This window comes from Mya arenaria, chromosome 6, assembly GCF_026914265.1.
Source record: "Mya arenaria isolate MELC-2E11 chromosome 6, ASM2691426v1".
Lineage (NCBI taxonomy): Eukaryota > Metazoa > Mollusca > Bivalvia > Myida > Myidae > Mya > Mya arenaria.
In genome coordinates, this window is record NC_069127.1 from 24298618 (window position 1) to 24358313 (window position 59696).

General features: G+C 37.7%; 3 protein-coding genes across 4 annotated transcripts; 1 reads left to right on the forward strand and 2 right to left on the reverse strand.

Annotated features, from left to right (window-relative positions):
- Positions 1 to 3434: 3434 nt before the first annotated feature.
- Positions 3435 to 42390, forward strand: LOC128237222 (sodium- and chloride-dependent GABA transporter 1-like). Of its 2 annotated transcripts, none has more exons than XM_052952566.1 (13): positions 3435 to 3751; positions 14244 to 14466; positions 18903 to 19034; positions 20571 to 20931; positions 25957 to 26089; positions 26937 to 27071; positions 28528 to 28631; positions 32513 to 32637; positions 34292 to 34404; positions 34981 to 35112; positions 38423 to 38522; positions 39201 to 39469; positions 39857 to 42390. In XM_052952566.1, exons 1-13 carry the CDS (start codon positions 3743 to 3745, stop codon positions 40031 to 40033), a joined length of 2013 nt encoding a protein of 670 aa, XP_052808526.1. In that variant the 5' UTR covers positions 3435 to 3742; the 3' UTR covers positions 40034 to 42390. The 2 variants fall into 2 exon arrangements, with proteins under 2 accessions (XP_052808526.1, XP_052808527.1); XM_052952567.1 differs by lacking the exon at positions 3435 to 3751 and adding an exon at positions 6525 to 6813.
- Positions 42391 to 44201: 1811 nt separating this feature from the next.
- Positions 44202 to 46127, reverse strand: LOC128237644 (sodium-dependent dopamine transporter-like). The gene is made up of 4 exons (XM_052953235.1): positions 46101 to 46127; positions 45669 to 45768; positions 44627 to 44895; positions 44202 to 44366 (listed from the first exon to the last, which is right to left on the reverse strand). The coding sequence occupies exons 1-4, from the start codon at positions 46125 to 46127 to the stop codon at positions 44202 to 44204; spliced, it is 561 nt and encodes a 186-aa protein (XP_052809195.1).
- An 8262-nt stretch (positions 46128 to 54389) lies between these two features.
- LOC128236942 (uncharacterized) lies at positions 54390 to 59387 on the reverse strand. The gene is made up of 2 exons (XM_052952081.1): positions 59180 to 59387; positions 54390 to 56026 (listed from the first exon to the last, which is right to left on the reverse strand). Exons 1-2 carry the CDS (start codon positions 59241 to 59243, stop codon positions 55389 to 55391), a joined length of 702 nt encoding a protein of 233 aa, XP_052808041.1. The 5' UTR covers positions 59244 to 59387; the 3' UTR covers positions 54390 to 55388.
- Positions 59388 to 59696: the final 309 nt, after the last annotated feature.

Here is a 59696-nt window from a genome sequence, read left to right on the forward strand (position 1 = left end):
CTGCAGTTTAAATTTAATTTATGACATGAAATTGTAAACTTAATTAAATTAATTTAAATCTAATCATGAATTGAATAAAGTAGAAGTCACGGTAAGTTACCATTTAATTATCGTAAAGAAATACACAGATTTTATTTTGAATATTTTGAAATTTTTGGCTGTCCAAATGAGCATCCCTTTTTATAATTGCTTATACGTTTCACCGACGAAACCAAATCGTAACAAATCGGCCATCTCCGGTAAACTTCAGGTTACACACCACCATTGTTATTCCCTATATAATTAAATATGATAACCATATATATTCTTAAAGTACAAGCTTTAAATTACCTTTTAAGCCAATAAAAGGGGGGTCAAGCTATTCCTCGCTCCACTTGAAAAACAAACTCTAAAAATTGCACCGTCCGCCATGACAGTTCTTCCAAAATGACCTTTCAACTATAAGGCAGCGGTTTATGCTTTAATCTCTACTCTAAATGATAAATCAAGCAAGAATAGATACTTAAGGTATAAAAGTTTCAGGAATAATGATATTTTTTATTTACAGTGTATTGAGCATGTGAAAACATGTCTATCAATCATAAGAACATTTTTTTTTATTGAGAATTTTCCACACAACGGAAGTACATGTGACGTAATGGTGACTACATTCCTTCAAGATTCTGTTGGATAATGGCCGAGGTGTTCCGATTGCGACGTTCCCATGTATACTCCAGTCCTCCCGGGCGTTACCGTACACCTCAATATTGCTTCCCCTTGAATCTCAAAATAAGTGATTTAATACACAACCTTTTATTGGTAAAAGTGTGTCGTAATTTTATTGAATTTGAAAAATCCTTTAAAAGTGCTCTTTCAAGACATACGTTTGGTAACATCGATGAGAAAATAACGACGATCTTGTGAATACCCGCCACAATGCGCAACATTCTACCGCTCATCTGTATCAAGCTTTAGAATTCTTATGTATTTTTCAAAAGTGTCCTAAGGTAGGGTCACCCCTCTCGTTTCTACACCATATAACATTTTGGGATAAACAAGAGAAAAAAATCTTCGTATTACGACACTACATGCGTACAATAAAAATATGCACGGCAATACCAATAGCAACGCGCATAAATTAGGATATGATTTAAATCAGATAAATTAAAAAAAAAATTGCGACACCTCATCTTGAAATATCTTACAAGAAAGATAAACGAGCTACATGATTTATATTACCATCAAATTGAAAAGTCGTAAGCCCCCGCATGAATATTGGAATGAAATCCAATTAGAGGGACGAGTCCAAAATAATAGTGACTCATAATTAATTCCCTCTCCAGACGAGAAACAAAATTAGCCCAACGTATAGAGTAAACAGCATAAAGATTTTTTTATCTGAAAGAACACTTTTCATCGCTATTGCTGATGTTTCATGACGTTAAGGCAATGCATATAGTAATTATGATTAGAGGTATCGTAGGGACAATATAAATTAATTGCTAGATTTTCATCCATTTGTTTTTTAAATTGGGGTGACATTTTGTTTATTATTTTTTTAGTTGACTGTTTCACCGGTTCCTGCTCTCTCTAATTACACAGGGGTCTTAATACATGCGTATTAGATGAACCACGAATTCGATCGTAACACATCGACACCGTAGGTATGAATAAACGTCGTTCGCGGACAGTTCCGGGCCGAGACACAAATACAGACCCTACATTTTATTTGAATCAATAAAATTTAAGAAGCGGCGGAAAAAGACCGGGGGCAGGCGGGATGAAAATCTACCATTTAATTTATAGTCGCTTAATGATCAACCATGATATAGAAGTGTTTATCTAAAAGAACGGTGCTCAATGCTTTTACTAAAACTTCCTGACGTTAAAGCATTGCATTCATGATCAGAGGTAACGTAGTCTACAAAGGTAACGTAGTCTTCAGAGTTCACTTAGTCTACAACATACGTTCACTTTGAAGAACAAAATAAAAATTAGATTTGTCCTTATCTTCTTTAGTGTTTTATTTCATATTTATCTTAATATATGCTGTGAATGACGAGTATTGACGATTGTATTTATTCTATATTAAATAAATGACCGATAAGAAATTTATTGAGTGTATATAATACATTATTGCGTTAAATGACAACCGGAAATTTTGTCGGGTTTACATGAGTCATTTTTACAACCTGAATAAAGTAATTTAATGTAAATCTTCCTTGTCTGCATCTTATACCGAGGGTATGGTTCTTGTCTTAACAACACTAAATATCATCAATACGTTGCAAATGTATGACCTGAAGGTGACCAATGTTTCTTGTTGATGGTATTAAGTGGATTTAGTGTTCACAATTATATTTTTGTCCAATACCATGAAAGTAATCTGCTATACATTTATTTTGGTAAATCAGCAATCAGCAGGGTTTTTTTTATCTTGAATAGGTAAATCGGTAGATTTAAAAAGAGTCTAGGTCATTAGACAAGATATAATCTCGCCCACTAAACTGGTGAAAGGAATATGAATGTGTCGCATTTAATCATTTGAGTTATGGTAAATACACACTTACAACCTTTAACTATTCCTGAAATGTACTCGCTCATGTTTTTGTCAAGTGCACTTTTTGTATGACAAAATAAAGTGTGGAAAATCATTAGGAGTGTTAAAACTAAGATATCATAAGTTGGGAACCCTTGAGGAAATGCTAATATTAGCACAACTATAGATTTTGTTGCTGCGTGATTGGTTGATTAAGTCATTTCGCTCTCAGGCAGAAATTGAAAACCCAAATGTTTAGACACTCAGACTTAGGCACCGCAAATCGAAATCAGGTATCGTCTGATTTACTTTTTTACATGACAGGTTATAAAATGGGACGTATGGGGTTATACGGTACGAATTTAAAGACCACTTTATTGAAATACATTCATTAGATTGCAACGTTATTTAGCTCTCATGCATGTTTTATAGGGTCCGGCCCCATTTTCAAAAAAAATCGAAAGTCCCCTATAAACCGACTAAGCTCATTTTTTTTCTATTATTTGCGTTACAGTAAAATAACTTTTACTTTATAAACTTCGAAAATGATTCGTTATTATGATAATCATAATTAACCATTCTTAAATTATCAAATTTAAACTTGTATTTTTGCTAACAGATATAAGCATATCAAATTTCGAAAAATGTGACCCTTCAAACCGTGATTTTTAACAAGATTATGTCACTGTTTATTCAAACAAGCAAATAGAATGGCTATATTTATTAAACAAATCAATTCGATTTAAAGACTGTAACCAACGTTAAATCGGAGAGGGCGCTCGTTAAATAAAGCCTCTTGTGTTTGAATTTTATACTCAACAGCGCATTGTGTAACAGGATCCGTCTACTGACAAAGGAACACGCACACACTTGCCTGCACCTAAATCGTTTTCTGATTTATTCAGTGGAACAATCTTCCTGAACCTTTACCTACAGCTACCGCTTGCCTATAGTATATTTTGTTCATAGTTATACAAAAACAAAACACGATTTTTTCGATATTGGTATTCATTCAACATGGAATATTTTCCTTATTTTCTATAATTAGAAGTTGTCATGCGCAGAGGTTAAAGCAAACACGTGCGTTAATGCTGCTTTTCTGTTAGTCAATTTAAGGATATTCTAGTATGTGGATGGACGCTTTTTTGTGACTCAAACATTCTTAAGTGTATAAAGTATCATATTAAAACAAAACTTCCTTAATACAAGTGATTTCCCGGACACATGGATCAGGTAAATAAATATTTTCTTTGTGTCTATTTTGAAACTATTTTGTAGAAACAGCTGCGTTTAAGGAGTATGGCTATCCTTTTTATCGATCGTCTTTTCCGTTTATCTAAAAGGTTCAAAGAATCGCTGGCAATGTATTATGAAAACATGGTACGGCTTAGTCACTGAAATCATGAGTTATCTTTGTGAATTGGGAAACTATCTAATAGGAATACCGTAACACTATTTATTATCTATTAGATCCGACAACACCAGTCTCTGGTTATTTTTTGTTTTTCATTTTTTATTAAGCCACACCGATTTATGTTTTCGTTCAGCATATTTTGGCAAAAACGAAAATAGAGATAGCGAGAGAAATATAAATACGATTTTCCATGTCGACATTTCGTTTAAAAACAAGAGCGGGCGAAGGCGAAACCATTTTTTTTTCGTACGCATTAATAATTTAGAATGCTTTTTCTGAATTATATTAAGTTTATTCTCATTTCAAACAATACATTCAAGCTAACAACCCAGTATATTGATATAAAGTAATTGTCCAGTCTTCCGGGAGCTGTCAGCGACATATAATAACAATTTTACGTCGCATAATGGAACATTGTTTTAAAAGTGATTTCTGTTTCTGCGCTAGGGTGGCTATCTTTTTCATCGATCGTCTGCCCAGGGTTCAAAGCACCGGCCAATTTTCTTTCTCTGGCGAAGCGTGATAAGACCTTGGGCAGCGGCGTAAACTCATTCTGAACTGATAACAGGCTCGGTTATGCAAGTTTTGTTTACACGCCTTCAATTCTGACAACATTAGGCTAAACTTAAAATTGTTTTCGTTTTTCCTCTCACGACTGAGGTAAATTACGACCGAGGTAGATTTCGACTGAGGTAGATTTTGACCGAGGTAGAATTTCGACTGAGGTAGATTTCGGCCAAGGTAGATTACGACCGAGGTAGATTACGACTGAGGTAAGTTTCGACTGAGGTAGATTTCGACCGAGGTAACGAACGAGGTAGATTTCGACGAGGTAGTTTACGACCGAGGTAGATTACGACCGAGGTAGATTTCGACTGAGGTAGATTTCGACCGAGGTAGCTTACGAACGAGGTAGATTTCGACGAGGTAGATTTCGACTGAGGTAGATTTCGACCGAGGTAGATTTCGACGAGGTAGATTTCGACTGAGGTAGATTTTGACCGAGGTAGATTTCGACTAAGGTAGATTTCAACGAGGTTGATTACGACCGAGGTAGTTTACGACCGAGGTAACTTACGACCGAGGTAGATTTCGACTGAGGTAGATTTCGACCGAGGTAGCTTACGAACGAGGTAGATTTCGACTGAGGTAGATTTCGACCGAGGTAGATTTCGACGAGGTAGATTTCGACTGAGGTAGATTTTGACCGAGGTAGATTTCGACAGAGGTAGATTTCGACAGAGGTAGATTTCGACCGAGGTAGATTTCGACGAGGTAGATTTCGACTGAGGTAGATTTTGACCGAGGTAGATTTCGACAGAGGTAGATTTCGACAGAGGTAGATTTCGACGAGGTAGATTTCGACCGAGGTAGCTTACGACCGATGTAGATTTCGACTGATGTAGTTTACGACCGATGTAGATTTCTACGAGGTGGATATCGACGAGGTAGATTACGAGCGAAGTAGATTTTGTTTGGGGCGACCGATATTTTTTTTCAAAATACAGAAATCACTTAAATAGTTCATGTATATTTTTTATAAAGTAAACGAAACGAACTACATGGACCGGTTAAACTCAACTCAGGTAGATCAAGTTACGTGACGGTCAAATATAGGGCACGATGCTTAATTTATGCGCCTTTTATATTAACGGATTTTTCTTACGAGTCCTCACAGACCGCACAAATTCATGGATACCCACTATTTGCCCACTTTTACGACCTTATGTAAGAGCTGTATTACGAGTTATAACGAGCTATTTACGGATTATTACGAGTTTGTACGGCAAAATTCCACGATTTGTTACGAGTTGTCACGGATAACTACGAGCAGATAACGGGCATCTGACGAGTGTATTACGAAATATTTCTATTCATCGAAGCTTTTACGTGTTAGATACGACCTGTTTAGGGTGGAGTAGTTACGAGTTATCCATTAAGAAATTGTAAACTTACCGTAACTTACCGTAACTTATCGGAAATAATGTTACAAGTCATTAACGGATTCTTACGAGCAGTTTACGGATACTAACATGTTGTTGCGAGCGGTTTATAATACTTACGGATTGGTATGAGTTGTTTACTGAAAACTACTACTACTACTACTACTGCTACTGCTACTGCTACTGCTACTGCTACTGCTGCTACTACTACTACTACTACTACTACTACTACTACTACTACTACTACTAATACCGCCGCCACCACCACCACCACCACCGCCGCCGCCACCACCACCACTACCACCACCACCACCACCACCACCACCAATAATAATAATAATAATAATAATAATAATAATAATAATAATAATAATAATAATAATTAATAATAATAATAATAATAATAATTAAGATGATGATAATAATGATAATAATAATAATAATAATAATAATAATAATAATAATAATAATAATAATAATAATAATAATAATTTATCATTGCCCATTAGTAAATCAAATAGTTTGGTCTGGTCGATTTTGTCGGGTCGGTCGTAGGATTGCAAACACTTAATATTTTGTTTAAGGCCTTATCTGGTTTTGTTTATGCCCCTAATCTTCACAAACCTTCATGAGAGCCGGTCTACTGGCAAATACTTGTTTACGAGTCGATGCTAGCGTTAGTGGGGATATTTGTGTTATTCTCATTTTGCTTCATTTTGAAAGAGAGTGAGAATTTGTGAAACGTTGTTGATGGTTTATACATTTTTTTTTGGGGAGTTTTCTTCACCGAAACTGTGTGTCCTTTATTCACATTTGATTCGGGGTGAAAGCAGAAAAATTATCTCGCTTTCGAAGTATTCTCAGACTCGAATACCGGCAAGTGTTTAAATTGTGTTGGATTTACACATTCAACCTTTTTGGAATACGCAAGAGTTATGGTAAGTGAATAACACCTGGCCACGATTTTTCGAAAGTTCTTAAACATATCAAGTTGAGGTAGCCTACTTCATGGAGCCAAATTTCTTGATTTTACTTAATAAAAAAATTAGCTTATCGTGGTAATCATAATGATAATTTCCTTAAATTCCAAAATCTCTTCAGAATGTCAATATTACGGTATAACAATACTGAATTCACGTGGTTTCATAATACGTTCAACAGTTACGGATAATTATAATGCTAATTTTTGAAAATGGGCATTTTTAGTTTTGAAGCCGAAATCCGTCAACTGATTTTCAAATGAAGCGCAACATCTATGGGAGCCGACTTATGTCATAAATGATTTGGCATATACACTGACGTTACTGGGAACCTTCCACTGAAGAGGCGGTCTTATGTCCCTGCAAGTCATCCATACATGTACAGTTTGCGCTTAAACTATCGAATTAATACGAACCTTTAAAATACGCTCGCAGGAACGATGTAAAACGAAACTCGTTGCAATGTCGAAAAATGTATTGTTTAAAACGGCTGTTGGATGATTGGTACAAATTGACCGTCTGATTGCCGAGTACGTTTTGCTTAGTTTTTTTTAATAAAAATAAATAATAGAAAAATCTTCAGTGCATTGTGTACATCGCGTTAATCATAATAGCCACAGACCCAGAAAATATAGAATCAGTTTTAAAGTATATGCTTTATCTTACATTATAATTACATTAACATCGTCGTCATGGTGTAACAACTTTGTGCCTTATAACATGTAACAATGTTTAATTCACTTTCAGGTGAAAATAAGGAGAATAATAATATAATAAGTTATTTATAACAGTAATCACAATACTTTTAATTTCCTTTTTGTCGGTTTGTGATCATAATTTATTTCCGTTATAGCGATACAATTGTAATGTTAGATCATTTACGGAAATTAACGAATATCATCAATAATGTAATCTTAGGCCACACCAAATTGATATTTCGTTCCGCGGATTTACCGCTCCTATTTTTTTGAAAATGTAAAAAAAAATTTTTTTATTTTTTTGTGCGCCCGCACCTCCATTTTGATCGCCAAGCAGATTTTTTTCAGGTAATAATTTATAAAAAGGCTAAAAATAATCAAGTATAATTTTTCTACGCTAGTTTTCGTGTTTTTGTAAAGGGAAGTTACCGATGCGTAGTGTTTTTATACTGTATATCGATCGGTTTAGCATGGGTTTCAATAAATTCAATCAAAATGGCCGCTTCCGGTATAAACAATGTGGCTCGAAGTTTGTAAATTAAATCTTATTTTTGACAATAAATATGCTTTTAGCATGCTTGAAGTCATTGTTGGTCGTCTCATGCACTAAACGATCATTATTTAAAGCAATCATTATGCAATAGAGACTGGTAGCGATTATATTGCGTAATTAGTGACTCGTTTTGAATGGAAATCGGAATGATCAACTTAGTACTATTTTATTCAAGTCATAATACAAGGGACCAACATTTTACCTCGTTACGACGATGCTGAAGATGTCACAGGTCAACTTAGCTGGAACATGAGTCATTGTTTGGTCCAAATTGATGTATCAAGCTCATTTTTGATCAAATTCTGACAAAGCAACAGTTTTGAACAAATATCTTTCACAATATGTGACAAATAGAGATATAAACACTGGTCGGGATATACCTCAACATAAGTAAGCCTAAGTTTATCACCTTATATTTTGTTTTTATTTGCAACATAATCCGGGATTGTAATGCACTTGTCAATTGTAACCACTGCCCCGCCCACCCCTCGCCCTTGTTCCAGGGGTATACCGGTGACAGCAGAGGCAATGGGCTGTGTTTTTACCTTTTAGGTGGCCCGCAGTGCCTAGTGAATGTGGTTTTGTCTTCACATTGAAAATAATCGGGAATGGGCCTCACATAGGTATTCGGGGTTGCGGGGCCATTTGGCAGGGATTTTACCAGCAGTGTGTACCTGCAGGTCGGTTATTTTACTCGGGTTTTGAGAGACCGGAAGTCAAAGTCCCTGCTATACCGGACTGGGGGGGGTGGCATATACAATTAGCTGGTGCATAAAAACATCTAAATAACCAAAAAAGTACTCTGAAAATACCCTTGTTTTTTTTGTTTTAATAAGCACCTGTCATTGCATTTCCTGTGATAATAAAAACAAAATTTGTTCTATGTTATATGGAGTCTGATGTTTGATGATGCCAGTGTATAAGTGATCATTTTTTACAAATTCATAATCAATCTTAAGTTCTGTCTAAATACAGTTGCATATTATGTTAAACTGATTCAGGTAGATTTATATAAGTCGTTTCAAACTTTTTACTAAAAGCAGGGTTATTTATTATAATGAATGATCATCATATTAAAGTACGTTTTAATTATATAAGAAATTAGATTTATCCATATAATGTTTGTACTAAACACGGATGAATAAATAGTATGTATTCCGACATTTTACCAATGTCCATTAGAGGTTCAGTTCATGATGGCATTAAAATGGGTTTAAGGGCAATTATTTTGAACAATCTTTCTTATCTATATTGAAAATAAGGAAAAATATATTTTTCGCTCTTCGCTCGCTTCGGTTTTTATGAAAACTGACAAAATTTTATTTTTATTTTTTTTCGCTCGCTTGCTCCAATTTGTTTTGGCAAAAATCCGAGGAACTAAACATTAATTTGGTGTGGCCTTAATTCAAATTCCGCAAAACGTTTGCTCTGTGAATTTTGCTTTTTAAAATGTGAAACCATATAGATGTAATACTGTGTTGAAACCATTTTCTTAACAAAATTATTATATGTTTTGCTTGGATTTAGACTGTTTCACATTTCTAATAGAGGAAAGTAGTGAAGGTGTTCATGCCACTTCGTAACATCTTGGCCATATCCGGTGTAACATTAAATTTTGTCCTTTTTGAAAATGGACCCCAGGGGACATATCTCAACAGCTATTTTTTTTCAATGTTAAAAACTGACGCCGACCCTTCATACTCTCGTTAAAAATGATCAACTCATCATTAATCAAATCTTTTTATGGGCTTTTTCTTTATTTTTTTCTTCGCCCCCCCCCCCCTTTTCAATATCAAAAAATCGCAAAACAATTGGGGTTTTTTCATATGAAAGATATTTTTATATACATGTCAAATGTTTTCCAGTATAGTTGTATGAATTGTGTTTTCCCAACGTTTGAATTAAAAAAAGATCAACTATAGTCGTTTCTTAATTTAATGTTGAAAAATGACAACAATATTCGTTTGATAATCAATCGTGTAGTTTCCAGGATTGAAAAGGTAATAAATTTTAAACCGGTGTTACCGTACATATTTTCAACACACTAATTGTTTGCTAAACCAAGGACAATAACTCTGCTGATACTGCTGCTATAGAAATAAATCTTTTGATGCTGGTTTACTTGCATTTTTACTGGAATGTTTGGTAATTGTAGGTCACATAGTTTATGGCCATTAAGTGCACCTAAGTTTCGGTACTTCCGATTAATCTTAGAGCCACCCACTAAAACATTAAAAATATTGCATGGCAGAGATATAAACACATTAATGACTCGGGTATTCGTTGGAAAAGCAGATTTATACGGAAGCGTATAACGTATATACTGATGCTGTGATCAATAAGTCTGGATGACTTATGCTGCTTTTATATAACGGGATTTACAATCGGTGGCAAATATGTGTATATAAACGCCGTACCCCCGGGGATAAATTTACTATCGGCGTCAAATTTGCCCTGAATCTGAAGGGTTTGTAAATTTCCCCCCATGGATATATTTCTTCTCCAATAAGAGCAACATATGATTTGTCCCAATGGGTATGTTGATTTTGACAGTATTTTATAGTAAATAATTGAAAAATTAAATAAAATGAAAAGAAGGAAAGAAGTTTTTCATAATTCAACTTTATTCATTCTGTCAAACTGTTTTGAAATTTATCGGCCAACAGTTTCAACAAAAACATGAAATGTTTATGTCTGATTTAATTAATTTGTTTTTAGATATGGCTTTTCAGGCTTTCTTTAATATTCATTTGCACTCAAAGTAGAGTGCTCAACTATCAAATACATTAAATTTAAAGATTTTGCACTCCCTTTCAAGTGATACTTTAAACGTTCTCAATTTTAAACCCATTTTTGATTCTTTATTTGATTTAGACTGATACACATATAAACACGTGCAGTTTTAATGTTTCTGACAGTCAGTGTAATTATGTAGAATGTTTGAACGGAAAAAAAAACATATATGTTATGTTCTGTTATTATTGTAATGTTGAAAATCTATCACTGCTGTATAAGTCTTTGTGGCTTAGTAGTTGAGATGTTGTTTTTTATTTTATTGCTTGACTCTATCGGCGTGGGTCCGCTCCCCGCTAAACCCAAACTATTGTTTTATACTTAAATTGATTTTTTTCTGCAATTTTGATAACATAGTATACAATAATGATAAAATAGTGTTTTCAGATGCATCAGCGGGAAAACTAATCATCTGTTTAGAAGACCCTTTTAACGAAAAAAACACACACACGAAAAAAATGACAGTATGTTGAACTACTATAAACGTCATGTTTAAGGCTGAAATGAACCCAAAATGCAACAAATCAGAAAAGTATTTCTGTATTCTTCAATTGTGAAAATTGCGAAGACAACCTTATCAGATAACTCTGTTTTTAACTGCTGTTTGAATGAATGTTTGATGTTAAAAAGTTGTCACTGTCATTTTTCAACCTTGAACAATGACCAAAAAAATAATGTAACCGGTATGCTCGGAACAATCGTTACACCTTGGGCATGCTCGGAACAATCGTTACACCTTGGGCATGCTCGGAACAATCGTTACACCTTGGGCATGCTCGGAACAATCGTTATACCTCGGGCATGCTCGGAACAATCGTTATACCTCGGGCAGGCTCGGAACAATCGTTACACCTCGTACATGCTCGAAACAATCGTTACATCTCGGGCATGCTCGGAACAATCGTTACATCTCGTACATGGTCGGAACAATCGTTACACCTCGGGCATACTCGAAACAAATGTTACACCTCTGGCATGCTCGGAGCAAACGTTTCAACTCTGGCAGGCTCGGAACAATCGTTACACCTTGGGCATGCTCGGAACAATCGTTACACCTTGGGCATGCTCGGAACAATCGTTACACCTCGTACATGCTCGGAACAATCGTTACACATTGAGTATGCTCGGAACAATCGTTACACCTTGGGCATGCTCGGAACAATAGTTACACCTCTGGCATGCTCTGAACAATCGTTACCCCTCGGGCATTCTCTGAACAATTGTTACACCTCGGGCATTCTCGGAACAATCGTTACACCTTGGGCATGCTCGGAACAATCGTTACACCTTGGGTATGCTCGGAACAATCGTTACACCTTGGGCATGCTCGGAACAATCGTTACACCTCGTACATGCTCGGAACAATCGTAACATCTCGGGCATGCTCGGAACAATCGTTACACCTCGGGCATGCTCGGAACAATCGTTACATCTTGGGCATACTTGGAACAATCGTTACACCTCGGGCATGCTCGGAACAAGCGGTACATTTCGGGCATGCTCTGAACAAGCGTTACACCTCGGGCATGCTCGGAACAATCGTTACATCTTGGGCATACTTGGAACAATCGTTACACTTCGGGCATGCTCGGAACAAGCGGTACATTTCGGGCATGCTCTGAACAATCGTTACATCTTGGGCATACTTGGAACAATCATAACACCTCGGGCATGCTCGGACCAAGCGTTACATTTCGGGCATGCTCTGAACAAGCGTTACACCTCGAGCATGCTCTGAACAATCGTTACACCTCGGATATGCTCGGAATAATCGTTATTCCTCGAGATTGCTCGGAACAATCGATTCAACTCGGATATGCTCGGAACAATCGTTACACCTCGGCCATGCTAGGGACAATCGTTACACCTCGGCCATTCTCGGAGCAGTCGTTAGATTTCGGGCATGTTTGGGACAGTCGTTACACCCTGGGTATGCTCGAAACAATTGTAATAAATTAGGCATACTCGGAGCAGTCGTTACACCTCGGGCATGTTCGAAACGATCGTTACTCCTCTGGCATGCTCGGAGCAAACGTTTCAACTCTGGCAGGCTCGGAACAATCGTTACACATTGGGCATGCTTGGAACAATCGTTACACCTTGGGTATGCTCGGAACAATCATTACACCTCGGGCATGCTCGGAACAATCGTTTCACCTCGGACATGCTCGATTGATAGTTTTTCAGAACTTTATGCACATGGGTTGTTTGAACTTATATTTATTTTCTAGATAAAAAAATGAATTTACCGTAAGGGGCATCGATGCTATTTCTTCGAGTTAATTTACTCTAAAAACGGCAACGTTGGACCTGAGGAATTGGACAGGGCCTTGCTGAGACATGTTGAGCAAAAAGGAAAACAACTTTTAAAATATCTTGGCAAAACTCGTTAGGCCTAGAGCTTTGATTGTGTTTTGTAACATAGTCTAGTGGCTTTCTACCAATATTGTTAAAATAAAGCAACTGAGGTCATAATTGACCACGCACTTGGAATCACCTGTTTTGGAAATATATATTATATATAATATATAGGGAAATCTTTGAAATATTCTTGTCCAAAACAGCTCGGCCAAGACCCATGATATTTTGTATGTAGCATCATATAGTGGTTCTCTACCAAGTTTGTTCAAATTATGCTCCTGGGTTAAAAACTGGCTCCGCACCTTGGATCACAATTTTCCTTTATAATTATATAAGGAAATCTTCTTCTAACCGCAATGCCCAGACCTTTGATATGTGTTACATAGCATAATATGATGGCCTTCTGCCAAGTTTGTTCAAAATATGCCCCTTGGGTCAAAGCCTGTCCCAGTCCCTTGGAATTTTGAACATGTGCACAGTTTTGATAACAAGGATTTGATGTTCTGCTGGGATGACCTTAACCACTACGACATTTGACAACGCTCGATCATAGCTTAATCCCGTGTTACATTGCCTTAGACCAACACACGCATTCATTATCATAAATTGTTTTTAAAACATTCACACATGTGCGCGAATAAAGGCCATCATGGCCCTCTTGTTTCTTTGTTTCTTTTTGCTCGATTATACTTAAAGCATACCAAAAGTCAACTAAAGCTATTATGATCGTATTATGTTGGTATGACTTAAATCAATTGATATTTAGAACTAATTAGTTAATAACAGGAAATAGTAGTTTCAGTTCATTACGTTTCTATAAAAAATATACCAATAGATATCGATTCATTTTCAGTGGCTCTCTAAAATACTTTTAAGTATGATAATCATAATCGTCAAAATAAGCCAGAGTTGTAGTCATTTAATCGATTACTTTTCAAGTTTTATGTCTATTGTCGTTGTACGTATAAAAAACACCATTTCAGAAACCCGAAAATGGAGCTCTCGTCTGGGACGAGAAGTCCGACGAGGATCGCGAGCATGACAGAGAAGAGAGTCTCGAGACCAGCACGAGCACCGGAAGTGAGGAAAGCCTTGAGCGTGGGACGTGGGGTCATCCGTTCGAGTTTATTCTTGCCATTGTCGGATACAGCGTAGCGTTCGGGAACCTAATGCGGTTTCCATATCTGTGCATGAGAAACGGTGGTGGTAAGTGTCTTCCATTTGGAACACCTCGGCCATTTTCCATCGAGAACAACCTCGGATGTATCCCGGTACATCAGAAGAAGTAGTTCCTTAAAAAATAATTAATAGTATTAATAAATTGTAGTGTTTTAACGTGTATTTTGTATTACTATCATTAACTTGATTGCCAATGAAGTTTGTTATTGCATAAATGATTAAGATCTACTTGCAGCGTAGTTAGATATTAAGATTTCTGACATTGTTAACCGTCCATATACACCCGAGGTTGTTTTCGATGGAAAATGGCCGAGGAGTTCCGAATGAAGTGTCTTCACAACAGTTACGTGAGGATGGGACTTTGGTTCCTGTCAGTCGAACTATGATTGTCGATCAATTGATTTCTCGATATATTCTTTTGTCCTGATAATTTATAATCATGCGTTCTCGTAAATACTTTGATTTTAAGTTCTCAGGTTTAAAGCGGCACTCTCACAGATTGACTGTTTTTACAACGTTATTTTTTATGTCTTGCGTGAATGTCTGGTATTCAGTGATATAAGACTGCTGAGAAAAATCAGATAGCTTTTTCCATAACTATGTTCGGAAATTGATGTTTTATGCCGCTTAACTATTTTTTTCATAAAACGTAAGTAACTCTTTTTGCCATTGAACATCAAATTTTCGATCGTAAACATGAAAAACTGCGATCTGATTATTTGTCGGCAGTCTTTTCTCACTTGTTTCCAGACTTTCACGAGAAAATTGGCTCATTCTAAGACAAAAAATAAATAAAAAAAGTTGTCAAAACGGTCAATCTGTTAGAGTGCAGCTTTAAGATCTCAGGTATAAAGAGAATCCTAGATTAAACATCACGTCATTGTAATCTGCGCATAGTTTGTAATTTATTCAATAATTAAAACTGATAAGCTGCAATAAGATACCGCTTTAGTGTTGTGTTTTTTCCCTATGTGATTAATATCATGTGGTATGTTGTTTAGATAACATCTTAAGCAATAAACTCTGAATAGATATTATATTATAAACCCAGACATAAGGCAGCTGGCATTCGAGCGTTCATACTTCTAACTTGCAAGTAAATGTCATGACCAGCATGGTATTTGGTATATTGATCTTCGCGATGATGGAAAAGTATAATAATTTCTGTAAATGTCAAAGGGCTCAATGTATCGGAGACAAAACTGGTCTATACTTGATATTGCCAGTACTGGTAACAAGAGAGTGCGGCAATTGGCGTAGCTACATGTGGGCAATGTTAGTCCGGGCCTTTAGCTTTGAAGAAAATTGACCAAGCTGAAATATGCCAATAATGCAATCAAGACTGTAATGTGCCAAAAATGCAATAACAACTGAAATGTGCCAAAATGCAATAAAGACTGTAATGTGCCAAAGCACAATGAAACTGAATTATGCCAAAAATCCAACATAGACTGATTTGTGCCAATAATGCAATAAAGACTGATTTGTGCCAAAAATGCAATAAAACTGAAATATGCCCAAAACGCAACAAAAGTGAAATGTACCAAAATGCAATAAAAACTGAATTGTGCAAAAAATGCAATAAAAATTGAATTGTGCTAAAATGCAACAACAATTGAAATGACACTATGATGAAGTTCGGTGTGCAGTTACCCAGACCATACAAATTGGCCCTCGCTATACGCGCCTGTCTCTGGTGCGTACTTGATGTTGGTATCGTTGTCGACTAAGGCTAGAATCCTAAAGCGGACGATACAAAACTTGGCACATGACATTTTTAATGAAAGACAAAATCATAATAGTGGTTTTCATCGAGAAACTGTTAAGTTCAATGCTTGAAAAATATATTGTTGAGCGTCTTTGTTGTTGTTTTTTAGCTCACCTGAGCACAAAGTGCTCAAGGTGAGCTATTGTGATCGGTCTATGTCCGGCGTCTGTCGTCCGTCGTTCGTCGTCCGTCGTTCGGCGTCAGCAATTTGCTATACTCATCTTCTTCTCCTAAACCGGTTGTACAATTTTGATGAAACTTCATAGGAATGATCCTTGGTTGGTGCTTTTTCAAAATTGTACAAAGAAATGAATTCCATGCAGAACTCTGGTTGCCATGGCAACCTAAAGGAAATGTCAACAATAGGTTATAATCATCTTCTTCTCCTAAACCGCTTGGACAATTTTGATGAAACCTGATAGGAATGATCCTTGGTTGGTGCTTTTTCAAAATTGTTCAAAAAAATTAATTCCATGCAGAACTCAGGTTGCCATGGCAACCTAAAGGACAAAATTACAAAACTTTTTTTGGCAAATACTATTAGGCCTAGTGCTTAAAAATGTGGTGTGTTACATTGTCTATGTGTTACCTACCATGTTTATTTATATTATGCCCCTGAAGAAAAAGTGGCCTCACTCAATGGGTTACAAGTTCATTATAAATACATTTTGTTAGAATTTGATAGTTATGTAAAGTTTACCCTTGAAACAAGGGCAGCAAGTCTAGCTATATGGTCTCCCTTTTTGTTGGAGATACCACTACTTTATATTTTTAGTAACAAGGGAATAGATTTTAAAGTCTATTAAGTCTTCAACATAGTCACTTATAAGGTAATTATTGTTCTTTTTTAGGATCATAGATTAAAATAATTATTATACACTCTATTTCTTAGAAGAAATTTCATTTTGACTTAATGATAAATTTAATAATCAGACTTTTCCATTGAACTTCAGGTATATTATTGTAAACGTCATGTAGATTATTCAAAACAACAAATCTTATCTTCTGTGTGGATAGTGAATAAGCCTTACGGTGATGTTGTCCTAGATGGAAGAAACAATAATAGAAAATTTGAATGTGTACTGTTTATTGATTTTTAGAGCTTAAGGCAGATTATTGATTTTATTGGATGGTGCAATGTTTGTTGTTTGTGTATCTATACTAAAAGTTATTTTAGTGTGCAAGCAATTGAACATAGTTTTGTCAGTGTGCAGGTAATTGAATGAAATCCTGTCAGTGTGCAGGCAATTGAATGAAGTCCTGTCAGTGTGCAGGTAAATGAACAAGTCCTGTCAGTGTGCAGGTATCTGTACCAAGTGTTGTCCGTGTGCAGTCAATTATCAAGTCCTGTCAGTGTGCAGGCAACTGAACAAAGTCCTGTCAGTGTGCAGGTATGAGAATCAAATTATGTCAGTGTGCAGACAATCATCAAGTCCTGTCAGTGTGCAGGCAACTATACAAAATCCTGTCAGTGTTCAGTCAATCGACAAGTCCTGTCAGTGTGCAGGAAGTTTTTCTGTGACAAGTCCTGTCAGTGATTATCCAGGCAACATGTTTTACCAGTAGGTTTTTTTTCAATATTCTTTGAGAACAAATATCAAGCTATATTGATTACAAAGGTTAAACTCTTTTACTCAGGTGAGCGATTAAGGGCCACTATGGCCCTCTTGTTAAAAAAAAATGTAGAGTGCTCTTCTGTTATCTGTCGAATGCTGTTTTGAAATATGTAGGGTGCGGTTTTGCACTTTTAAAATCCATAACAAAAGAAGAATGTCAATAATGAAATGCGCCATGTCAGATGAATATGAATTCTGCTATAGAAAATTGTAACTTTACTGAAATATAAGACCATTTATATGGGGAATTATAAACTATACGTGCTCTCACGTGCCAACAACCGGAAGTATAAAGCTTCCACGTGTCCGATGTTTTGCAGTTGTTTTAGAAATATTCTGTGTACTACACGCGTTCGCATCTGAAAATATGTAAACACAATCATTTGCAAGTTTTAAATTTTACTCGTATAAACCTCTAAAAATGAAAAATAAGAAACCATACTCACTGTTTACATCCATATTCCACTCATTGGCACTGTAACGGAAGACGCGTTGGAGCATTTTCAACACATAACAAAATGTTATGGCTCCAATGATTACCCGCCGTGTAAAAAGTTATGACTGAAAATTTAATGAAGTTCTTACAGAAACGTTCAAACAACCTTTCTAGCTGGCCCTTTTGCGTGAAATGTATTGTATATAAAGTGTACGTTTATATTATATACTTTCCAGTGGTTTACAGAGATTAATGCGTGAAACAAAAAAGATATTTCACTGTTTCAAACATTTTGATATTTTTCATTGGTATGAAATTTTAGCCCGCTCTCAATTTCAAATCAAACGTCAGCGCGCATATGGCTGGGACACAAATTTAACGTCATTTCTGAAATAACGTTACGTTTGCATACAATTTGGCGCGCTTTTCTGAAAAACTACATTGAACTGTCATTTGAAATCCATTATAGAGATATATGATACAAGAAATGTTCAGTGTAAGATGGCAATATATTTCTACTCATGGCTATGCTACTCGTAAAATATAGATTTTGGTGTTCCCTCGGAGAAATATTATTAGATATTACACGAAATTAATCTATTATCCTCTATATATTACTATCACATGTAACTTCACGTATCAGGGGCGTTCCTGATTCCGTTCTTCCTGTTCCTGATATCATGCGCGTTCCCGCTCTACTACCTTGAGGTGTGTCTCGGTCAGTTCTCCGGAAGTTCCCCCCTCTTCGTCTGGAGGCTTGCGCCACTCCTCAGAGGTAAGGATAAATATGACGGTTTGTTTGGTCAATGGCATACACATAAATACATTCTCTAACTTCATAGCGATCTCGCAAAAAAACAGTAACACAAATGAGGCCCGATCCTCTCTGAAGTGGTAGAAAGAATTAGTTAAATCATGTCCATGAAGGACTGCCGTGTTCTTTAAGATCTTTAAACTACCATAACAGAAATTGCTTGCGTCAATAAACCATAAAAGTTCTTTTTATTTAAGGTTATTACTTACATGCTATGTAACACCCGCTTTGTCAAATCCAACGCAAGTTTTTCAATGTTAAGAATGCGATGGATCTAGATTTAGCTTTTATACGTTCAATTGACGTCGGTTCTATATTAATATTCCACCAATATTATTAGTTGCCGGAAGTCGGTGTTATGATATTGCAACATACTGCCCAAATAATGGAATTCGCCATCTACTCAGAGGCTATCACAAAAAGTACATATTTTGGATCTCATTGTGTACAATACGATGTCATAAATGACATAAAACCGTTAGAATCTGTTTTAATCAATAAATAAGCCTGACAGTTTTATTTATTTATAACTTAGCAACCGTGATACAGTTTTTGTATTATATAATTGATGTTAAGTGAAAGTTGTAAACACCAAAACATTTTCGTGAATGACGTACTTTCATCGATTTCGGCCGAAACTGTAGACTTTGAAGCTTTAAGAACTCAGTTTACTCATGCATAATTCATTAAGGTTTCTAGTTTTATTTACATTGCGGTCCATAGCAATGAATATAGCGATATGCTCTTGCGCGATTTAGAACTTCTGCCCAACTTGGAATCGAGACGGGCAGATATACTAACAACCCTGTAAATGAAAGAATATGTGTATCATGCAATCTGAATTAGGTAGAATCTGAATTTCATTTTCTACTGTGTGCCCAAAATATAGGGAATTAAGAAACAATTTTTTTAAGCCTTATTTTTGCCACTGGCCAACGTTAAATAAATTCGAATCCATCTTATTTTGTAACATAAAGAATAACACATATAGACTAGCAAAATATATCTACTTTGCTAACCAGCTAAGGGAGGTTTTACATAACTAGGCACGTATTTCCTTTTATACCTGAATTGCTGTTATTTAATGAAATTATACTAACAAATTTAGCTATATTTCTATTTTCATAACCACACTCGAACAACTATAGGATGTTATATCATTCATGTTAAATTGCTCCAGTAAATTGTATTCCTATACTTTCTCCATTCATTGTATTGTATGTTATATGTTATGAACAATGTATAATGTTTTACGCCATAAACTTATCGTATCGTATCGTATCGTAGCCACACATTGCGTATTAATTAATTAAATCTGTCAGAATGACTCAGTCACACATTTTACGTACAATCAATGTTTTCCCAGGAATCGGCTTGCTGATAAGGTTTCTAGTTTGATTTAAATTGTGGTCTATGGCCACACATTACGTACTGCCAAGATAATGAAAATTTGTCAGAATGACTCAGTCACGCATTATACAATCAATGTTTTCCCAGGAATCGGCTTGTTGATGATCCTGATTTCCGGGATAGTGTCCTGGTACTATAATGCCATCCTCGCCTGGGTGCTGTACTACCTCTTTAACTCCTTCCGGTCCACGCTCCCCTGGTCCACGTGCGACAATCCGTGGAACACGCCCGCCTGCCGCCCCTCGGACCCCGACGCACTCCGGAAGTTGGAGGAGCAAGCGAGCATGTTGTTAAGCTTGAGCGGTCTTCAGAACGGAACTGCTCTTAATACAACATTAACTTCCGGTTATAACGGATCATTAACTTCCGGTTATAACGGAACAAGCCTTCTGGCGCTCGGCAACGAGAGTGTTTCACGTAACATCAGCTCTGCAAAGGAATTCTGGCAGTAAGTCGTAGTTTGTAGCAAATATAACATTGGTAGTGTACATTAAGAATATGTATAATTATGGATATGGTTGTATAACATGTATGTAATAATGGAGAAGTTGCCAATTAGGTTTCTCTTGACAGTCTCTCTCCCATGCCCCCTCTCCCCTCCCAAGACAACGTTTCCGACGAACAATATAAAATGACCTTGTTTATCTCATAAACAATGAAGATCATCAAAATATCAGCTCTTTTAGAGAACTACGCAAAGAGCTCACCGGTAGCCATAAGGGATGAAAGTTTGGCGGTTTCAAATCCAATAAACGCAGAGGTCAACGGGGCGGGTGGGGGGATGGGGGGGGGGCTATGGTGAACGGGGGAGCTATGCATCACAACATTTGACATTAGAATATGTTTACCTTTGCGTCAAAGAGCTTTGTTGTTGCTTACAATGCATATGATATCTAGAAGTATCCTGGGTCATGACCAAGTATGATACCCGGCGCTTTTAGAATAATTATGTCACATCAGTTCACAGTCAACATAAAATTCGAACTTTATTTTAACGTTTAAATGCTTATTCTTTCACTTGAGACATCAACTGCGTTAGGGTGACCTTACAGCCCGGTACAATGTGTGCCTATTGGATACATGTATATAATTGTGTACGACCTTGTTCTTGTATTAAGAAACTTGATACTTTCAAAAGGTCAGCAACGTACAATGTAGTGATGGTTCTGATAAAATACAGCATGGTTGATGGGTTCCTTTGAATAAATCCAAATTTTCATGTACATGTGATACTATTGTGTTTCTAGTATAGCCGACAGAGATTGTAGAAACTAGGTCTGAGGTCTGAGTAGCTTGACTCCTGTTAGAGGGACTATACACCAGTTGGTCTAAAAATCGGCAATTACAGTAGTTCCTCAAAACAGGCATTGCATTGCCAATGAGGATAGTAGGAGGCCGATGAATACATCACATTACTTGATTAAAAGAATATACGCAACACACATGTCGGTTTCTCATCTGAGTTTCTCCGTTTAAAAATAGCGCCTAATGATTTACCAGTTTAAATCATATATGTTTATGAGTACAGATAAATATACGACGCTATTAATCATCTTACTGGGATTTACGTGGTAGACAAACCCAGTAAATTTCGAGTTGGAAAATGTGCAAAAACTGCGAAAGATGCCTGTGTCGTAAGCGATGTGATACATCAGTATTAAGTTAAATGCAATGCGTTGTACGCAACGATGTCAATTTTATGTAAGTTTATGACAATTTTCTGTATTTCTTGCAATTGTATCAACTGGTGTCTAGTCCCTTTAAAGAACATGTTACCAAAGTTCTAACTTGCGAGATTTCCAATCGATTTTGTGCGCTAGGAGTGCCCGGTGTCTATGAGTCAGCCAGTCAGTCACTCCTCTGCGTCATTTACAGATAGCGTGAAAGTTCTTGTAGACCACAACTTCCTCCTTGATTATCGATATGTTTTGCACTCGAAGATCTATATCATGGAAGTGATAATAAGTATATCACAGTTGCTTTCTACAAAATAGTTAGTGTTTATTTTTGTTCTTCTAAAAAACGGCACTCCTCTGTTCCTGAATACTCGGAGCTTGTACTCTCAATTAGGCCCGATTGTTCCGAAAGTCTCTAAATACTTAACCACGAAAATCGTTGTTAAATTTAGCGATATAATTTTTCGTTAAACTAACAACACATTTAAATCACCTCTTGCCCCAATATCAAATTTAGCGACGGTTAACAACGACAAACAAAATGGCCACAATTATTAGTGCTCTGAACGTAAGCATCCAAGTTGATTATAAATATAAACATAATGATCATTCACCAAGTGAAAATATCATATAATCGAAATTGAAAATTTTACTTTTTGTTATACATTTTGAAGGTAAAGATCATGTGTTTGCCATTCAAGCGACAACTCCTCACACATCTCATGGTTGCATACAAATTAGCGTTTACTGAGTACACCATGCATAGACGCAACATTTTAACATTTTAATAAAGCAATTGGTAGTGCGGCAATAAATCTTTAAATAAACATGATATGTTCAATTGATTAAGTAGTACTTTAGCCTTCTCTGCTTCAATGACTGTTTCCAGCCCTCCAGCAGGAATCCCACTGAAGCCCGGGACTGCCTTACTCATGTTAATAAGGCGGAGCACCTCCTCTGCCGGCTGTTCTGCTCTGCCCCCCCCCCCCCCCCCCCCCCCCGTTGCTTTCCAGTGCTTTCTCTGTTGGAATTCAGTTGACTTTGCAGCCCTGTTGTGGAACTTGTTCCTTACATCTTTGCCAGTTCTAAGCCCAACACCAATAAATGATATAGCTTTACCAATATCATCCAACATTTTTATTAAGAGTCCTCGGACACCTAAGCATTATTCAATTTGTCCTTGACCTTTTCATTCTCAGTTATGAGAACTTCTCCTTCAGATGCTGTACAATTAGACCCTCTTTTCTTACCTTTTACTGCTAAAGACAAAATGTTGTCTGCTAGTGCAGCCATTGTGGTTTTTTAATGCATTGTGGGTAATACTTGTACACCCATATGCATTGTGGGAAAAGCAAATGCATTATGGGTCAACCCAGTTCTACATTTGTTGCTATAAATATAGCGATATCGCTAAATAGTTTAACGATTATTAGTTAGCGATAGCGATAACAATAGTCTGAACAATCGGAATTTCAACAATTCGTTAGCAAGCGATACGTAAAAAATGTAGCTATTGTTAATTTGACGAATCGCTTTTAACTTCTAGCGACTATCTGAACAATCGGGCCAATATGTATCAAATTTGCCCTGTCCTGGCCCGATCTGGCCCAACACAAAATGCTGAGACAGCAGGCAAGGCCAGGCTTTAGAACATGCCGGCCTGGCGTAGCCTTGCGCCGACTCAGCGTTTAGAAAACCACAAATAAATGCATATTTTCCTAGTCCCTGAGGACCGTTTCAGGAAGATGTCTTATTCGTTAACCATAAACTGTCTACGATTGCTCAGGGACATTGTAATACAATGCAAAACATGTCCTTGCGCTATTGAATATTTTATTGAATGCAGTTAACGCCATAAATGGAGTTATGGCTTTAAATATACCACTGATTAATTTATGTGGATCTCTCTGGCGACCCACTGACAGATGCATGCACCCGGGCCCCATTTCAATATAACAACTAATAGTGACGCTGCTGGTACAACCGTACTGTTACGGGCAGAACATACGTGATAATTGTCATCGCGATATTTTTATACTCAAACGTAGTTTACGCAAAAAACGAGGTAACGCCATCTTACGCCGTACGATCTCCATGGAAACGATGCCACTGCTTACCATTTGTTGTTATAAATAATTACGTTGGGAATGTTGGAAAGTGTGATTTGGTGAAAACAAAATCAAAAACTTAGTATGGCATTATGGTGAAAATGTCATTGTGTGACCTTCGTATTTTGGCTAAACAAGCTTGCTTTAAGAAGAAATATTGCAAACAACAACCGTCTTAAAGTGACACTCTTATTCAAAATCAACACATACACATGACATATAACAAACATAAATTTTGAGTGATAAACCTTTAACTACTTACCAACTAATGCACTTATAGAAAATATTGATTACCGATAAAACTAACGCACAATTATTAAATGATTGCTCAGTGGAAAAAGATTTACTGTGATCTACTATCGACTCAGAAGGTAGATATATCGTGTTTTCTTCACCTCGCTTTCAAATTAAACTCAGCATCCTTCAAAAGAACCAGTGTTTTTGGCATCTATTCATCCTTTTTGATATATTTAAACAATTGTGTTAAGTGTAGCAAATCTTACTTGTGAGTAAGAGTGAATCTTTAAAATGTATCTTGGCTGACAGACAATCCAATGATCTACACGTATGATAAACATTCGGTGAGGCTTTTTCTACAATTGCTTATCTCTCCTTGACCCCCGTCCGGTGTTGTTGGCGAACAACCTCTAGAGTTTATTGCCCTCTGTGAATGTTTGTTTCTCCTGGCATTTCCCATTCCAAGACGTTTCTTGTTTACAAGTTAACAAGCGAATTGCCCCACCGAACTGAGTTTATTGACTAGCGTTGTGACGCTGTATATAATTATTTATGATATAACGCCTGTGAAATACGTAAAGAAAATACAGAAGATGTTTGTTTTACTTTGAATGTTGCGTTTTTATTAAAAAATGAGCGAACCAAACCTGCTATAAGTCATTTTGCATTTGGCTACAATACTGACGAGTAACGTCAGTCTACTCACGTCTTTCGGTTTCTGGGTTACGTTTCAATATTAAAGATATCGAAGACATTACGTAGTCTTACGCATTCATACCAGGGACCTGCAGAAATTCAGCAAGAGCTTATCAGCATTGCAAATCATTATTCCTGTTAATAACTGTAAATTCTGGTAGGATTTGCGTTTTGAAACTTGACCATCACAAAATTAATAAGGGTCATTGTTGATCTTATATTTTTTAGCCTTGTCTTTTCTATTCACTCTTTTTAGGGTGTGTGTAATTAGAGCTGCACTCTAAGAGATTGGCAGCTTTGACAGGAGTTTTTTTTGTCTCAGAATCAAGCTTCAATTCTTACATTTCAAAGCTCATTTTTCTTAAAAGCCTTAACAACGCTTATAGTCATAAATGATCAATTTCCGAATGTAAATATGAAAAAAAACTTTAATCTGATCTTTTGTCAGCAGTGTTATACCACTGGGTTTGATACATTTACGCAAAAATTGGGTCATTCCAATAAAAAAATGAAAATCGGTCAATCTGTGAGGGTGCAGCTCTAAACAGAGACTAAATGATATATTATATTTCAGAGTCTGTAAAGAGTCAACGTTTTTACGCTATTTAATATGTGTTTTCCATTTACATGTTATTAAACCTGTTTAATCTAGTATGTTTTAAACACTTCTTCCGCAGCTGTACGACGCCAGGTAGTTTTTCAATCCACATTTCGACATAGAACTAAGTTAACCCTATTCTTTCTTTCTCCGACCAGGAACAATGTGCTGGTGATGTCGTCCGGTATCGAGGAGACGGGCAGCGTCCAGTGGCACCTCGTCCTCTCCCTGTTCGGCGCTTGGTTCCTCGTATTCTTGTGCCTCATCAAGGGCATCAAATCCGTTGGCAAGGTAAGATAAGTTTACTTATTTTTAAGAGTTATGGTACTCAGTTGATGAAGTTGGCCAGACTATTCGATTATCCTGAGCATTACATTCGGTGATTGCAAAAGGGTACACGTGTGTGTGTGTGTGTGTGTGTGTGTGTGTGTGCGTGCGTGCGTGCGCGATGAGAGCTGCAATTTAAATAGGAAAGGTTTCCTCCATAAACAGCCAAGTTGTCTGGTTAGCGCACTCGCTTCTCACCTTGGCGACCCTAGTTCGATTCCCGGCCGGAGCGCATGTGAATTTGGTTTTTGGTCACCAAGCCGGACAAGTGGGTTTCCTCCGGGTACTCCGTGTTCCCCCACAACACAAGACCAAACTCTCGCATAAAATCGTGCCAACGAGAGTAATTTATATCATGTTGAAATAACTTGTTACACAATCGCTTTAAAATTAAAGCCCAGCTAAAACTCTTTGAAGGCCCACATTCAAACTTATCAGTGCTTAAAGTGATTCCATTGATTGTATTGGTCTATTGATTTCATATTTCAATTAAAACACTAATATTTTAGTCCTTAGATGAAGATCAATACAAGATACCTATTGAATACGACTCCATGAGTTGAGGCGGTATTCCGCAATGACTGTGTAGAATTTCGGGATACGCTGAATAACGGCGTCATTCGGAACTCCTCGGCCCTTTTATCGAAAATCGAGGAGCTCCGAATGTTACGGCGTGAATTAACAATTACTAGTATGAAGAAGAGTATGTCGAAATAATGTAAAGGGGGAGCAATATTGATAACTTTATTCTATCATGATTTGTCCGTCCTTGTCTGTACTATAACGTTTATCGGGAGTTTCAATTATGCAGGTTGTTTACGTGACGGCCCTGCTACCATACGTGTTACTGCTCGTGTTCCTCGTGCGCGGCCTCACACTTCCGGGCGCCTTCCTCGGAATCCGCTACTTCGTCACCCCAGATTTCGAAAGACTTAAAGACTCCCAGGTAATTACATCCGCCGAACTCAAGTGAATTCCAATGAAGTATTTAATTCCTTAAAAATGATAATGACTGTTTTTTATTAATTGATTATTAATTTAAGTAATTTTAAGTAAATTTGATAACGTTTAATTGAATGTATGCATAATATTTTTATTTTTACCTCCGTAGCCAAAGTGCAGATGCTTACAGCTTGAAAAAATTAAAGGGCAATGAAATGCACGAGCATCCGTTAATGTGTCACATTTAATTTGTTTTAATACAATAGCCAAAGGTGCTTAAAAGACCGGTCTATGGGGTTAATGGACCGGTCTAGGGGGTTAATGGACCGATCCAGGGGGCTAATGGGTCGGTCAAGGGAGTTAATGGGTCGGTCATGGGAGTTAATGGGTCGATCAGGGGGGTTAATGGATCGGTCAAGGGGGGGGGGGGGCTAATGGACGGGTTAAGGGTGTTAAGTGACTGGTCGTGCGGATAAATGGACCGGCGTAGGGGGTTAATGAACCGGTTAAAAGCATTTATGAACCGGTCTAGGGAGTAAATAGACCGGTCTAGTTTGTTAATGGACCGGCCAATGGCGTTTTAATGGACCGGTCGATGGGATAAATGGACCGGTCAAGTGGAATTATGGAGCGGATTTGGGGATTCATGAATCGGTTTATGGGTAAATGGACCGGTTTAGGGGATTCACGAACCAGTTTAGGGTTATCAATACTGTCTAGGGGATTATCGGCTGGTTTATGGACTGGTTTAGCAGATTATTATGGACTGGTTTAGGGAATTACTAATGGACTCCAAAAGCAAGCAGTTGTGTATCATTTATGTCATACAGAAACGATCTTCCATGCCCCTTGATGTGTAAAGCTGATGACCAATACTTGTTCTTTTCTCTTCATCCGACATTTAACGTTTTGTGAAGACATGCATCGTTTATAAGATAGTTTGATAATAGAAATAGAATGATAATTAAGGGTTCATATATTTCAGCAGCGAGTGTTTATAATTTATCTCCTGTATGAATTTTTGTTTTAATTTGTATTTTCGGATTTCACAAAAGTTATATTATTTTTTTTCATCTTTAACACATCCTCAGAACTTGTCTTTTTATTTATTGAAACACTTACTCTATATATCCAAAGTCTATTTTTCTTTGAGAGTAAGTTACTCCTTTCCAAATTTTAACTTGTTCATTTACCCGTTTTTATTTCTTCTTTTTTAATAATCCATTTTTGACCGAATATTATGAACTTTCACCTACTTTTAAGCAATTGAAACATGTTAATTTGAAGATAGGTCTTTCTTTGTGGTCATCATTCTTGAATCTAAAATATCTGGCTCCGAGAGCTTGTATTCTGACCGACCACCTTTATATACAATCAATCTGTGTGTGGATTGGCGCTCGTGTCATTTGTGCCTGGTGAAAACCCGGTGCGCACGTGTAACCCGGTATGCTCACATTCAGGTGTGGTTGGAAGCAGCCGTGCAGGTTTTTTATTCACTGGGGCCGACCTGGGGCGGAGTGATCACCATGGCCAGCTTCAACAAGTTTACAAACAATGGCCTGAGGCAAGACACCCTAAAACAACCATCACATGACACAGATTAAACTCGTCCCTCTTTATTGACCCTGTCTTTTTTCCCTAACTTCGATAAAAAAATAGATATACATGTATCAAATACGCATTATTATTGCATTTGATATACGTGTATTCGACCATCTTTAAAAAAAATAAGCAAAAAAACCTTCTTATACGTGTTGTTCAAGCTGTTTTTTTATTCTTAAAAATCATATTTCTGATTTTTTTTTCTAGTCAAAAAACGTTATTATTTTGTGCATTTTCGAATTTTCATTTTCAAAATCGCATAACTGATTAATAATAAATTAACAAATAAAGACAAAACACGTTTAAGTTTATTGTCATGTGATGGAAAAGGTTTGAGTTTCACTTTGATACGGACGTCGTGCGTCTTGACGACTACAGATGAGTGTTATCAATTCAGCCTCGTTCTGATATTTACATTACAGCCTCGTTCTGATATTTACATTACAGCCTCGTTCTGATATTTACATAACAGTCTCGTTCTGATATGTACATTACAAAACAATAAAAATAAACCGAAATCATTGAATATAATATTTAGTAAGATTTATAAACATATACATATTTGGAGCTCGAATCCACATGTGGATTTCGGGTCAAGAAAAATTATTTTCTTCAATACACCAGGTTTTTTTGGAAAAGGCAATTCGAATGTCAGTTCAGAATTTGCACTTCATCTGTAGTATTCTATAGACAAAGATGGTGATATTTGAAGTCGAAATTCAATTTAAGCTAGTTTGAAGGTCACACACTACAACACAAATTCATAAACTAAGCATATACTGGTACTCTATACGTGTGTAACCAATATATGACGTAGCCTTTGAGCAAAATATATTCTAAATCTTATCTTTGTTTTAAGTTGTGATTAAATTGTGTGATCTTCAACATGATAAGTATAGATTATTGTTTGTTTGGAAGTCTTTATGTAAATAAAACTTTCAAGCCTAGCGCAGCTGGGCGAACGTTTAATTTTCATAAATACCGCTAAAGAAATGATAACGTATATAATGGTTGAAATTATTTGTTACCGAAAAAGTCCCGTTTAAAACTATTTACTTTGTTTGCCCCTATCACTGAAAATGTGTACTGACGGATAAAACGGCCTATGAGGCAATACAAATATTTTTTGTCGACATATTTGATATGGTTAAATACGTTTACAATTCCGTGGTCTTTTTACAGAACCCTACATTTATTTTAAGCGTTTTGTCCATTTGTATTGTGGTATTCATTACTTTACTTGAAAAACTATAACGTTACACTTTGATACGAACGACCAATATGGTGTCTATTCAACCAATAAGTACGGCATAATCATAAAACGATGACAAATTAAACGTCGATTGAGTTGAGGAATATTGCCATCTCATTGGTCCAAAAATAATATCAACCATTATATTTGAATATAACACAGCCAGTTCGTGCACAATTACTCGCTATTACGTTTTACTCCCCCGGCTGTTCCAGGATTGCTGATCTCCAAACTAACACCACGTGACCATATCTGGCATTTGCGCCGTTGCCATTTTCAGCCCCGTACTTACTAACTATTTGAACACATATTAAACCATTCGTGGTATTTTGTTCATGTTTTTGCTCTACATTGTAATAGACGATTTTTGTTGTTTATTTTTGTCTTGATGCTGTTGCTCTCAGAGCCTTCAGTAAATTGATTCGCTGCAGATATAGAATACAACCGATATATTTTTGTTTTTGATTAATGTTAACTTATTTATTTTACATCTACTTTTATTAGACATCGTTTTAATCACTATTTTTATAAATTATTGGCAAGATGTTCCGCGATAGTGTGGTCTGGAGTGCCCAAAGGAAATCCCTTTGCCCGGCTTGGTGACCACAAACCAAACTCACATGCGCCCAGGCTGAGAATCGAACCCGGGGCGCCTTGATGAGAAGCGAGTGCGCTAAATACTTCGCTCTAACCGGAAAACCATATTTATAAATATATGTATTAAGATCACATTTCGCGGAGAACTGGCTTATCTAACATTTTTGACTGCACTACATAGAATGATGATACAAATAGTATAAGTGAAACTGCAATGTCAGCAAAATAAATTCACAATAAGTACTTAAAGAAGTTAGCGTGTTTATAGCGTGGACCAGTTACCGGTAAGTATACGATGCATATGGTACTGGGGGCTCACTAGAATGGAAATGGGGAATGTACATTATTAGTCTGTGTACATCATTTTCTCTGAAAAATCCATGTTAGGATTGCAATACCAAGTAACACTTTTCCCCAACAACATTACATTGTAATCAAGTTTGATAAGCCCACCTAAGACAAGGTGGAGCATCCCTTGTCCCTCGTCATACGTCAGCATTGCTTAAAAAGCCAACTTGTTTAAAATCCGAACAGTTCGTTAAAATTGTTTTGTTCGTATAATGCATGTACACTGAATCTGATAGTGTGAACTATTTGAAGTATGCCCAATAAAAAACATGGGTCGCAAGGTAGATAACTCTGAAAAGAACACTTAAGTTATGCTTCAGTTGACAGGAATTTGACTCAACGAGTTTGAACAACAACCTGGTCACTAATACTATCAGTAGAGCTTATACATAAGTGACTGTTTAGTGACTATTAGCAGTTATTAGGCTCTCTGCTAATAGTATTAGTGGCAGGGATTGATCCGAAATCGTTGTTTTTGTCAGTATTTGGTCATCAACAGACTTTCATGTATCATTTTAGACTCAGCATTGAGTCAAATTACTGTGATTTTCCGTACAAAAGTTAATACTATTTTGTCCCATTGAGGTGCCATTTGCTAGAGATCGCTTTCATGTTAACATATCGTAGGCAAAACTTTCAAGTTCCCTTTTAAAGTTTAGTTTTTTTACTTGAAACGGAAACAATGTCAATGAAACCATAATATTTTTTTTTGCAATGGATAGTTTAAGTAAATTGGCTAATCGAGCCTTATAGAATTGGAATATGATACTTAAGCAGGTTACGCCTAAGATATTTCGAGAACTTTGGGCATGGTAATCACGGGCCGTTTCATCAAGAAGAAAAGATTGTGTACCTAGGGAGGACTTAAAGCTGCACTCTCACATATTGAACGTTTTGTCAACCTTTTTACGTTTTGTCTTGGAACCATCCAATTTATGCGAACATGCACGGAAAACCGTGTTATAAGACTGCTGACTAAAAATCAGATCACAGATTTTCATATTTGAGTTCAAAAAATGACAAAACATTGGCTCATTCCTAGACAAAAGAAAATATCAAAACGGTAAATCTGTGAGAGTGCAGCTTTTAAATAGTCAAGTGCGAGATCGCTTCTTGGTTTCTTGCAGTGTTACTTCCCTTATAATACAGCATGCAAATCACGTGACCATAGATACTGTGTAAATTATCTTTACGTTGTTTTTGTATTTTATCCTCAATTGAACTTGAAAAATTGAAATTTGATAACAACCATCCAAAAAACAGTGACGCAAAAATCATTTTTAAATAAGTTTATATAATGTTTATTTAGCTGAAATTTAGCTATACTCGTTTTTCGTTGCAAATATCTGCTGTCCGGGGAGATCACTACGTAGGAGATTGTGATTCTTGGTGAAACGGCCCTCAAGGGAGCGATTTATTTCATTCTGGTATTATACCACTAAAAGTTAGAGTATAAGCACTCATCATACTCTTAATACGAAACAACAGGAAAAAATGGTAAGTCCGTTGGTACTTATTAATTCACATAATGAATTGAAGGGCATTGAAGGACTTGACAGCACACATCACTTTACTTTCTCCAGAGTCCATGCCCCGCCCACCTCAACATTGTACACATGTATCAGTATGTACTACCGGTTTTTCAGGGACTCCATTATCGCGTGTCTGGCGGACGGGTTAACAAGCTTTTTTGCGGGCTTTGTGGTTTTCTCCGTGATTGGTTACATGGCGCATACTTCCGGTCAACCGATTGATGAGGTCGCAACTGCCGGTGCGTCTCGCATATTAGTATTTATTACACCTGACATACTTATGTTCCTTCTTTACTAATATAAGTTACAGCGGGCGTTGAAACAGTATAATTTTGAAAATTTAGCTTAGCGGGTACTATATATGAAATAAAATGGACCACTGAGGGTCTCCTTGCATTTTAGTGACCGACCAGTCAGTCGAGAAACATTGAACAGACCGAAGCCGAAGGCTTATATTCTGTCAATGTCTAGAGCTGACTGGGAGGTCACTTTAACGCAAGGAGGTCCTACGTGGTCTGTACTATTTCTTACACTATACCGCATTTTTTTTATATCTAGAATAGAAAGTTTCTGTACAAATTCATATTGTGTCGGACCAGTTCATTATCGTCCAAAATTAAAGGATTTAATAACATTAAGAAGCAATCTTTTCCTCAAAGTTAAAAAACCAAAAAAACAAATACGTATCGAAATCCGCCATATTGTTTTCATGGGTTTTAAAGGGCGGTAACCCATGGTCCAGAATGTTTTGATATCTGTTTAAAGCAATCTTTTCCTCAAAGTTTAAAAAACCCAAATAGGTTATTGTTTTCATGGGTTTGAAAGGGCAGTAACCATTTGCTTTTAATGCTGGACATTTGCCCATCAGAACATTCCATTTATATTTTGGTAACTAAAGTACATACTTGCAACGTTTAATCATTACTTAATACCGCTCTTGTTTATTTAGCGATATAGTATTTTTCTGGGAAAATGATAACGAAATATTGTCTTTTGTTTCGCTTGGGGTATTTGTGGACGCTATTAAATGGTAATTGAGAAAGTATATAATTTTGATAAAATACCAATAGTTCGTGTTGAAAATGTCATTAGGCACAATGATGGATTTTATATTACAAATATATAACATCAATATGTGTCATTTATGCCACCTTTTGTTTACTTAGCGATATTATGTTGCAGTAAATTCAGAAAAAATGTAAATAAATCTATGTTATAAAAAGAAAAAAAATGTCATGCTGTCAGAAACATTCAAAATGCACGTATTCACATTTCTTTCATTTTAATAAACGGAATCAAGAATATGTTTAAACTTGATAACATCCAAAGTATCAGCTGATATAGATATGGCATGTATTTGAAAGTTTAGCATTCCATTTTGATAGCTGAGTCACAAAGAAAGACTAAATAGCTGAACTTGAAAACAAAGTAGTTCAATTAGACATACATATGGCATTTCAAACATTTCAGTCCTTTGTATATGTACAGTCTGCCAATAAATTTAAATACAGTTTGAAAGATAATATAATTAAATAAAGTTGTTTTTTGTAAAAACTTCCGTCCTCTTTTTTGTTTGCCAATTTTTTACTTCAACCCTGCTGAATTGAAAACATCCCCGGGAGAAAATCAATTGTTGTGTTTATTTGTCAAATATTACCGAAGGGGTTAATTTACCCCACCCGCAGACTTAGGGGAAGTTTGCCCCGATGGTAAATTTAACCCAGTGGGTATTTGCGTTTCTAGCACTTATTTTCCACTGGGGTTAATTTGCCCATTGGAGATAATCTGATTTATACATGTGGACAACTTACCAAAATTGTATACAATTGGCTGTCGGTGGAGAACTCAAGATAACAAAAATATCCACCCCTTCTTATTATTTATATTTTCCAGGTCCTGGTATGATGTTTATCGCCTACCCGGAGGCCATATCCCAAATGCCCCTCCCCCAACTCTGGGCTGTGCTCTTCTTTATCATGATGATCACGGTCGGGCTTGATACGCAGGTAATGCGGACATTAGCAGCCACCAGTATACCTTACTGTGAACTCATTTGTGTTCGTGGGACATTAATTTTCGTGAATTTCAACTGTAGGATAAACCACGAATTTAAGATCTCATCGAACTATTTGTTTCAAAGATGATGTTATTTTGTATGTTTTTGGTAAAAACTAAACCCCCGAATTTAAGTACATGTACCCACTGTAATATTTTTTTCGGATTTTGTGCCGACGAATATATATATATATATGTGTTTTCACAGAACTTGACGATTGCAGATCCAGAGTTTAAGTAAATAAACTGGGGTTGAGCTTGCCATGGCAACCATTGTATTTAATGCGATGCTAGTTTTAGACTTGGACTTTTCGTTCATTAAATGGTTAGAAACTTTTTGTCTATGATTAAGTTTGTCGCAATCTTTTCTCTCCATATTCTTCCTTTTCGTATTACTTTTGCGTGTGTGTATTTTAAGATGTTTTGCAACTGTTTTGTGATATGATAATTTTACGATTAAATTTTCACACTAAAACGCTAATTGCAACGCAACATCCGAGTACACTATTTCTATTTCAATGTTTCAGTTCGGTATGTTCGAAACCCTGGCCAGCGGTATCGTTGACGCGTTCCCAAGGACGCTAAGGAAGAGGAAAACTCTGGTGACAGCGGCTCTATGCACGGTCATGTTCCTTCTTGGACTCGTCTTTACAACGAGGGTATTTATTTTACTTTCATCCACCACCTTTATTCTTGGAGGTATGCAAATTACAAGTGATGTTCAATATTCAAGTCATTTCAATTGATGTCAGCCATATCTCCTAATCACATATTTAATGCTTTGCGTCATTAAAATCAGTCTTAACATCAGCTATACCATCACCCCAGTCTCTCAGTACTTTCAGTGCTTTGATCACCATATCTAACAATGAACAACTACGCACATTGTCTTCGTACCTCAATGAGCCTCGCGAAATAAGTATAGACTGCGTTTTTTCCAGAATGGTTCAGGGAGTTTGTGTTATCAATGTGTCATGTATAGCAGTGAAAATGTAAAAGCAGGCATTTAAGCAAGAAATGAGGTCAACCAACACTTAATGATGAAACACGTGCCATATTACCTCGTTTCCACTATTTTAATTACAATTCTGTCGATGATGCAGTAGACGTCATAATGATAATGATCTTTAGCCCTTTTATTTCACGATGGTTTATTGGTTTTCTTTCAGTCGGGTATCTACATTTATAACCTGGTAGACAGGTACAGCAGCGGCTACTGTATGTGCTTGTGGGCGGCCCTAGAACCCTATAATTCACGATGGTTTATTGGGTTTTTTTCAGTCGGGTATCTACATATATAACCTGTTAGACAGGTACAGCAGCGACTACTGTATGTGCTTGTGGGCGGCCCTAGAACCCTATATTTCACGATGGTTAATTGGTTTTCTTTCAGTCGGGTATCTACATATATAACCTGGTAGACAGGTACAGCAGCGACTACTGTATGTGCTTGTGGGCGGCCCTAGAACCGTATATTTCACGATGGTTAATTGGTTTTCTTTCAGTCGGGTATCTACATATATAACCTGGTAGACAGGTACAGCAGCGACTACTGTATGTGCTTGTGGGCGGCCCTAGAACCCTATATTTCACGATGGTTAATTGGTTTTCTTTCAGTCGACTATTTACATATATAACCTGGTAGACTGGGACAGCAGCGGCTACTGTATGTGCTTGGGGGCGGCCCTAGAACCCTATATTTCACGATGGTTAATTGGTTTTCTTTCAGTCGACTATTTACATATATAACCTGGTAGACTGGTACAGCAGCGGCTACTGTATGTGCTTGTGGGCGGCCCTAGAACCCTATATTTCACGATGGTTAATTGGTTTTCTTTCAGTCGACTATTTACATATATAACCTGGTAGACTGGTACAGCAGCGGCTACTGTATGTGCTTGGGGGCGGCCCTAGAACCCTATATTTCACGATGGTTAATTGGTTTTCTTTCAGTCGGGTATTTACATATATAACGTGGTAGACTGGTACAGCAGCGGCTACTGTATGTGCTTGGGGGCGGCCCTAGAACCCTATATTTCACGATGGTTAATTGGTTTTCTTTCAGTCGGGTATTTACATTTATAACCTGGTAGACAGGTACAGCAGCGGCTACTGTATGTGCTTGGGGGCGGCCCTAGAACCCTATATTTCACGATGGTTAATTGGTTTTCTTTCAGTCGGGTATTTACATATATAACCTGGTAGACTGGTACAGCAGCGGCTACTGTATGTGCTTGTGGGCGGCCCTAGAACCCTATATTTCACGATGGTTTATTGGTTTTCTTTCAGTCGGGTATTTACATATATAACCTGGTAGACTGGTACAGCGGCGGCTACTGTATGTGCTTGGGGGCGGCCCTAGAACCCTATAATTCACGATGGTTTATTGGTTTTCTTTCAGTCGGGTATTTACATATATAACCTGGTAGACTGGTACAGCAGCGGCTACTGTATGTGCTTGTGGGCGGCCCTAGAACCCTATATTTCACGATGGTTAATTGGTTTTCTTTCAGTCGGGTATCTACATATATAACCTGGTAGACTGGTACAGCAGCGGCTACTGTATGTGCTTGTGGGCGGCCCTAGAACCCTATATTTCACGATGGTTTATTGGTTTTCTTTCAGTCGGGTATCTACATTTATAACCTGGTAGACTGGTACAGCAGCGGCTACTGTATGTGCTTGGGGGCGGCGCTAGAACCCTATATTTCACGATGGTTAATTGGTTTTCTTTCAGTCGACTATTTACATATATAACCTGGTAGACTGGTACAGCAGCGGCTACTGTATGTGCTTGGGGGCGGCCCTAGAACCCTATATTTCACGATGGTTAATTGGTTTTCTTTCAGTCGGGTATTTACATATATAACGTGGTAGACTGGTACAGCAGCGGCTACTGTATGTGCTTGTGGGCGGCCCTAGAACCCTATATTTCACGATGGTTTATTGGTTTTCTTTCAGTCGGGTATTTACATATATAACCTGGTAGACTGGTACAGCAGCGGCTACTGTATGTGCTTGTGGGCGGCCCTAGAACCCTATATTTCACGATGGTTTATTGGTTTTCTTTCAGTCAGGTATCTACATTTATAACCTGGTAGACTGGTACAGCAGCGGCTACTGTATGTGCTTGGGGGCGGCGCTAGAACCCTATATTTCACGATAGTTCATTGGTTTTCTTTCAGTCGGGTATCTACATATATAACCTGGTAGACAGGTACAGCAGCGACTACTGTATGTGCTTGTGGGCGGCCCTAGAACCCTATATTTCACGATGGTTAATTGGTTTTCTTTCAGTCGGGTATTTGCATATATAACCTGGTAGACTGGTACAGCAGCGACTAATGTATGTGCTTGTGGGCGGCCCTAGAACCCTATATTTCACGATGGTTTATTGGTTTTCTTTCAGTCGACTATTTACATATATAACCTGGTAGACTGGTACAGCAGCGGCTACTGTATGTGCTTGGGGGCGGCGCTAGAACCCTATATTTCACGATGGTTAATTGGTTTTCTTTCAGTCGGGTATCTACATTTATAACCTGGTAGACTGGTACAGCAGCGGCTACTGTATGTGCTTGGGTGCGGCGCTAGAACCCTATATTTCACGATGGTTTATTGGTTTACTTTCAGTCGGGTATCTACATATATAACCTGGTAGACTGGTACAGCGGCGGCTACTGTATGTGCTTGGGGGCGGCGCTAGAACCCTATATTTCACGATGGTTTATTGGTTTGCTTTCAGTCGGGTATTTACATATATAACCTGGTAGACTGGTACAGCGGCGGCTACTGTATGTGCTTGGGTGCGGCGCTAGAACCCTATATTTCACGATAGTTCATTGGTTTTCTTTCAGTCGGGTATCTACATATATAACCTGGTAGACTGGTACAGCAGCGGCTACTGTATGTGCTTGGGGGCGGCGCTAGAACCCTATATTTCACGATAGTTCATTGGTTTTCTTTCAGTCGGGTATCTACATATATAACCTGGTAGACTGGTACAGCAGCGGCTACTGTATGTGCCTGGGGGCGGCGCTAGAACTGCTGGCTGTCGGCTGGTACTATGGTAGGTGTACTTAATACATTTACAGTAATATAATTCTTAGCATAAAATATGTTTTGTACGTTGATAAGCATTTACGCTCATCCTTAAGGTTATTACCCTTCCCGCAACTGATATGCTACTTGGTATGTCTCTTTCCGCACCTGATATGCTACTTGGTATGTCTCTCTAGGACTCTTTCCGCACCTGATAGGCTATGACTCTTTCCGCGCCTGATAGGCTATGACTTTTTTCACACCTGATAGGCTATGACCCTTCCCGCTCCTAATATGCTATAACTCTCTCGGCACCTGGTAGGCTATAACTCGTTCGGCATGTGATAGACTATGACTCCTGCCGCACCTGATGGACTATAATCCTTCTGTACCTGATGAGGGCTATGATTCTTTCCGCGCAAGGTTGCCAATGACTCTTTCCTGACCTGATCGGCTATGAACCTTTACGCACCTACTTAGTAGATGTGTCTTTGTCTTTTGTTCTGTCATGGTTAAATATATGGAAGCATTGTTGAAGACAGTTTAATGTATTTGTAATATTTGTTGTGATATAACAATGAGTGTCTCTCGTTCCATGTTTGTTAATGCTTGTGACTTTAAAAAGCCAAGGGTTAATATGTGGCTGCCAGTTTTCATCGTATTGTCGAAAACAAAAGATAGTTATGATCAAGAAATCTCTCTGCAGGTGCTGACCGGTTCAGCGAAGACATGAGGCTTATGTTTGGATACGGAGCGCCGGTCCTGCTGCGGGTCTGCTGGTGTATCGTGGCGCCGCTCGTTCTCCTAGTCGTCTTCCTCATGATCGCCGTCGGCTACAAGGAAGTTACGTACGAGCACTATCGTTACCCGGCGTATGCCGTCGCCATAGGGAACCTGCTGGCCGTGGTTCCCGTCATGCCTATTCCAATTTGCTTCGTGTACGGATGGGTGACGGTGAAAGGGTCATTGTCGCAGGTGAGTGTTTACGTTATTGAGGATTACGTTATTGAGGATTATGTTATTGACGGTAACGGTATTGCCGGTTACGTCATTCACGGTTACGTTATTGACGGTAACGTTGTTGACGGTAACGTTTTTGACCCTTACGGTATTGACGGTAACATTAAAGACGGTTACGTTATTTGCGGTCGCAGTATTGACGGTAACGTTATAGACCCTTACGGTGTTGACGGTTACATTATAGACGGTAACGTTATTAACGGTTATGTTATTTAAGGTAACGTTTACGTTCAGTAACCTTCATGGATAGCCGAAAACTTAATGGAATCGATTTAAAAAAAAATCTATTTTTCTGTAGGGCGACGTAGTATGTATGAAATGTTTATGTAATCAAACTTTCAGAGATTCGCTCAGCTCATGAAGCCATTGGGCTGGCGTCCTAGTGACCGGAAATTATGGGAGTCGTACGAGCAGCGAGAGGTCCTGCCGTCCGAAGGACCATTAGACTACGCGCGCACATGTCTGGTTGGGCGGCGGCGGACGGACTACCAGCTGACGGCCGTTGAGTTCCGACATTGACCCTGGCCTATCGCTTAGAACTTGAAACAAAATATCATCCACTCACCGTGTTGTCATTTTAAGATTTTGTCATTCTAACATTGAAACGTATTGCTTGTGCATAAGACCATCCTTGAATAATAATTGATTGTTTGTGAATGATTGTGACAATAACTTAATTGCTAGATTTTCATCACCGCCCGCCCCCTCTTTTATCCACCGCCCCTGAATTGTATTGACTCAAATAAAAATGTTGAACTGACGTCTATATATGCGTATTGGTCCGGTACTGTCGGGGAAAGGCGTGTATTCTTACCAAAGGTGTCGATGTGTTATGATCGTGTTCGTGTTTAATCTAAAAACACATTTTCCAACGCTGAAACAGTGATCTACAAAATAAATTTCACTCCCGCCAACATTTAAAAAGTTTAGATATAGAAATTAATTGATATAGGCCTAACCTGTCGGTGCGATATACGAACGTTGACGTATATCGTTGGCAGCAAGGATGGTCTTTGATGTATATCTAAATCGGAACTCCTCGGCCATTTTCCATCGAAAACAACCTCGGATGTATGTCGGTACATCAGTAGAAGTAGTTCGTAAAATTAATTATAATAATAACATTAATTTAATGTAGTGTTTTAAATATATATCCCGTATTTCTAAGTTCGAAAGGATTCCCAGTAAAGTGTTTCATTGCATAAATAATTGATATTCCTAAGTGTTATGTCCTTAGGTTTAACTGCTAGATTGAAGTTGCTACGCGATCTACTTGCAGCTTAGTTAAATCTAAAAAAAATCTGACAATGTAAAGCGCTGAGGTTTTATTTTCGATGGAAAATGGCCGAGGAGTTCCGATGTATGTATACTTTTGTTAATAGAACATGTGACATAAATACATTCTTAACTTGGTGATATCACTTCATGATATTCAAACACTCAGTATTAATCAACTTAGATGAGTTGAGTTGAGTTCATTAAAGTTGGTGAGTTGAATTCATTAAAGTTGGTAAAAATAAGAATAAGAATACGAATAAGAATTGGATAAATATTGACCAACAAATAAACATTTGGCTTACTTTAATCAATTTACTTACAAGTTTTAAACAATTAGCTGCTACTGTTCTTAGAATGAGTTCAGTTAGATTAGCTTCGCCTGATGGTTTTTGTCAAAATTCAACGAAATGTGTTTTATTTTGATTGCAATCAGTTACCGAGCATAACTATTGGTTAAGCTTGGAATAAGTGTACGTGTAGAAATACAGATTGTTGAAACGTCAGACTTGTCATTTAAAACACCATTTAGCATATCAACCATTCATTCGTTAATAAAATGTCCAACTGTATCATATTTATCATTTTTTGTCATGACACTTGGAGCATGTGTAAACAGGCTATGAATGAATCAGCTGATATATCTAACGTTATGAGTGAATCAGCTGATATATCTAACTTTATGAGTGAATCAGCTGATATATCTAACGTTATGAGTGAATCAGCTGATATATCTAACGTTATGAGTGAATCAGCTGATATATCTAACGTTATGAATGAATCAGCTGATATATCTAACGGTTAGATTGAATCCGCTGATATATTCAACGTTATGAATGAATCAGCTGATATATCTAACCGTTAGATTAAACCCGCTGATATATTCAACGTTATGAGTGAATCAGCAGATATATCTAACGGTTAGATTGAATCCGCTGATATATTCAACGTTATGAGTGAATCAGCAGATATATCTAACGTTATGAATGAAACAGCTGATATATCTAGCGTTATGATATGAGTATCCTTCAAATATCTTGCACTTACAATACCATCTGCACCTTTATAATAATGTTGTTGTTCATTAGCTTGAAGAATTATAAATGCAATCATTTCTTAGTATACTTTGACCCGATTGTTCTGAACTTTGTTAAAGTTAACAATGTAATAAACGACATCTTTTTTTACTTTTAAAAGCAAAAATTTGATGATGCGCAAATATTTTTTAATACAACAAGTTAAAACAGATATCTCAAATACTGCTAGGAATACTGTGGATCATAATAGTTTCTGTGAAACTTCCAGATTAATGCAGATTTAAAAGTTAACAATGATGACGTTAACAACGTTGTTAACTTTTAGTTCCGAACAATCGGCCCTCAAAGTCCACGCGTTTCATTTCATACTTACGAAGTGAATGTTCCAATAAATGCCATAATTTCACTCTTATATAACATCATTATAGAAGTCATTTAAATTAAAGTAGCATCACATATTTTAAATGTTTGTCTTTATTGTCAAATCAAAAATAATAACTTATTGTTGTTGTTTTTTCAATTGTGAAATAAGAAGCAGTAATTAAAAAAATAAAAATGTTATAAGTGTGTTTGTAATTTCTAAGCCTCAGTGCAGAAAATAGGTGGTTCCCCACCTCTGAGGTCGTGGGGTTGGAGACAATTAGAGAGACGTTATCATTTTCTCCCAATATGACATGAGCACTGGGCCCACGTTTACAGACAGTTACAGATCTGAGGACAAAGTTAAATTCAGAAATGACATTAAAATTTGTTTATATTGCGTTCTTTTTAGATAATCTGTGTAAATGAAAGTGAATTAGTCATGTGGTAATAAATTCAGCAGTTTTCACCATCAATGCTTTTCTGTAAAGAAGTTACAGAGTTGCTGTTCTGAGTCTGGAGTCTGACTCAGGCTTAAGAAAAAATCTACACGTTTAAGTTTGATGACTATAGGTTACAATACAATCAACAAAACAACATGTATCATAGTCGTATCTATAAGCGAAGTGAGAAAAGAGGGAACACATGATACATAGATATTAAAGAATCACGGAATTTGAAGATTTATGACAGTAGATCGCTAACTTCCTTTGGAAATTTGGTTATTACTTTGCAAACATGCACACAATATGTTTCATCAAACTCGTGTGAGTGTAGTAATATCTCGGAATATTTTGACGTCCAATGTCTGCATATTCTGGGCATTAGAGGACAAAATGAAACTCGTCCTCAATACCATTTAACTTACAGATTGTACATTTTCTTTTATTCCTAGGAACATTAATGTGTAGACCTAACTCTATATTCAATTTATGGGATGAAGCGTGATTTAGATAAAACATTTCTATACTTTGTATTTTCTACAAGACTGAGATACGAGGATTGTTCAGACATTTTTACAGACCCAGGATATAACCATGAATACCAGATGTTTGGAGAATCTCCCTTAGCGTTTGATACCATGTTCTTAAAAGAAGGATTATCAACACTAAAACTTTAATCCTATAAAGTAGCATTTACAATTTATATTATTTTGGTTCACTAAGTGACGTTTAAAAAAAAAGATTTACTATTCTAAAATGTCTTGCAATACACAATGGAACCTGCCCAACTCTCCATACAAAGCCAAAATACTGGTAGACTGCTTCACATTCAACACCCATTTACAGAACTATTTTCGGACTCTTTCTACAACGTCCGAATTCATATAACCCTAAACTTCAGAATCATAGTAAATTACTGATAATACACATGCGTTAAAAAAGATTAAACATTGTATTGATTGGAACTTTGATACTACGAATTGCGCATTTAAAGAGTGGAGGGACCTCAACCCATTTCCAGCTGAAGATTTGTTTAGCTTGTATAAATGAACTAGTAAATACAACTCCTAGATAATTAAAAGAACTAACAATTCTCACTTTCTTGTTATTATAAAAAAATCACCATTAATCCCCAATCTCCCACCCTACCTGAACACCATAACCTTAGTTTTATCCATGTTAACAGTGAGATTCCATTTTCGGCAATACGAATGTAAACTATTTAGAATCTCTGCAATACTGCCTTAGTTTCTGATACAATAAGCGTAAAGATAAATACATCTGAAAAGACGCATTTGCATTCCATTATTATTCAGGCGACCACCTTTAAAATGATAAACTGTTTCAGCTTTAAAAACACCCACGTGCAGTCGCCTTACATGAAAAGGTAAAGGTCATGGTATTGTCGACGTAATTTTGATGATTTACCCAACCTCCTAATAAACAGTCTAGAGCTCATAATTCACGTGTTGCGGGCGCTTTTGTGTTCAAGCACGAATACAACGCGTTTGAAACAATTTACTGTAAAGTCAACGGTGTCAATATAAACTTGTCAATGGGCCCGAGTCGGAACTAAACGGCCGTCAGCTGGCATTTCGTCCGCCGCCGCCCAACCAGACATGTGCGCGCGTAGTCTAACAGACCTTCGGACGGCAGGACCTCTCGCTGCTTGTACGACTTCCATAATTTCTGGTCACTGGGACGCCAGTCCAATGGCTTCATTAGCTGAGCAAATCTCTGAAAGTTTGATTACATAAACAGTTAATACATACAATGTAACCCTAAGTACCGCCGATACCATTAAGTGCCTAACCATAAACGTCACCTTCAATAACGTAACCTTTCATAACGTAACCTTTAATAACGTAACCTTTAATAACGCCACCTTCAATAACGTAACCTTTCATAACGTAACCTTTCATAACGTAACCTTTAATAACGTAACCTTGATTAACGTAATCTTCAATAACGTAATCCTGAATAACGTAAACACTCACCTGCGACAATGACCCTTTCACCGTCACCCATCCGTACACGAAGCAGATTGGAATAGGCATGACAGGAACCACGGCCAGCAGGTTCCCTATGGCGACGGCATACGCCGGGTAACGATAGTGCTCGTACGTAACTTCCTTGTAGCCGACGGCGATCATGAGGAAGACGACTAGGAGAACGAGCGGCGCCACGATACACCGGCAGACCCGCAGCAGGACCGGTGCGCCGTATCCAAACATAAGCCTCATGTCTTCGCTGAACCGGTCAGCACCTGCAGGGAGATTTATTGATTTTAGCTATCCATTGCGTTTAGATTCTTGTTTAGCTAGCCTAGCTCTGGTTATGGAATGCAAGGTATGCATATAATTTGAGAGAGGCCTATGTTTTCAACAAAAGGATCAAAACTGGCACCCACATATTAACCATTACTCAGTAGCTTTTGAAGGTCACAAGCATTAACAATACGATGAGAACTGGAAGCCACATAATAACCATTGGCTTTTTAAAGTCACAAGCATTAACCGACATGGAACGAGAGACACTCATCGTCACAAGACAACACATATTACAAAAACATATTGAAATTTCTTAAAGACCAATGCGTTCTTATAGTTAACCATGACGGAACAAAAAGGCACACATCTAACAGGTGCGGAATGGTCAAAGTCAATAAGGTTTGGAAAGAGTGTTAGCCTATCAAGTGCGTAAAACCCCCATAGCCTTTATAAGGTCTGAACAGAGTGATAGCCTATCGGTTGCGGAAATAACTGTAGCCTTTATAAGGTGCGAAAGAGTCAAAACCTGTCGGGTGCGGAAAGAGTTAAAACCTGTCAGGTGCGGAAAGAGAAAAAGCTTAGGTCCCGAAACAGACAAAGCCAACCAGGTACGAATAGAGTTATACTCTGTAGCATATTAGGTGCGGAAAGTTATCTGGTGCAAAAAGGGTCATAGCCTATCAATTGCAGAAATAGTGATAAGTTATCAGGTTCGGATGTTTATGCTAAGAATTATAATTATTACAGTTAACGTATTAAGTACACCTACCATAGTACCAGCCGACAGCCAGCAGTTCTAGCGCCGCCCCCAAGCACATACAGTAGCCGCTGCTGTACCAGTCTACCAGGTTACAAATGTAGATACCCGACTGAAAGAAAACCAATAAACCATCGTGAAATATAGGGTTCTAGCGCAGCCCCCAAGCACATACAGTAGCCGCTGCTGTACCAGTCTACCTGGTTATAAATGTAGGTACCCGACTGAAAGAAAACCAATAAACCATCGTGAAATATAGGGTTCTAGCGCCGCCCCCAAGCACATACAGTAGCCGCTGCTGTACCAGTCTACCAGGTTATATATGTAGATACCCGACTGAAAGAAAACCAATAAACCATCGTGAAATATAGGGTTCTAGGGCCGCCCACAAGCACATACAGTAGCCGCTGCTGTACCAGTCTACCTGGTTATAAATGTAGATACCCGACTGAAAGAAAACCAATGAACCATCGTGAAATATAGGGTTCTAGCGCCGCCCCCAAGCACATACAATAGCCGCTGCTGTACCAGTCTACCTGGTTTTAAATGTAGATACCCGACTGAAAGAAAACCAATAAACCATCGTGAAATATAGGGTTCTAGCGCAGCCCCCAAGCACATACAGTAGCCGCTGCTGTACCAGTCTACCTGGTTATAAATGTAGATACCCGACTGAAAGAAAACCAATGAACCATCGTGAAATATAGGGTTCTAGCGCCGCCCCCAAGCACATACAGTAGCCGCTGCTGTACCAGTCTACCAGGTTATAAATGTAGATACCCGACTGAAAGAAAACCAATAAACCATCGTGAAATATAGGGTTCTAGCGCCGCCCCCAAGCACATACAGTAGCCGCTGCTGTACCAGTCTACCACGTTATATATGTAAATACACGACTGAAAGAAAACCAATAAACCATCGTGAAATATAGGGTTCTAGCGCCGCCCCCAAGCACATACAGTAGCCGCTGCTGTACCAGTCTACCAGGTTATATATGTAGATACCCGACTGAAAGAAAACCAATAAACCATCGTGAAATATAGGGTTCTAGCGCCGCCCCCAAGCACATACAGTAGCCGCTGCTGTACCAGTCTACCAGGTTATATATGTAGATACCCGACTGAAATAAAACCAATAAACCATCGTGAAATATAGGGTTCTAGCGCCGCCCCAAGCACATACAGTAGCCGCTGCTGTACCAGTCTACCAGGTTATATATGTAGATACCCGACTGAAAGAAAACCAATAAACCATCGTGAAATATAGGGTTCTAGCGCCGCCCCCAAGCACATACAGTAGCCGCTGCTGTACCAGTCTACCAGGTTATATATGTATATACCCGACTGAAAGAAAACCAATGAACCATCGTGAAATATAGGGTTCTAGCGCCGCTCCAAGCACATACAGTAGCCGCTGCTGTACTAGTCTACCAGGTTATATATGTAGATACCCGACTGAAAGAAAACCAATAAACCATCTTGAAATGTAGGGTTCTAGCGCCGCCCCAAGCACATACAGTAGCCGCTGCTGTACCAGTCTACCAGGTTATAAATGTAGATACCCGTCTGAAAGAAAACCAATAAACCATCGTGAAATATAGGGATCTAGCGCCGCCCCCAAGCACATACAGTATCCGCTGCTGTACCAGTCTACCAGGTTATAAATATAGATACCCGACTGAAAGAAAACCAATAAACCATCGTGAAATATAGGGTTCTAGCGCCGCCCCCAAGCACATACAGTAGCCGCTGCTGTACCAGTCTACCAGGTTATATATGTAGATACCCGACTGAAAGAAAACCAAAAAACCATCGTGAAATATAGGGATCTAGCGCCGCCCCCAAGCACATACAATAGCCGCTGCTGTACCAGTCTACCTGGTTATATATGTAGATACCCGACTGAAAGAAAACCAATAAACCATCGTGAAATATAGGGATCTAGCGCCGCCCCCAAGCACATACAGTAGCCGCTGCTGTACCAGTCTACCAGGTTATATATGTAGTTACCCGACTGAAAGAAAACCAATAAACCATTGTGAAATATAGGGTTCCAGCGCCGCCCCCAAGCACATACAGTAGACGCTGCTGTACCAGTCTACCAGGTTATATATGTAGATACCCGACTAAAAGAAAACCAATAAACCATCGTGAAATATAGGGTTCTAGCGCCGCCCCCAAGCACATACAGTAGCCGCTGCTGTACCAGTCTACCAGGTTATATATGTAGATACCCGACTAAAAGAAAACCAATGAACCATCGTGAAATATAGGGATCTAGCGCCGCCCCCAAGCACATACAGTAGCCGCTGCTGTACCAGTCTACCAGGTTATAAATGTAGATACCCGACTAAAAGAAAACCAATGAACCATCGTGAAATATAGGGATCTAGCGCCGCCCCCAAGCACATACAGTAGCCGCTGCTGTACCAGTCTACCAGGCTATATATGTAGATACCCGACTGAAAGAAAACCAATAAACCATCGTGAAATATAGGGATCTAGCGCCGCCCCCAAGCACATACAGTAGCCGCTGCTGTACCTGTCTACCAGGTTATATATGTATATACCCGACTGAAAGAAAACCAATTAACCATCGTGAAATATAGGGTTCTAGGGTCGCCCCCAAGCACATACAGTAGCCGCTGCTGTACCAGTCTACCAGGTTATATATGTAAATACCCGACTGAAAGAAAACCAATAAACCATCGTGAAATATAAGGTTCTAGCGCCGCCCACAAGCACATACAGTAGCCGCTGCTGTACCAGTCTACCAGGTTATATATGTAGATACCCGACTGAAAGAAAACCAATGAACCATCGTGAAATATAGGGTTCTAGCGCCGCTCCAAGCACATACAGTAGCCGCTGCTGTACTAGTCTACCAGGTTATATATGTAGATACCCGACTGAAAGAAAACCAATAAACCATCTTGAAATGTAGGGTTCTAGCGCCGCCCCAAGCACATACAGTAGCCGCTGCTGTACCAGTCTACCAGGTTATAAATGTAGATACCCGACTGAAAGAAAACCAATAAACCATCTTGAAATATAGGGATCTAGCGCCGCCCCCAAGCACATACAGTAGCCGCTGCTGTACCAGTCTACCAGGTTATAAATGTAGATACCCGACTGAAAGAAAACCAATAAACCATCGTGAAATATAGGGTTCTAGCGCCGCCCCCAAGCACATACAGTAGCCGCTGCTGTACCAGTCTACCAGGTTATATATGTAGATACCCGACTGAAAGAAAACCAAAAAACCATCGTGAAATATAGGGATCTAGCGCCGCCCCCAAGCACATACAGTAGCCGCTGCTGTACCAGTCTACCTGGTTATATATGTAGATACCCGACTGAAAGAAAACCAATAAACCATCGTGAAATATAGGGTTCTAGCGCCGCCCCCAAGCACATACAGTAGCCGCTGCTGTACCAGTCTACCAGGTTATATATGTACATACCCAACTGAAAGAAAACCAATGAACCATCGTGAAATATAGGGTTCTAGCGCCGCCCCCAAGCACATACAGCAGCCGCTGCTGTACCAGTCTACCACGTTATATATGTAGATACCCGACTAAAAGAAAACCAATGAACCATCGTTAAATATAGGGATCTAGCGCCGCCCCCAAGCACATACAGTAGCCGCTGCTGTACCAGTCTACCAGGTTATAAATGTAGATACCCGACTAAAAGAAAACCAATGAACCATCGTGAAATATAGGGATCTAGCGCCGCCCCCAAGCACATACAGTAGCCGCTGCTGTACCAGTCTACCAGGTTATATATGTAGATACCCGACTAAAAGAAAACCAATAAACCATCGTGAAATATAGGGATCTAGCGCCGCCCCCAAGCACATACAATAGCCGCTGCTGTACCTGTCTACCAGGTTATATATGTATATACCCGACTGAAAGAAAAACAATTAACCATCGTGAAATATAGGGTTCTAGGGTCGCCCCCAAGCACATACAGTAGCCGCTGCTGTACCAGTCTACCAGGTTATATATGTAAATACCCGACTGAAAGAAAACCAATAAACCATCGTGAAATATAGGGTTCTAGCGCCGCCCCCAAGCACATACAGTAGCCGCTGCTGTACCAGTCTACCAGGTTATAAATGTAGATACCCGACTGAAAGAAAACCAATAAACCATCGTGAAATATAGGGATCTAGCGCCGCCCCCAAGCACATACAGTAGCCGCTGCTGTACCAGTCTACCAGGTTATATATGTAGTTACCCGACTGAAAGAAAACCAATGAACCATCGTGAAATATACGGTTCTAGCGCCGCCCCCAAGCACATACAGTAGCCGCTGCTGTACCAGTCTACCAGGTTATAAATGTAGATACCCGACTAAAAGAAAACCAATAAACCATCGTGAAATATAGGGTTCTAGCGCCGCCCCCAAGCACATACAGTAGACGCTGCTGTACCAGTCTACCAGGTTATATATGTAGATACCCGACTAAAAGAAAACCAATGAACCATCGTGAAATATAGGGTTCTAGCGCCGCCCCCAAGCACATACAGTAGCCGCTGCTGTACCTGTCTACCAGGTTATATATGTAGATACCCGACTGAAAGAAAACCAATAAACCATCTTGAAATGTAGGGTTCTAGCGCCGCCCCCAAGCACATACAGTAGCCGCTGCTGTACCAGTCTACCAGGTTATATATGTAGATACCCGACTGAAAGAAAACCAATGAACCATCGTGAAATATAGGGTTCTAGGGTCGCCCCCAAGCACATACAGTAGCCGCTGCTGTACCAGTCTACCAGGTTATATATGTAGATACCCGACTGAAAGAAAACCAATGAACTATCGTGAAATATAGGGATCTAGCGCCGCCCCCAAGCACATACAGTAGCCGCTGCTGTACCAGTCTACCAGGTTATATATGTAGATACCCGACTGAAAGAAAACCAATAAACCATCGTGAAATATAGGGTTCTAGCGCCGCTCACAAGCACATACAGTAGCCGCTGCTGTACCAGTCTACCAGGTTATATATGTAGATACCCGACTGAAAGAAAACCAATGAACTATCGTGAAATATAGGGATCTAGCGCCGCCCCCAAGCACATACAGTAGCCGCTGCTGTACCAGTCTACCAGGTTATATATGTAGATACCCGACTGAAAGAAAACCAATGAACCATCGTGAAATATAGGGATCTAGCGCCGCCCCCAAGCACATACAGTAGCCGCTGCTGTACCTGTCTACCAGGTTATATATGTAGATACCCGACTGAAAGTAAACCAATAAACCATCGTGAAATATACGGTTAAAGATCATTATCATTATGACGTATACTGCATCATCAACAAAAATGTTATTAAAATAGTGGAAACGAGGTAATATGACATGTGTCTCGTCATTAAGTGATAGCATGACGTCATTAAGTGATAGCATGACGTCATTTCGTGTTTAAACGCCTGATTTTACTTTTTCACTGCCATATACGCCACATTGATAACAAAAACTCCATTTCATATCAATTTCCCGAGGCTCATTGGGTTTCGAAGATGTAGTTATTTTTTGTTATAATTTGGTAACCAAAGCACTGAAAGTGCTGAGAGACAGGGGTGATGGTATAGCTGGTGTTAAGACTGATTTTAATGACGCAAAGCATTGAAGATGTGTTTAGGAGATGAGACAAACCTCAATTGAAATGACTTGAATATTGAACATCACTTATATGTTGATGTTTATAATGTTGAAGAAGTGTGGTTTTGGTGAAAAGAAAATGTGTGATAGTGTATTTTATTATACCTCACTTATATTCTCTATGTTAAATTCCCTATACCCGAGCGGTCAATATTTTTTAATATTGCCCGGCAATGTTGACTGGGAAAGTAATATCACATGGGCAGAAAAGATGCGCGTGTGCTTTAGAATTTTCAATGGCCGCATTAATAATAAGAGCTGATGCCCGCACAATAAACAAATTGCATAACAAAACCGTTCAAGTTATCGACTACGATATGAAAAAAAAATTGTCAGGACATCAGAGGCAATGGAAACTGAATTCTTAACCTTTTGCCTCTCATACGGAGGCCGATGGAAATACATTAGTTGAGTCTATAAAGATTCCAAAAGTACAAAAAGGTCTAAAAATAGACATTTTTTGGTTTCCCAAGGCTGAGGTGGTAAGCGCCTATTAAAATGTGTTGTTAATCTGGTTACAACAGGTGTTTGCATTATTTCTAAACGTCATTTGCAACAAAATGACAGTAAACGGTACTTATTTTCTGAGTATGAACAAATCGTCATTTCATGAAGACGTAACGCGGCAATTTTATAATAAGTGAATGTTCATAGGATTTTTTGAAGATCATAATATGCAGAACTGAGTGAAGTTCGTGAGTCAATCGATGTATCTATCTATCTATCTATCTATCTATCTATCTATCTATCTATTATTAACGATGACGCGATTTCGCCTTTTTTTTGAAAAAAGCGAGCTGCTCATGTTCATGATTATGTTACAATTCACGATCTTCAAATTGGCTAACAACCAGTTGTCTAGATAGATCGGAAGTGTTTTCTCTGCTTTGTGCTTATCCCCATGTTTCTTTGAATACCATTTTCCTGAATATTTAAATGCAACTGGTGGCATGAGAAAGATTAAAAGTACATGTATCTTCCATTCTCGACTTTCCAATAGACCATAATCCTTTGCGGCCGGATGACTTCCGGTTTATTTCCGGGTTATAACGAAGTATACTAACAGCGATAAATACGGACTAATTATCATTCCAGGTTTGTTATAATTTATTAATTTTGATTAGATTTGTCATTTTAATGAGTTTATATTACATTATTGTGATATTATTTGAATGTCATGAGTTATAAATCGCTTGACTGTTTACCTGGACAGTTAGTTCTGGTGGGTGGGGTAGATGGTTCAGAAAAGACTGCGGTTACTATTCTTATTGGAGTATTATTAACAACAAATAATTATCATCTATTCTTAAACATTTGTTTTGAAAATTAACACAAATAATATATTAGTCTGTTTTACTATCTGACAGTCATAATCTATAATGCGGAATCTATACATTACCAGGTATAACTACTGTATGTAATAGTCTTATGAATGAACATATATAAATTATCATCAATATAGATTATGATATTTATACTGCTCGGTGTATTTTATTACTATGTAATAAACATTTTACTTAGAAAGAGTAATTATGTCATGCTGTCACCTGTGTAGTCTTCTGAATGATTTGTTACTAGTTAGTTATGTTTAAATATTATGATGGTCGAATAGTCGCATACCTTTTTTATAAAAAAATATACTTTTTATGTTCCATTCCTTTCTTTACAGATATGATTCAAATATGCTGATGTTATCTTCTGAGATCATTACTATCAATGAAGAACCTCGCTACAGCAGGAGATGCACAGCAGGGGATTATCAAGCCAAACATTCCTTAAACTAGGCCTTTGAGAGTAGAATCTGAGAGTTGTAATTGGAGTGTGCTATTAATTGGCCAATCGACTGAATGGAATCACTGAAGCATGTCCAAGGACAATGATACGGACTATATTGATTACCGCCCCCGTATGTATGTTTTCAATCACCGACTAAGATTTAACTTAAATTTAAGATAAGAATCTGAGTGTTTTGATTGGCCTATAAAAACAGATGGCCAATCAAATGAATGTGATAACTGAGGCATTGCTAAGGATAAGAATAAGAATTATATTGAATGTGGGCTTTACCCATTAGACGGACTCGTGCTTAGATTTTTGAATATGTGATTGTTCAAACACTCTAAATAAGCATACTCATTTTGGATTCCTTCACTTCCTGAATTAACAAAGAAATATGAATGGAAGCATTGTTTGTCGCATGAAAGTATTACGACGTTGAGTTACGCAAAAAGAAGATAATTTTCATGTTTGAAGGTTTTATGTCCAGGTTTTGACACTGACTTGACATGTACACGTCCAATACACAGACGTAATTAATTGACGCGTTCTTGCCGATTTACGAATGTATACATTAGTTTGACACATGACGCGACCTCAATTATTCATTAAACACCGAACTGGCCGTATGAGTTTTTTTTTGGTTTTATTATATTTTGGTGTCTTTATATTTCACTTGTTTCTCATATGGTGGCTATACATGAATTGCTGGTTTCATCCTCGCCCAACCTCAAAATATATTGACTGAGCTGAGGGCGTTACGCTGAAAGTTTAGTATTATTAACTTCACTTATCTGAGTAATTAATGTTAAAGGGACTAGACACCAAATGATACAATCGCAAGAATAAAAAATAAATGTCAAAAACTTACTTCAAATTGATATCATTGAGGAAAACGCATCGAATCTTACTTACTGATGTATCACACCGCTTGAGAAACATGCACCTTGATCAGTATTTGCACATTTTTCAAAATTCGAAAATTACTGTGTTTGTCTACCACATAAATCCCAGCCAATTTAAAAATAACGTCGGTATATGTATCTCTGTACTTATCATGCGACTTTCACATACTAAATTTGCACAATATAAACTGGGAAACCATTATGCGTTATTTTAAAGGGGTTAAATTAGTCTTTTAATCGTGTAAAAGGATGTATTATCTGCCTTCAACTAGCTCGCATTGACAATTCTAGGCTTGTTTTTGAGAAATACTGTATTTGCCGATTTTTGGAGCATCTGGGGTCTGGTTAAATGCCTAGAACAAGAAAGCCTTCATTCGTTTTTGATTATGTTTTAAGATAATTCATTTTTATTGCGAAATTAGTCAGATTCACAATCATATAATAGACATTTATTCACTGGGTTGAAATTTATCAATGCTAATTTGAAGCTGTGGTAACATAATGAACACACGATTAACCAAAATCATTGTTCCGGTACAATACATCATTTGTCATTTTCATCACCGCCAAGTAGTTTTGTAGTAGAAGTAATGGCTATTGAAATGACAACGTTAATCAAGCAATGACAGGCAATATGCAGCCAGCAGTCAACTAAGACATAAAGATCTAGAGGAAATAAGTAAATGTGCATGATAATAAAACAAGTCTTAAATCTGCACTCTCACAAATTGACAGTTTTGACCTTTTTTAGTTTTCGTTTCAGAACAAGCTCATTTTGGCATACTTGTCTTATATTCAGTCATATAAGATAACTCACCATAGAGCATAGATCTCAATTGCTTGGAAAACTGCCGAAAATCTTTTTTTTTCTTAAAGGGTTAGTAACGCTTTTAGCTATAAAACATTATTTTTCGAACGTAAATATGAAAAACTGCGATCTGATATTTTGTCAGCAGTCTTGTATCATTGGTTTCAAGATATTTACGCAATTTTGGCTCATTCTCAGACAAAAAAATACAAAAAAATGACAAAATGGTCCATCTGTGAGAAAAGAGGTTTAAATAATGAGTTGTCAAGTGAAAACATGGTGTTCACTGCAGTTATTAAACACATCAACGCAACAATGATCCAGAGAGGCACTTCCGCGTGCACACCACGAGACGTATGAATTTAACAGGTTCTATTTCTGGATTAATTGAAAACAAAACGACATGCATTTGCATGCACAGTTACTTATCACCGCTAGTATAAAAACATCCGAACATAATACATGTATCCTCATGTATAGCGAATACGCCACGTTTCTGTCACTCATTACATCAAACCGGCTCCTCTTAGTTTTTTTCCAGTGCACCTTCAACTCCGTACATGCCTAAAAGCCGAACCCAAATCCGTCCATCAAGAAAGGGAACGCCATATTCATCCCTCCGTTGTTGGACTGCGATTGTTGCCCGGTAGCCTGTGGCGTCAAGTATTGATCGGCCCACTCCACGGCTTTCTGAAACACCAAGTTGTTAAGTTCATTGGTTAACTGCTTCATTTCTTTAACGGCGCTAGCCACAGACGTAGGTTTGCCTTGAGATTTCAGCTGTTCCGCTAAGGTGGCGTTTGCGCCACTGGGTGCAGCTTGTTTGACTGTTTCCAGCGCTATCTTGGCGAGATGGGGGGCAAAGGTGGCTCTTGCGATTCTTTGGAAATGCGGTACATATTCGATCATGACAGTAGCGTCCTTTGGTGGCCATCCTTTCTGAGCAACAAGCTGCTTGAGACCTTCATCAGGCATTGATTCTGTGCCAATGATGTAATGGACTGCGCTGTTTACGTCAGGTGTCTGCGGTGCCGGGTCAACAGCAGGTGCCGCGCCTCCACCACCGCCGAAGTTCCCAAACAAGTCCCCGCCCTGGGATTGGCCACCGCCTCCCCCGCCGAAGTTCCCAAACATGTTCCCGCCTCCCATCATTCCAAGCATCATGGGTGCCATAAGCCCGTCCATCCCCCACTGACCTTGACCTGAAGAAGATAAATATTCAAATTGTTTGACGGTTCTATAAAAACTAAAAAGACATGTTGATTAAGGGTTCTTTAAAAAGACACATTGGTGGGCTGTTCTATAAACATACACATTGACTGACTCTCTTTCTAGCATTATCACATAACTCATGACTAAAGTCAACTCTAGACCAACCCTCGCAAAAACTGTAATCAATTGTTCGCAATATCATTTTAGAGAAACGTTTTTGCCTACTGGTAATCATTTTTTTTCCATTTTGATACGTGTAAGTCATTGTATATACATTTTATTTTTAATAAATCGAGTCCTCGGAAGCTTTTATATTCAGAAATGAATAACAGTTAGAATACCATTCAGCGAGTGAAATACGATAGTTCTGCGTTTCTTTCAGAATACATTTGAGGTGTTACGTTCGACGCTTATTTCATCTTAGAATACAACCTACATTTTCAGCCAATGAAACTGCAGATAGGCAATAATTAAGTACTAGATTTAATCATCAAGAATTTCAACTCTGCCTGCGTTAGATTTTGGGTTTACAATGTGTCAACCAATAAGGCTGTACTCGAAGACAGTCAGATGACTTGAAATATTATTTTAATGATACAAAGCGCTATCTCGCTAAGCTCAACCCGCCCATTTGTAATTATTAATATGCTACTTCATGTCATCTAACTATTACTTATTTTACTGACTCATTTTAGCAAATAAAGGTAAAATACACAAAAACACATTAACAAGCGGTTGTTCCGAAAACTAATCTAAATGGATGATTGCCCTTGCGTGTTTGGCATTATGTCAGCTTTGGTTTTACAGACAACGACTAAAGGTAATCGCTCATGTTTTTAAAAAAATAAATAATTGTATGACGAAATACAGTGTGGCAAATCATTAGGACGTTAAGATAAGGAACCAAAAGCTCGGACCCTTCAGCAAATTCTGATATTTGCTCAAAAAACGTCTTTGAAGACCACACTGTTCACTTCATTAAAAGCTTTGTTGGTGCGTGATTGGTTGACATGATGTTATCTATGTATTGTTATGTGGTCAAAACATCCACACCATCGCAACCCTATAAAACCAAAATACTTTTTTTGATACTTGAACTGTATTTCTATGTAATCACTTTGTCCTAGTAAATACTGATGAAAATTGTGTTTTCAAATGTATTACCGGGAAAAATAGTTTTGGGTCCAAAAACATGACCGAGTACATTTAAGTTGACATTTATAAACTATGTAAATAAGCCTTGGGATAAACAATATCTCGTTTAACAGAGCAACTCCTTAATTTTTTAATGCGGCTGTCAAGTTTTAGTTTAATTTGGCGCAGATTAAAGCATCTGCAGCAGCCAACAGTTTAATATATTTTTCCAGCTGTCTCCAGGGATGAAAACCATCACATTTATCACCTTAGTTTGCATATTTATGATGGAAAATTAAGGAAGTTACAATCATGTTAACTTCTAGAATAAAACAATGCCCGAATTGTAACAGTAGATAAAATAAAAACCACATATAATTCTATTCTGATGAACAGATTACTATTCTTTAATGTAAAAGTTAGATGGCATGAAGTAAAATCTTAATGATTAAGAATGGGCGGAGTGAACGTAGCGAGCGAGCCCTTCTTAATTATTTAGATATTACTTCAGGTCATTTAACTGACTAAGAATACAATCTCATTGGCTGACACATCGTCATCGCAAAAACTTACACAGGGAATGTGTATCGGATGATTGCCAGTAGGCGGGCCTTTAGACACCCGCTAAAGTTGAAATTCTTAATAATTAAGCCTAGATCTTAATGATATCCTATTTGCAATTTCATGCTGAGCAAATACATGTTTTATTCTAAGTTATTGTAAGATGACATGAATTAAAATCTGAATGTTTAAGAATGGGCGATATGGCCGTAGCATGCATGTCGTATGAGGTCATTGAATGTAATCTCACGGGTATGGCTTCATAATTAATTGAATAATTCAAGCAAAAATGACATTGAACTTAATCATACTGTATAGTTTTGGTAAGCAGTTCATGCTATATTGGAAAACAGCAACCAATGTCCTTTAAAACGACGCAAACTTATTTTGAGTATTTAATTTAACATCAAGGTTATGTCTTGTATCGGCGGTCCTACTTGATAAAGTTCAGCGAAACTTATCTTTGATTCATTTAACTTCTGAAATTTTTGAAAACGCTAAAGCCTATGATTTTTTGACAGCTAAATGTATATTGGGGTTGTCTTTAAAAGAAAGAGTATCTATGAATAACATCAGTGACGGTTCAGACATAATGTTCACGCATAAAGACCGGGACACAAACCTTTTACAAATTAATTACAATTAAGGGTCAAATTTTCGAAAATGTCTTAAAGCTGCACTCTCACAGATTGAACGTTTTGATAACTTTTTTATTTTTTGTCTTGGAACGAGCCAATTTTTGGATTGCAGATTTTTATATTTAAGTTCCAAAATTGATGTTTTATGCATTTTTCTTAAATCGTTAGCAACGGTTTAGGCCATAAAACATTAATGTTCGAACAGAAATATGAAAAACTACGATCTGATTTTTGTCAGCAATCTTATATCATTTGTTTGATGATGTTTACGCAAAAGTTTGCTCTTTCCAAGACAAAAAATAAAAAGGTTGTAAAAATGGTAAATCTGTGAGAGTGCAGCTTTAAAAAAGAGTGTCTATGAACAACATCAGCGAAATGTAAGGCATTACCCTCACGCGAAAAGACAGGGAAATAAACCGCTTACAAATCAATTAAAATTAAGATCAAGTTCTTCGAAAATGTCTTAACATAACAAGCTTGAATCTCTTAACTCATTTCGTCAAGATACATCGCTAAAAAAATTATTTCACAATATAAAAATAGTTTATTCGGATTATCATGAAAATACTTTCTTTTCAACTCTTCAATATAAGACTTTTATACTTTAACATAAATAGAAAACTAAGCTTAATCCTGTTATGGGAGATTAAAACCTGTTCAAGAAATGTTATGCCTAAAGAATAATATTATGAAATGTATTGTAAAAAAAATCCCACACAATCTTAAAATGATATACATATCGAAAAATCCATTTTTCGTAATACATGCATTATGTGAGTTATAGTTTATAAACACGGTAAAAATACATACATTTTGCCAACAATGCAAAGAGGAACACACATCTACAAATCCTAGGAACTTTAAACACCATCATTGCTGCTGTTACGTTACTCCCCTGATGTGACAATGGATCGCCACCACGAGCTTTTATGCGTTATTCACAAGTCACGATTTATTCCCCGACGTAACGTATAAATCGGACTTGCCTTACGCTGACGGCTTTCAAACACTGCCGTTTTTGACGGAACATGACAGGTAATATGCATGAGCACTAAAATAAAAAAGACGTTTACTAATACGTGTGTTGGGTATTGGTTTGTTCTAGAAGGTCGCTTGTGGTATAAATATATAGCTGTAAATGAATCATAGCCATTCGTATACAAATGAACAGTTCTGTAATGTATGATAATAAACTCGTTTCTGAGCAATGTTTCAATAAAGAACGTATGGCTTAATATCGTATTTTTTTATCGTTTCTTTTAGGTTTAAAGTGACACTCTTATTCAAAATCAATACATACACATGTATAACAATCATAAATTTTGAG

Excerpts from the sequence above, each read along its gene's own strand:
- LOC128236942 (XM_052952081.1), bottom strand. The coding sequence starts at position 59,243 with ATGATGGTGTTTAAAGTTCCTAGGATTTGTAGATGTGTGTTCCTCTTT. Across the intron at positions 56,027-59,179 it reads CTTTGCATTGTTGGCAAAAT|GTCAAGGTCAGTGGGGGATG; the intron begins GTATGTATTTTT and ends TATCTTCTTCAG.
- LOC128237644 (XM_052953235.1), bottom strand. The coding sequence starts at position 46,127 with ATGGTTCATTGGTTTTCTTTCAGTCGG. Across the intron at positions 45,769-46,100 it reads ATTGGTTTTCTTTCAGTCGG|TCGGGTATCTACATTTGTAA; the intron begins GTATCTACATTT and ends GTTTTCTTTCAG. Across the intron at positions 44,367-44,626 it reads TGAAAGGGTCATTGTCGCAG|AGATTTGCTCAGCTAATGAA; the intron begins GTGAGTGTTTAC and ends TCAAACTTTCAG.
- LOC128237222 (XM_052952566.1), top strand. Across the intron at positions 26,090-26,936 it reads GCATCAAATCCGTTGGCAAG|GTTGTTTACGTGACGGCCCT; the intron begins GTAAGATAAGTT and ends TCAATTATGCAG. Across the intron at positions 32,638-34,291 it reads TGATGAGGTCGCAACTGCCG|GTCCTGGTATGATGTTTATC; the intron begins GTGCGTCTCGCA and ends TATATTTTCCAG.